Source organism: Schistocerca americana, chromosome 2 (genome assembly GCF_021461395.2).
Source record: "Schistocerca americana isolate TAMUIC-IGC-003095 chromosome 2, iqSchAmer2.1, whole genome shotgun sequence".
NCBI classification, from domain to species: Eukaryota; Metazoa; Arthropoda; class Insecta; order Orthoptera; family Acrididae; genus Schistocerca; species Schistocerca americana.
In genome coordinates, this window is record NC_060120.1 from 922,951,025 (window position 1) to 923,023,113 (window position 72,089).

Here is a 72,089-nt window from a genome sequence, read left to right on the forward strand (position 1 = left end):
GAGTGCTGCAAATGATTGAATGCGTCTCATTACCAAGATTGAAAGGCGAATTAGAACAGCTAGACGCTGTGGCCGAGCGGTTCTAGGCGCTTCAATCCGGAACCACGCGGCTGATACGGTCGCAGGTTCGAATCCTCCCTCGGGTATGGATGTGTGTGATGTCCTTAGGTTTGTTAGGTTTAAGCAGGTCTAAGTCTATGGGACTGATGACCTCAGATGTTAAGTCCCATAATGCTTAGAGCCATTTGAATTACAAGAGTCTATTTAATCAGAAAATGCAGTTGAGAATGGGCAATAGTTCAATTTTCACACTCTTTGCTGGTCACAGTTTTGTTATTGTAGTGAATAACATTAGTGCTGTGTTCGGCGAGTCGACTTCTGCAGATAACCTACTTGCTCATTGGTTACCCTCAGCTGGTTCAGAATTGAGTGGAACCATTATCATTTAACATCTGAATTGAATTATAAGGACAAAAAATAATTGAAGCCACACTTACATAGTAGCAAGACAATATTATTTTACTTGATTCTTGAGATAATACAATGACAGTGTGAACCATCCTACTCAGATGTGAGTAGTTAAAAGCACTCTCCAATCATTAATGTCTGATAGCTATGACGGTTTTAGAGATGGGAAGGATGTCCTTCCTTGATGCTGCTGTGGAAACGGCAGCCATCACTATCCACGACGCTAGCATCCGTCTGATCATCATTACCACAGATGATACGTCTTAAATACTCGTGTTTTGTACCGCTGCCTTGTGTTTGTTCCTCTCTCACGGGTGACTTTTCACCTTTTGACACAGACTGATTCTTCAACATTGTGTGTATTGTGTGTGTTTTAGACCGGGGACCTAGATACGACGGAAAGGTTTCGTCGCGCCCTAGCTCTCAGTGGTTTACAACCCCACAACAGGCCACAGCAGTCCACCCACCCCGCCGCCGCTCCACACCGAAGCCAGGGTTATTGTGCGATTCGGCCACAGTGGACACCCCCTTTCCCCCCCCCCCCCCCCCTCCAGAACGTCTCATACCATACAAGTGTAACCTCAAACATTTGCCTGGTAGAGTAATTATGGTATACGCGTACATGGAGACAGTGTTTGCGCATCAATCGCCGAAATAGTGTAGCTGAGGCGGACTAAGGGGAACCAGCCCGCATTCAGAGAGGCAGATGGAAAACCGCCTTAAAAACCATCTACAGGCTGGCCGATACGCCGGACCTAGACATAAATCCGCCGGGCGGATTCGTGCCGGGGTCCGGCACGCCTTCCTACTCGGAAAGCAGCGTGTCAGACCGCGCAGCTGGCCGGGTGGGCTACCTTCAGCATTAGGCCCACCAATTTGGCCCACAGAGAAGCATCCAGACCGGTCGCTTTTCCTTACACATCTTAATCATTTGTATGGCTCATGTTCTCACAAAAATTTGGTATATTACTACTTTATCTATTTTTGTTACGGTTTTATCTGTCTATATTCAACAACAGTTTAAATGTTCAAATAAATTCTGTTAATTGATGTAATGGAATATAAGTAACATTTTGAAAAAAATAATGTGATGTCATAGCAGGATTCTTACAATGTTTTCACTGCTATTTTCATAGGGAAAATGTTTCAAACAGTAACAGAGTTCTTAATACACTACTGGGGAAAAAATCGAAACACCAAAGAGTTGTGCGACGAAACGAAAGTTGATAGGCGTGTTTCTACATCTCAAAGATGACGTCTACTCAAATTTCGTGCCAGTCGCAGACAAATGGCACCACTACCACGACTCGAATCAGGTTTGCTTTAAATACACGCTGTAACTGTCGTAAGCATTAGTAACCTTTGAGATTGGACGTGGTGAGTTGAAGTTACTCAAGAATACCTTTAAGGAGACAAACACGCCTTTATTGCCACCTCACTGAATTTGAATAAGGTCGTGTAATAGTGCTAGGAGAAGTTGAATGTTGGCAGGAATGCAGCCACTGTATATGATTGCTGGCAGAGGTGGTCACGAGAATGTACAATCGAAAAAAGACCGGACTGCAGATGGCCACGTGGCACTACCGAAAGGGAAGGCCATCATGTTTGGCGCATAGTTTTGGCGCATCGTACTGCATCTGCACTAGGAATTTGAGGAGCAGTTGGAACCCCAGTGACACAACAAATTGTTACAAATCGGTTACTTAGATGTCAGCTCCGAGACAGACGCCCTGTAGCGTGCATTCTACTGACCCCACACCACCGTTGAGTTCAATGGGGTCAAGCGAGGGCTCATTAGAGGGCAAGGTGGTGGTCTGTTGTATTTTCTGATGAAAGCTTGGTCTGTCTCAGTGCCAGTAACGGCGATGGGTTTGCTAGAAAGAGGCAGAGTTAGAGCCTGTTAGCAACCTGTGTGCTACACATACTGGACGTACACCTGGAATTAGGGCTTGGGATTCGATTTCATAAGACAGCAGAAGCACTGACTGCAAAATTGTACGCCAGTCTGGTAACTGAACAGCATTCCATGTGGTATTTTCCAGCAGGATAACCCTAGCCCACATAACGCCGTTGTAACCAAACATACTCTACAGAGTATCGACATGTTGCCCTGGCCTGCTTGAGCATCAGATCTGTTTCCTGTCAAGCACATATGGGCCACCATCTGACAACAACTCCTGTGCCATCCAGAAACAGCGATAACTGTCCCTGTACTGACCGACCATGTTCAACAGGTATGAAACTCCATTTCACAAAGTGAAATCTGGTACCTGTACGACACAATCCATGCACTTTTGGATGCTTGCTTTCAATATTCTGGCGGTTACACATGTTATCAATGTACTGGCATTTCACGTTTACAATGGCTCATCTCACACTTACATCAACCTGTGATCCAGTTATGTTAATCGCTTAAATATGTTACCTAGACAAATGTTTTCCCGAAATTTCATTACTCTACATTAACTATTTTTTGGTTTTGCGATTTTCTTTACGTCACTGTACCATTCCTCAGTATTAGTTGCAGTAAATTTCCCACTACATTTATGATATCTGTCAAATGATACGAATTATAATATGATTTTTATGTTTGAGCTCTACATGTGTTTCATTGTGTCACAGATATGCTTTGCGTCGACTCTGAAGTAATAAAATAGGTCTTGAAACTCTGTTCTATACTTGCTTGCCGCAATCTATTGTCAGATTTTCAAAAGTTGTTCAAATGGTTCTGAGCACTATGGGACATAACTTCTGTGGTCATCAGTCCCCTAGCACTTAGAACTACTTCAACCTAACTAACCTAAGGACACCACACGCATCTATGCCCGACGCAGGATTCGAACCTGCGACCGTAGCGGTCGCACGGTTCCAGACTGTAGCGCCTAGAACCGTTTGGCCACTCCGGCCGGCTCAGATTTTCACATCAAAGATATTTTCAGATACAAATGCTGGTGCACTGCCACAGCTATATTTTTCATTGAAACTACTGCTGTTTAAACTACTCAGCTTTTATCCTCACTTTTATATCCTAAGAGGAGCTGGACAAGTCTGCGAAAAGATATGCACATAAGATAGACTGCAATGGCGGCAACCACAAGCATGAAGGCGACGACATCCAGCAGTAGTCGCTGCCACCAGTGCAGGTCGAGGGCGGCACTGCGCAAGTGCGGGGCCCCCTTGTGACGTATCACGTACTCCACCCACCACACGGCGAGCTCCAAAGAGTCAGCCTGGTGCTCACGGAATACAGACGACAAAGTTCTCATGCTGTCCCTGTACCTGAAAAAAGATACAGATCAGAAAATGATATTTCAGAATGAAGAATATGAGTATATTTGTCTCCTTCTGCAAATCTTTCATCTTGTTAAAATTCTACATCGATTTAGTAATTATAATTGAACGCTTAATCGAATATTCCTTCAAAAAGAAACAAATGTAGTCGTGATTGTCATTGTTTCAGCGCTATATTGAATTCAATCTGCACGCACTGAACTTATAACGATCTTCATTGCTTTATAAATTTCCTATGTGCCCTTTGTAGTAGTGCAAGGAATAATCGTAATACAAATCATAATGTTTATGATGTGTTCTCTGCTCAGGCTTACATTTTTGTTACAGAAATCAGCCTGACTTCATCTTTGGTCATGCTCTACTTATGAGAAAAATTTCAAGTTACCCAAGACATATTATTGACTTATTAAAGTTGAACAGTTCTAAGTGGTGACATTGTAATCACGTATTACTGGCTGTAACTTCTCGCCACATCTATCTCTCGTACCAAATATTAGGATTATTCACTTTGGGTATGGTACATGCGATGCATAAGGCTGCAACTCACGTTGATTGTGAGTTACGTTTGGTCTCTTTCGTCACTTGACAGAAGTGGTAGAGACTGGTGAAAGCATTGTACAAATTTTTCTATAGTGTCACCTCTAAAATTTTTGTTTGATCTTGCCCAGAAACTTAATCGTGTTTCACAGGAGAATGCACTACCACAGACAGCTCAACATGGATTGCAACAACGTGGTCAGTTAGAGTCCCTGCCTGTAAAACGTGTTGTTACAGTCTCAAGAAGGCATAGCTAAATGGCTACATACGTATACAAACAACGGAAATTCCTCTTTATTTCCAGATGGAGATGGATCGAGATGGAGAGGGTTTTAAGGGGGCACGGCGGCAAGGTCTTTAGTGCCCGCTCAGTGACAGATTGAGATGGGTGTCAAGAAAAGACTCAGAACAATAAGACAAAACAGAACGTAAGACACAGGAAACTAGCTTGGAAAAATATGTGCCTACCCACACCGAAGCGTGGGGCGAAGCATGCCGCCAGCAGTAAAACATGGACAACCCAGGAAGAAAGTGGTAGAGGGAGCTAAAACAATATAGCAGATGGTAGTGGCTGGCTGGTCGCAAGAAAAAGGGAGGAGCCAGTCACTTTGCAATACACTAAAACCTCCAACCTAAAAGTTTAGGCCAGAGAATAGACATATCACAAAACTTTAAAACCCTAGGCACACACGTCTCATCATTAGCTAAAACACAGGGCAGATCCCCATCAACTTGTGCTTCTGCCCTTGCATCACGGTATGAAATGCAGTCTATTAAAATGTGCCGGACAGAGATGTGCACACGACAAGCATCACAAATCGGGGGTCCTCCCGCCGTAGTAGAAAGCTATGCGTGAGAGGACAGTGCCCAATCCGAAGACACGTGAGGGTCACTTCTTCCTGCCTGAGCACCCGGCAGGAGGTACGCCACGGCCGAGTTGTTCACTTCACCAACCGCAGTTTATTGGCCGTCACCGCCAACCATTCTGCCTCCCACAACTCCATGCTCTTCTTGTGGAGTGCAGAAATGACCGAATGCAAGGGAATAAGACACTGGACAGAGTGTATGGGCCAGGAACAGTGTTAAATTGTCTGCAATACTGAATTCATGAGATTAACACTAATTTGCCATCATTTATGCCTGTATCTAGCAACAGTCTCATACTAAGGCTCGAAACTGGGTTCCATTTGGTGAAATAGTTCTATCAGTGTTGGTTGAGATTCTCAGAAGATGAAGCTTTGGGGCAGCGAGAGGAGTTTCGAAGAAACTTTACGTCAGAGAAGCTAAAATGAGCACATTTACATGGAGCATAATAAACACGTGTCTATGAATCCATACATAATTATGGCGTTTCGAACATGTAATACAGAATTACATAGAGTACCACATCCAGGCTCTTAACGACTACATGTTATGTACCTCCTCTGCCTTTTTTGGCCTTCAGTCGTCCACATTTTTCTTTTTTCCTTTTTTTGTGACTTTAATACTGATCTCTTATCTCTTCCCTGCCGACTCAATTCTTCAGATAAATCATCCCCCTCACAGATGTCTTCAATTTACTCTTTCCAACTATCCGCTTTCTTATGTTACTGCCATTTCTTCTAATTTCACGGAAGATTGTTTTGACTTATCTATATGCTGACTCAGTCCTTCCGGCAGTTGTATCTTTTTCGACGTCTTTACCTTTTTCTTGTAGCCATTTCGCCTTAACTTCCCTGCTGTTACTATTTATTTAATCCCTGAGTCACTTCTGTTTCTGTACTCCTTAATTTTCCTTCAGGTTGTGCCATTTTTCAACAAGACAAAAATCGTTGTGCCATTTTTCAACAAGACAATGCTCTTTCACACTTGGCACATTTCCTTATGAACTGCCTACGTGAAGTTGAGGTACTCCTGTGGCCAGCCAGATTCCCAAATCCCTACCCTATAGAACATGTGTGGGACCAGATCCATCCCACAGCCAATATTTAAGACATCAAGGGCGAATTATAACAGTTGTCGGTTTCCTCCCTCTATCTGATTATATATAGGGTGCCCCATTTATCTTGACCACCCTAAATAACAGGGGACATCAATCAGCATGATTGCCTTGGTTGTAGCTTCGTTTTTTTACAAGGATATGAGCAGCGGTATGACTTTTTTAAATGACAACTTAAATTTTTTTATTCGGTAATTCATTTCCTCTTCTAAAGACCGATTCAGAAATATATCACAGTGTACCATTCACTGAAACACAAAGTTATTAATTACGTAACACAACATTGGCTTTGAGCCTGGGATCACAAACTCGTCCACTTGCTGTAGTTGTCAGAAAACAAACGCAAACCAAGTATAAACATAGCACAAAATTGACTTCGACTCTCCTGTGCCATTGGCCATGAGCAGAACACTCAAAGGTGCTCAAAGTGGTGACCCTAGACACCGATACACTGGTGCATTCTTTGAGTGAAAGAATTATTTACTGCTTCCACTGTTGCCTGCTGAAGAGAATTATTAGCAAGCACGATATGTTCCTGCATGACCTCTGGAGTTTTTGGAATATCGCGATAGACAACGTCTTTAATCCATCCCCAAAGAAAAAGGTCCAGAGGATTTAAATCAGGAGACCTAGCAGGTCAAGTAACTGTCGCTCCTCGACCAATCCATGTGGCAGGATACCTTCGGTTCAGAATACGACGTGCACGCAAGGCATTATGTGCTGGACATGCATCGTGGTGATACCACATAAGCATTCTGGTTCTTAGCGACACTTTGTCCAGAAGAGGAGGAAAAATTCGTCTGAGGAAGTCGGAATAGGCTGTGCCGCTTAGACTACCATTGATGAAATAAGGGCCAATAATTGTAGTACCGAGCATCCCACACCAGACGTTAACTCTCCATAGACGCTGATGTTCCACCTGTCAAAGCCATCGTGGGTTGTCGCTGGACCAATAATGCATGTTCCTTGTATTTAGCTGTCCTTCCTTTGAGAAGGAACATTTATCGGTAAATAGAACACTGGAGAAGAAGTTAGAGTTGGCGAGGATTTCCTACTGTGACCACTGACAGAACTGTAGACGATTCAGGAAATCATTCCCATTCAGTTCTTGCTGTAGGTGTACGTAGTAAGGATGGAACCGGTGAGGCGTAAGAATACGACGTACACTGGTTTTAGAAATGCCAATCTCGTGTTCAAGCTGTCGTGTGCTCACATGTGGATTCATAGCAACGCCAGCTTCGTCTGTGCGAGTTTTACGACGATTGCGTTGTCGTAAGTTGAAACTTGTCGCTTCCTGAAGCGTCGCAACAAGACGAGAAAACATACGTCGGGAAGGTGGGTTCTTGTCCGGATATCGCTCTCCGTGCAGTTCCGCTGCCTGCGTAGTGTTTCGCCTACCTTCAACAACAACAATAAAGGAAACGCTATGTCGATGCAGTTTGTAGGAAGGACAGCCTTTAGTGGTTCAATGCTTCAAATGGCTCTGAGCACTATGGGACTCAACTGCTGTGGTTATCAGTCCCCTAGAACTTAGAACTAGTTAAACCTAACTAACCTAAGGACATCACAAACATCCATGCCCGAGGCAGGATTCGAACCGGCGACCGTAGCGGTCTTGCGGTTCCAGACTGTAGCGCCTTTAACCGCACGGCCACTTCGGCCGGCACAGCCTTTAGTGTATTCCTACTCAACACAATAGTATTTAAAAGGACTAACCTACTGTACTAAATGTACCCGTACATAAGAAGACAGTACTGCAATTACTGTTCTGTTAACTTACATTCCCCTAGATGAGTGGCATTTCTACGTTCTATTCGTTGGTGTACATTCTACTCACACAACTCTTCAACTGACGACTGTTGACGGAATGACGGGTGTGCATTCTACTTATGTTTACATTTGTCCTCTGTCAACGTCAGCACGTGGATGTGTTCCAATACTCCGAGTATACTAAGCGCTGGGAGCGTCAGCGTCAATGTTGTGTTATGTAATTAATAACTTTGTGTTTCAGTGAATGGCACACTGTGATATATTTTTGAATAGATCTTGAGGAGAGGAAATGAAGTACCGAATAAAAAATACGGGGTGCCATTTAAAAATATCATACCGCTATTCATATCTCCGTAAAAAAAAAAGAAAAAACCTATAACGAAGGCAATCATGCCGACTGATGTCCCCTTGACGGCTAAAGAACGTTTACTTGAAACATTTTGTAATTTGCATCTGGACAAACAGTTGTTTAGGGTGGTCTAGATAAATGGTACACCCTATGTATATAGAGTGGTTCATTGATCGTGACCGGGCCAAATATCTCACGAAATAAGCGTCAACCGAAAAACTACAAAGAACGAAACTTGTCTAGCTTGAAGGGGGAAACCAGATGGCGCTATGGTTGGCCCGCTGGAGGGAGCTGCCCTAGGTCAAACGGATATCAACTGCGTTTTTTTAAATAGGAATCCCCATTTTTATTACATATTCGTGCAGTACATAAAGGAATATGAATGTTTTAGTTGGCCAACTTTTATCGCTTTGTGATAGATGACGCTGTAATAGTCGCAACAATATGGTTCGCAATTTTAGACGAACAGTTGGCAACAGGTAGGTATTTTAAATTAAAATACAGAACGTAGGTACGTGTGAACATTTTATTTCAGTTGTTCCAATGTAATACACGTACCTATGTGAACTTATCACTTCTGAGAACGCATGCTGCTACAGCGTGATTACCTGTAAATACCACATTAATGCAGTAAATGCTTAAAATGATGTCCATCAACCTCAATGCATTTGGCAAAACGTTAACGACACTCCTCTCAACTGCGAGTAGTTCGCCTTCCATATTGCTCGCACATGCATTAACAATGCGCTGACGCATGTTGTCAGGCGTTGTGGGTGGATCACGATAGCAAATATCCTTCAACTTTCCCCACAGAAAGAAATCCAGGGACGTCAGAGCCGGTGAACGTGCGGGCCATGGTATGGTATGGTGCTTCGACGACCAATCCACCTGTCATGAAATATGCTATTCAATACCGCTTCATCCGCACGCGAGCTACGTACCGGACATCCATCTTGTTGGAAGTACATCGCCATTGTCATGCGGTGAAACATCTTGTAGTAACATCGGTAGAACATTACGTAGGAAATCAGCATACATTTCACCATTTAGATTGCCATCGATAAAATGGGGGCCAATTATCCTTCCTCCCATAATGCCGCACCATACATTAACCCGCCAAGGTCGCTGATGTTCCACTTGTCGCAGCCATCGTGAATTTTCGGTTGCCCAGTAGTGCATATTATGCCGGCTTACGTTACCGCTGTTGGTGATTGACGCTTCGTCAGTAAACAGAACGCGTGGAAAAAAATGTCATTGTCCCGTAATCTCTCTTGTGCCCAGTGCCAGAACAGCACACGACGTTCAAAGTCGTCGCCATGCAATTGCTTTTGCATAGAAATATGGTACGGGTGCAATCGATGTTGATGTAGCATTCTCAACACCGACATTTTTGAGATTCCCGATTCTCGCGCAATTTGTCTGCTACTGATGTACGGATTAACCGCGACAGCAACTAAAACACCTACTTGGGCATCATCATTTGTTGCAGGTCGTGGTTGACGTTTCATATATGGTTGAACACATCCTGTTTCCTTAAATAACGTAACTATCCGGAGAACGGTCCGGACGCTTAGATGATGTCGTCCAAGATACCGAGCAGCATATATAGCACACGCCCGCTGGGCATTTTGATCAAAATAGCCATACATCAACACGATATCGACCTTTTCCGCAATTGGTAAACGATCCATTTTAACACGGGGAATGTATCACGAAGAAAATACCGTACACGCTGACGGAATGTTACGTGATACCACGTGCTTATACGTTTGTGACTAATACAGCGCCATCTATCACAAAGCAAAAAAAGTGTTCCAACTAAAACATTCATATTTCTTTACTTACTACATGAATATGTAATAAAATATGGGGGCTCCTATTTAAAAAAACGCAGCTGATATCCGTTTGAACTATGGCAGCGCCATCTAGCGGACCAACCATAGCGCCGTCTGGTTTCCCCCTTCCAGCTAGACGATTTTCGTTCTTTATAGTTTTTTCGTTTGATGCTTATTTCGCGTGATATTTGGCCCGGTCACTATCAATGGACCACACTGTGTGTGTGTGTGTGTGTGTGTGTGTGTGTGTGTGTGGCATACGATAAGCAATGCAACACATTTTTTCTGACATTTATTCGAGGTTCCATTGCGCCACATTATACCCCACTCTTTTGTCTACAAAATCTTATTTTTTAACATAATCTCCTTTCAGTGCGACGGCCTTACGCCATCTTACTGCGAGGATCCGTAAGCCGGCGCGATACCACTCTACTGGCCGACGTCAGAGTCAACGTCTTGCTGCGTCAACAACCTCCCAATCATCCACGTACTGCCTCCCGTGGAATGTATCCTTCATTGGGTCAAACAGACGGAAGTCGGAAGGTGCAAGGTTCAGGCTTTAGGGTGGATGAGGAAAAACAGTTCAATGAAGATTTGTGAGCTCCTCTCTGGTGCACAGACTTGTGTGAGACCTTGCATTGTCATGGAGAAGTTAGTATGCATATGTGTGGTGACGAACGGACTGCATCAGTGACAACTATAATGACCCTCCTCCGAAGTACGTCCATGACTATTCCCGTGCCGACTGGAATGCTTACCGGGATACACTCTCCACCCGGGTCGAAGGCCACCACTTCACCTACCACCACCCTGACGATGTTACCCATGCCGCCTCCTTTCTCCAGCAGACCTTGTTTGAGGCCGTGGAGGCCCACGTCCCTACTGTCGCCATCCACCCCCACCGTCCTACCTTACCCCCACAGGCCGTCCTCCTCTTCTTCCGTGAATCCCGCCGTCTCTACCGTGCCTTCCTCCACACGCGTGACCCAGACACACTACGACGCCACCGGCAACTCCAGTGAAACATCCGAAACTTGCTCGCGGCCAAGAAACGCCGGGACTGGCGACAGACATGCACCCGTTTAAATGCTACCTTACCTATAAACTCGTCCAAGTACTGGTCAGCCTTCCTTCGCCTTACCGGAACTAAATCCTCCCCCTACTATCCTCTTCTCCATGATGATCATCACTTTCCTGACACCCTTCGTAAGGCCAATCACTTTGCCTCCTACCTTTCCGATGTCTTCTCCATCCCCAATGATCTCCAGTTCGATTACTCCCTCTTCCCGGATGTCCGCGATGGAACTGACACCGTTGTCCCTCCCCTCGCACCTGGTTTCCAGTACTTGGACAACAATGCACACATGGAACTCAATGCCCCTATCAGTACACAGGATCTCATTGCTACACTCTGCACGAAACGCAACACCGCTCCTGGTCACGATCGTGTCACCTACCGCGACCTTCGTGAAGCTCCTGACTCTTTCCTCTCCACCCTGGCCAGGCTCTACAATGTAGTCCTGTCCACCGCCTACAACCCCGAATGTGGAAAACCTCCCGTATCCTGATGTTCCTTAAACCCGGTAAACCTCCGTCTGCCATCTCCTCCTATCGTCCCATCAGCCTTACCTCAGTCTTCAGCAAGGTCCTGGAATCCATCCTCAACTGACGCATCCACCAGCATCTCCACCAGCACCGCCTCCTTCCCGTTACCCAGTGTGGCTTTCGACCATCCTGCTCTTCCGATGACCTTCTCCTCCACCTCACTCATCTCCTTTCCGAACAGCTAAACTCCCGTCGCTCTACAATCTTCCTCTCCCTGGACCTCGAACGTGCCTATGACTGTGTGTGGCATTCCGGTGTCCTCTTCAAGCTCCAAACCTTCGCCCTTCGCCCTTCCCATTAACTACGTCCGTCTGATTGGCTCCTTTCTCTCCCACCGTCCTTCCTACGTCACCATCCATAACACGGATTCCTACACCTTTTTTCCCTCTGCCAGTGTGCCCCAAGGCTACGTCCTCCCCCTTCTGTACCTTTTGTATACGGCGGACATGCCGCCGGCATCAACCCCCGTCCACCTTCTCCAGTTTGCCGATGATACCGCCTTCCTTGCCCTCGCCCCCACCCTGCAGCGTTCCCAACACCTTCTCCAATCCCATCTTGACCAGTTCACCGCTTGGTGCAACCAGCGGTTGCTCAAGGTCAATCCCTCCAAAACCCAGGCGATCATATTGTAGGCAAAACCAACCCTTCCTTTCTATCTCACCATCTATGGCCGTCCTATCGCCTTCACCCCCACCCTTAAGTACCTTGGCGTCAACCTCAGCCGTCGCCTCTCCTGGACCCCCCCATCTCCGGACAATCCAAGCCAAGGCACACTCCCGACTCAGTCTCCTCAAGCTCCTTTCCGGCCATACATGGGGCCTGGACCCCTCCACCATACTCCACACCTATAAATCCCTCATCCGTCCTATCCTCTGTTACGCCCATCCTGCCTGGATCTCCGCCCCCCCCCCCCTATCTTTTACCAATCCCTTCAGATCCTTGAACGCTATGCTCTCCACCTCACCTATCGCATCCGTCTCCCCTCCACCATGCGGATCCTGTACGACCTCATTCCGTTCCCCCACCTCCTTTTCCTTGAACAGATATGGATCCTCTACACCTCAGGAAAACTCGATCCTCCTCACCCACTTGTCTCCCCCATCCTCTCCCGCCGCCGCCCGTTGCCGCGCATGTATTCCTACATCCCACCCGGTCTCCATCTCTCCACCCTCCTTACCCTCTCCTAAGGTGGCTTCCGCCACCCCTCCTACCAACTTTGATCCTCCCTCCCTCTTCCTGTATTTGCTCCTTTGGGCACCCTCCTCCCTTCTCTCCCCCCTTCCCTCCCTCCCCTATTTCTCCCCAACTCTCCCCCAGGCTTCCTCTCCCCTGTCCCTCTACTCCTCCTCCCATCTCCTCAGCCATTGGCATCTTTGTTCTCCCCTCTCCCCCTCCCCCTCACCGTTCTTCCCCACTTGGCAGGTCCCAGGACTCGCACACGCTACACGGACATTCGCGCGCCGGAGATCATCACCATTAGTGTCTCGTGTGTGTCTTCATGTTTAGTGTTCAGTGTCCACCATCACACTCCATCATTCACCAGTGCCATCGACATCTTCAGTGTTTGTGCTTCATGTCAACTGTTTGTAGTGTGGCTTGTCATCGAGTGTGAACAGCTTCATGTTTTTTATGTTCATGTGTCTACTGTTTTTTCCCCACCATTTTGTTCCAACTCATGTGTCTTGTTTGTTTTATCATTGTACTATCTTTGGCTGAAGAGCGGCGTATTGTGCTGCTGCCAGCCTACCTTTATACGGGTATTAAAATCACAATAAAGAAAAAAAAAACTCATATGAGACGAGAATTTTCATTTCCGTTGTCGTGGTTATGCACAGTAAATTCTTTCATTTTTATTTGGCTTTTAGATTGAATCCAGAACGTAGATTTTGTGAAAGAGTTTACTTCCTGTGGCCAAGATATCCACTCACTCCATCAAAATTTGCGCCAGTACTTTAAGTTCGTATCCTTTCTCAATTAGCAAATAGTTGGACTTGAGGAAACTGTTATTTGAACTCTTTTCTTGATATACGAGGCTTTTCTTGATATACGAGCCTTGAATATTTTAATAAATCAAACGCAGAAATAATCATTAGAAAGTGATCTTTAATTTCCAATATTCACTTTTCCGCTTAATCACCAGCCAATCGAATACATTTCTGCCAACGATGAACAAGTTTTCGGAAGCCGTCACAGAAGAAGCTGACACTCTGTTTCCGCAACCCCAGTCTCACAGATCTCTCAACATCTTCATCAGAAGCATAATGATGTCCCCGCAGATCGTCTTTCATGGCAAATTTCAAGTCTGTGCGCTTTCATTTCAGGAGTCAGCATCCGGGGCACCCATTGTGCACAGATCTTCTGATAGCCAAGCAAAGCAGTAATGTGACCCACGCATTCTTATGAAATGGCAATTGTGCTTGCAGTTTCTCCCTGAGTGATACGATAATCATCATGACTCGTAAAGGAAGTGGCTGGTCTGCAGAGACAAGTCGAGGATACAGAATCAGTGTGTAGTGGGAATGTCCATATTACTGATAAGTCGCATATATGTACAGTATTTAATAATCACTTTCTGAATATAGCATGTGAACTACATAGAAACCTAGTCCCAAAAGGGAACCATATAGCGCTCGTAGAAAAAAGTGTTCCGAGACTGTTACCTGAAATGCTCCTCCATGATATTGACAAGAGGGAGATTTAGGTAATAATTAAATCACTAAAGACCAAGAACTCTCATGGATATGATGGGGAATCTAGCAGAATACTGAAGTATTGTTCTATATATGTTAGCCCAGTACTTAGCTATATCTGTGACTTTTCCTTTAGGAGTGGTTGGTTTCCTGACCAATTAAAGTACTTAGTAGTGAAGCCACTTCATGAAAAGGGAGACAGGGATAATGTTGACGATTATAGACCTATTTCTATGCCTTCGGTGTTTGCTAAAGTTATCGAGAAGGTTGTATATACAAGGTTACTGGAGCATTTAAATTCACATAATTTGCTGTCAAATGCACAGTTTGGTTTTAGAAATGGTTTAACAACTGGAAATGCTATATTCTCTTTTCTCTGTGAGGTTTTGGACGGATTAAATAAAAGGTTGCGAACGCTAGGTGTTATCTTTGATTTAACGAAGGCTTTTGGCTGTGTTGACCACAAAATATTACTGCAGAAGTTGGACCATTATGGAGTAAGGGGAGTAGCTTCCAATTGGTTCGCCTCATACTTTAAAAACAGAAAGCAGAAGGTAATTCTCCGCAATATTGAGAGTGGTAGTGATGTTCAATCCCAATGGGGCACTGTTAAGTGGGGTGTTCCCCAAGGGTCGGTGCTGGGGCCACTGCTATTTCTTATTTATTTAAATGATATGCCTTCTAGTATTACAGGTGATTCAAAAATATTTCTGTTTGCATCTTGGTAGTGAAGGATCTTGTGTGTAATATTGAAACAGTATCAAATAATGTAATTCATGAAATAAGTACGTGGCTTGAGGAAAATAATTTGATGCTAAATCACAGTAAGACTTAGTTTTTACAGTTTCTAACCCACAATTCAACAAGAACCAATATTTTGATCGGACAGAATGGGCAAATTATAAGCGAGACGGAACAGTTCAAGTTTTTAGGCGTTCGGATAGATAGTAAGCTGTTGTGGAATGCCCATGTTCAGGATCTTGTTCAGAAACTAAATGCTGCTTTATTTACCATTAGAACAGTATCTGAAATAAGTGACAGTTCAACACGAAAAGTAGTCTACTTCGCATATTTTCATACGCTTATGTCACATGGTATTATTTTGTGGGGTAATTCTTCTGATTCAAAAAGGGTATTTTTGGCTCAAAAACGGGCTGCTCGAGCTATGTGTGGTGTAAGTTCGAGAACCTCTTGTCGACCCCTATTCAATAGTCTAGGTATTCTGACACTGCCCTCCCAGTACATATTTTCTTTAATGTCGTTTGTTGTTAGCAATATTAGCTTATTCCCAAGAGTTAGCAGCTTTCACTCAGTTAATACTAGGCAGATATCAAATCTGCATGTGGAATGCACTTCCTCGACTCTTGTGCAGAAAGGAGTGCAGTATTCTGCTGCATCCATTTTCAATAAGCTACCACAAGAACTCCAAAATCTTAGCAGTAGCCTAAACACTTTTAAGTCTAAACTGAAGAGTTTCCTCATGGCTCACTCCTTCTATTCTGTCGAGGAGCTCCTGGAAGAGCTGAAAAATTAAGCAAATTCCAGTGTTACATTGTTGATTTTCTTTATTTAAACTTACGAATTGTCTCCTGAATATGTTACTTATATTTCATTTTATCTGTTTCTACTATCATGTTATAATTTCATGTATTGACTCGTTCCATGACCATGGAGAATTCTCCTTAATTTGGTCCCACGGAACAATAAATAAATAAATAAAAAATAAAATAAAATAAAAAATCTTTCAACATTTGCTTGTGAAACTCGGTGGTTGCTGTCACAGGACGTCCAACTCTTTGTTTGTCACGCAGGTCAGATACTCCCGCCTCAACAGCTTTAGTCTTACTCGCTCAACGGTGCCCAGTACCCACATAAGAGCCGGCCGGTGTAGCCGTGAGGTTCTTGGCACTTCAGTCTGGAACCACGTGACCGCTACGGTCGCAGGTTCGACTCCTGCCTCGGGCATGGATGTGTGTGATGTCTTTAGGTTAGTTACGTTTAAGTAGTTCTAAGTTCTAGGGGACTGATGACCACAGATGTTAAGTCCCATAGTGCTCAGAGCCATTTGAACCATTTGAACTGACATTGGTTGTATATTCTCGTGGCTGTTCCAGGATATCCAGGAGTTTATTGACGGGGCAGAGCACGGTCTGATATACATGAGCCTGGGTTCCAATGTCAGGAGCAGCGGTTTGCCGTGGCAGAAAGTCCAGGCCTTCCTGGACGCCTTTCGGGAACTCCCACAGCGCGTCCTCTGGAAGTGGGAGAACGAGACCCTACCCGGACAGCCACCAAACGTGATGGTCAGCAAGTGGTTGCCTCAGCAGGACATACTACGTGAGCTCCGATTTCGGCTCCTAACAACCGCTTATTTATTTATTTATTTATTTACACATCAATTTCCGTAAGACCAAATATAGGAGCAAATTTCCGAGGTCACAGAAGGTGTCAGTAAATTACAACGTAAAAGTAATAACAGATAAAAATAAATGTTTATGAACCCGAGAAAAGTCACTCCATAAGTGTAAGTAAACGCAATCAACAATACAACAAGAATCAGCTTAATTTTTCAAGGAAGTCCTCGACAGAATAAAGGAGTGACCCATCAGGAAACTCTTCAGTTTCGATTTGAAAGCGCGTGGATTACTGCTAAGATTTTTGAATTCGTGTGGTAGCTTATAGAAAAAGGACGCAGCAGTATACTGCACACCTTTTTGCACAAGTGTTAAGAAGTCCGATCCAAATGCAGGTCTGCTTTCTGTCGGATATTAACCGAGTGAAAGCTTCTTATTCTTGGGAATAAGCTAATATTGTTAATAAGAAATCACAGTAAGGAATACACATATTGAGAGGCCATTGTCCAAATACCCAGACTCATGAACAGGGGTGGACAAGAGGTTCGTGAACTCGCACCACTTATTGCCCGAACCGCCCGTTTCTGAACCAAAAATATCCTTTTAGAATAGGAAGAGTTACCCCAAAATACTGTATAATACCATTCGACATAAGCACATGAAAATAAGCAAAGTAGACTAATTTTCGTGTCGAACGATCACTCATTTCTGATACCGTTCGCAAAGTAAAAATGGCAGTATTAAGTTTTTGAACAAGATGCTGAACATGGGCTTTCCACGACAGCTTACTATCTATCTGAACACCTAGGAATTTGAACTGTTCAGATTCACTAATCATATCTCCATTCTGTGAAAAACTTCAGGTTTCGCTGAATTGTTTGTTAGAAACTGTAAAAACTGAGTCTTACTGTGATTTAGCGTTAGTTTATTTTTTACAAGCCATGAACTTAGGTAATGTAATGCACTATTTGAAACCGAGCCAATGTTGCACACAACATCCTTTACTACCAAACTAGTGTGGTCATCAAACAGAAATATTTTAGAGTTACTGTTAATACCAGAGGGCATATCATTTATATAAATAAGGAACAGGAGTGGCCCCAACACTGATCCCTGGGGCACTCCCACTTGACAGTACCCTACTCTGACCCCACATCACAGCGTTATCAACATTGTGAATAATGACCTTTTTCCGCCTGATGCTAAAGTAAGAGGTGAACCAATTGTGAGCTACTTCCCGTATTCCGTAATGGTCCAACTTCTGGAGCAGTATTTGGTGATCAACATAATCAAATGCCTTAGTTAAATCAAAAAATATGCCAAGCGTTCGGAACATATTGTTTAGCCCATCCAGTACCTCACGGAGAAAAGGGAATATAGCTTTTGGAGTTGTTAAACGACTTCTAAAGCCGAACTGTACATTTAATAGCAAATCATGTGATATGAAATGATCAATTATCCTTACACACACAGCCTCTTCAATAACTTTAGCAAACATTGATGGCATAGAAATAGGTCTAAAATTATCTACATTATCCTTTTTCCCATTTTTATGAAGCGTCTTTACTACTGAGTATTTTAATCGCTCAGGAAACTGACCATACCTATGGGAAAAATTACAAATATGCCTAAATACTGGGCTAACATGTACAGCACAGTACTTTAATATTCTGCTAGACACTCCATCATATCCATGAGAGTCCTTAGTCTTCAATGATTTAATTATTGACTCAATCTCCCTCTTGTCTGTATCACGGAGGAGTATTTCAGACATCCATTAGGAAAGGCATCTTCCAAGACAGTTATATGATTTCCTGTAGAAACCAAATTTTTATTTAATTCGCCAGCAATGCTAAGAAAATGATTGTTAAATACCGTACATATATCTCATTCTTCAGTAACATAAATATTTTTACTACGAACTGACTTTGTATCGTCGACCTTGTGCTGCTGTCCACACACTTCCTTCACAACTGACTGTATGGTTTTAATTTTATCCTGTGAATTAGCTATTCTATTTGCATAACACATACTCTTCGCCTTCCTAATAACATTTATCAGCATCTTTCAATACAGTTTGTAATGGGCTACTGTTGCTTGATTTTGACTACTTCTAACATTTTAGTAATTAATTTCCACTTTGTTCTAAAAGCTTGTATTTATCATCTATGTTATCTGTACTATAAATATCCTGCCACTCTTGTTCCTTGACAAGGTTTAAAAAACTCTCTATTGCTGTTGGATTAACGTTACTATATAGTTTGTAATTAAATATGGCATTGGTTTGAGTACAAAAGCCTTTTAATGTTAAAACTTGTGCATCATGGTCTGAAAGGCCATTCACGCTCTTACTAACAGATTGTTCATCTAGTAATGAAGAATGAATAAAACATTGTCTATGGCTGTGCTACTGTTCCCCTGCACCCTAGTTGGAAAAAAGATAGTCTGCATCAGTTCATATGAATTTAGGAGATGTACCAACATCCTTTTTCTTGCACCATCATGTACAAAATTAATATTGAAGTCACCAAATGTAACTAATTTGTGGTACTTCCTACAAATTGAATCAAGAACACTGTCTAGCTTGAGCAGAAATGCTCTGAAGTCGGAGTTAGGGGACCTATAAACAACAACAATTAGAAGTTTAATTTCACTAAATTCAACTGCCCCTGCACAACATTCAAATATCTGTTCAGTGCAGTGTCGTGATACATCTATGGACTCAAAGGGAATGTTGTTTTTTACGTACATAGCCACTCCCCCACCCAGCAAGATACTCCTTGATAAACAGCCAGCTAAGCTTTATCCTGGGTTGCTTACTAAATGAAACTTTCAAGTCTCAGATTAATTTAGCAGACCTCATGTTGACACATCAAGAGATTTGTTGCTGGTAGGTATTACACCGATGTGATAAGTCATGGGATTGCTATATGCCCATATGCATACGGCGGTATATCGCGTACACAAGGTATAAGAGGGCAGTGCATTGGCGGAGCTGTCATTTGCTCTCAGGCGGTTCATGTGAAAAGGATTCCGACGTTATTGTGGCCGCACCACAAGAGTCAACAGACCTGGAACGCGGAATGGTAGTTGGAACTAGACGTGTGGGACATTTCAGTCCCAGTGTACTGATAATACCAAATTTCAGGCATTACCTCTCAACACGGGCAAATCAGTGGCCGACGCCCTTCACTTAACGACCGACAGCAGCGGCATTTGCGTAGAGACAACAGACAAGTAACACTGCGTGAATTAACCGCAGAAACCGCTGTGGGACGTACGACGAACGTATTTGTTGGAACTGCGCGACGAAATTTTGCGGTAATGGACTATGGCAGCAGACAACCGATGGGAGTGCCTTTGCTAACAGGATGACATCGCCTGCAGCACCCCTCCAGGGCTCGTGATCAGGTCGGTTGGACGCTATACGATTGGAATACTTTGGCCTAGTGAGTCCCGATGTCAGCCGGTAAGAGTTGATAGTAGATGTCGAGTGCTGCGAAGACTCCACGAAGCCATTGACCCAAGTTTTCAACAGGGGGCACTGCGCAAGCTGGTGGTGGTTCCTTAATGGTGAGGGCTGTGATACATGTGACACACACTGTGTCCTCTGTCTAATTGAATCGATCATTGACTGGAAATGGTTATGTTCGGCTACTTGGAGACCATATGAAGCCATAGACATCATGTTTTCAAACAACGATGGAAATTTCATGGATGGCAATGTACCATGTCTCCAGGCCACAAATGTTTGCGATTGGTTTGAAGAACATTCTGGACAGTTCGTGGTTTCCCGACATGAATTCCATTGAACATTTGTGGGACGTAATCGGAAGGTCACAAAATGTGCACCGGCAACACTTTCGCAATTATGGACGGCTATGGTGGCAGCATGGCTCAATATTTCTGCAAAGTACTTCCAACGATTGTCACGTAGAGTTGCTGCACTACGCCGAGGAAAAGAAGGCCAAACACGATATTAAGACGTATCCCATGACTTTTGTCACCTCAGTGTCTTTAATGTCGTAATTTTCTGCAACTATGGCCCCATCACGTAACTGCGGTGTAAGCACTCAGTCGCGAATTATTAGTTGTGTAGACCCGAACAGCTGTTATCTGCATTTCTTTTGCACTCCACTTGGCAGTTCGATTGTGCTACATTTTCTGAAACCGATAAATTACTCTATTGGTATACATGGAAAGCGGAAGTTGATGTTGAACTTCCTTGAGAAGCGAACATGATTTCAATTTTGTTATATACTTTTGCGTGTGATCACAAATATGTATGAAAATTTAAATAATACTGTATACTATTCATATTTCTAATTATCTAGCTTTGATCTGTCACATCTATTTTCAATATATTTGTAGTACAATGTATTTTACAAAGAAAAGTAAACTTGAGACGTAACTACGCTCAAAATATCTATCCACCGGGTGTTCATGTTAAATTACACTGAAGCGCCAAAGAAACTCGTATAGGCATACGTGTTCAAATACAGAGATATGTAAACAGGCAGAAGACGGCGCCGCGGTCGACAACGGCTAAATAAGACAACACAGCAGTTGTTGGATCGGTTACTGCTGTTGCAATGGCACGTTATCAAGATTTAAATGAGTTTGAACGTGGTGTTATAGTCGGCGCACGAGCGGTGGTACACAGCATCTCCGATATAGCGATGAAGTGGAGATTTTCCTGTACGACCGTTTTACGAGTGTGCCATGAGTATCAGGAAGCCAGTAAAACATCAAATCTCCGACATCACTGGGCCGGAAAAAGATCTTGCAACAACGGGACCAACAACGACTGAAGAGAATCGTTCAACGTGACAGAAGTGCAACCCTTCCGAAACTACTGCAGATTTCAATGCTAGGCCGTCAATAAGTGCCAGCGTGCGAACCATTTAACGAAACATCATCGATATGGGCTTCCGGAGCCTAAGGTCCACTCGTGTTCTCTTGATGACTGCACGACACAAACCTTTACGCCTCGCCTGAGCCCGTCAACACAGACATTGGACTGTTGATGACTGGCAACATGTTGCCTTGTCGGACGAGTCTCGTTTCAAACTGATGCCTTGCAATGTGTTGTTTAGAAGAGATCTCCACCCCGTCGTGCTCTTACGAATTTATGGGCAGCCCTGCAGTATCCATGGCGACAGTTCCCTCCAGCACTACTTCAGATATTACTCGAGTCCATGCCAAGTAGTGTTGCGGCACTTCAGCATGCTCGCCTGGGCAGGTGTACCAGTTTCTTTGGCTCTTCAGTGTATTTAGCCTTATTGGTACAGTATTTAAATACCAGAAATCAAAGTAGCTTTTTAATACCAGTTGCAGATTTTACTGCAGTAAATAATGAGCAAGAAAGTAGATGGGACACCATATCGCCCTTATGCCCCAAACACATTGGTCTCATGACTACGCGAAATACCTGAATAAAACCCAGTCAGAGGGAAGAGATTAAAATTATTTGTCATTGTTAAGTATGAGAGCAAAGTTTGGGCAGATATAATCACTGAAGTCTGCTAAATTGAGGCAGATGAGAGTTGCATGGCAAGAAGTGATAGACTGTGAAAAAGGATCTTTTTGTGTGAATTTTAAAATTCTCTGTGTTACCGCTCGCTGCGGTAGATGGCGCAATCTGTCGTCTTCTATTAGAGAAAATTGTACAGGTGACGCGGTTCCACACACTGTCCAACTGGTGGCCGCTATCACCATTCTTCAGATTTTCTGGCAGGCATATTTCCACAGAGTCTTTAATACTGTAGTCGCAGAAAGATATTGTTGCGGTCAGAATCATAGGCCCATCACACTCCACTGAATGTCCGTGGACATACTGCTTTCGGCAATAGCGACTTGCTTAGTGGCAAAAGATGAGTGCAACGTCGACGTGCAGCGTTCTTTCACAGTCCGTGTGGTCTGTCCTACGTAAGCCATACTAAACTGACAAAGTATTTTGCAAAATTCCGGCCTTCCGCAGTAAGAAGTCGTCTTTCATCGATCCCAATAAGCCTTGAATCTTTCATGGTGGACGGAAAGTCACTTTCGCTTGAAATTTACGGAGGATTCTTGCTATTTTAAACGAAATGTTCCCCAACGAAAGGAAGGGAAGCTAAAGACTTTGTCGGCGAGTTCTCCTCTTTATCCACTCCCTGATTCTTTCTTTTAACTGACAGTACTCCGTTTATCTTCTAGGTGAAATATCCATTTTTTTCTGAACTTTGTCTTACGTAGGCGAGCTCTTTAGCCGAACTATTTAGATCTCAGACTGTGTAAGCTCTGAGTACGAGTTTTTCAAGCACGCTTATTGTTCGCGCTTGCAAATACAGATACGTATGAGTGGCTTTCCGATAAACTGAAAGCCCCAGAGTGCCGTCGTTCTGTCGTCTAACAAATAGTTCCATCTTCCTCCATTTCCATAGTTAGCCGAATGTTGTCATGAATGGAGGTGATGAAGAAACTCCACCAGTTTATCCTCTTCATGGGATCACACTATGAAAGTACTGTTCGTATTTCCTGCAAAATACAGTTGGGTTATGGGTAGCTAATTCAAGCTCTCTCCTCGAAATACTCTATAAAAGGGTTGGGCACCAGGGAAGACAGAGGCCTGTCCATGGTGACGCTGTTAATCTGTTCAAAATATTCTTCGTTGAACATAATACAGGTTGAAGATTGAGGATGCCGAAAGAAAGCGGTGGCGTCCACCTGAAACTTGTTCACAGTTAGTGACAAAAAATGAGCGAAGGAAACCTTTATAAAAGGTGGCACCACATCAAAGTTAGGCAAACGGACAGAACTGATTAGACGGGGAACACCCTCGTCTATTGATAAAATCAGCTGAGTTACGGGTGTGATGTGGTCATTTACCTACCAACGGTCTCAGGAAAGAAGTGAGATGTTGGGCTAAAACATATGTAGGCGCTCCAATGTTGCTCGCTATTGGATGTAATCGAACCCTTTCCTTACGAATTTTTGGAAATCCATACAGTCTTGCTGGTACGCAGTTATGTGGTCTTAACTTTTGATAATGTCCTGAGGTAAAGAGGAGGAATTCAGCAGTACAGAAGTTTTCCATTGCACCCGTTATGTAGAGTCGTGATCAATCCTCTTACAGCTAGAGTCGCTTACCAGGCCATGCGTTTTATCGTCACACACTATACAAGGTAACAAAACGGTTGCATTACCTTTGCCAGCGTTCAGTACCACTACATCACGTAGATTTCATAGTGCAGCCCTTTGTGCAGTGGTTAAGTTTCTACGTTGAGGAGTAGCTTTCAAAAGAGCATGGCATGATTTCCTTTTTGTTTCTTCTGCAGCATGCCATGCAATGCCTCGTGCAGCTTCTTCAACACGACTCACAAAACTAATTAAAGGCGGTGCTCTAGGTGAAGGTGCAAAATGGAATCCCTTGCTTAACAGAGTCAGCGTCGCATCGTCCAAATTTTTCTCCATGAAACTGACAACTAAACGCCGTGCAGTTATCTCTCGTGTTGACGACTGCTGTGGCAACAGATGTCCAAATTTCGACATCTGCTGAAAACTTAGATCCTTTTAACTCCGAAGCCACAGCATCAACCCAGTCCGGGGATACAGGGGAGAGATGCGTTCCAACATTTAGCTGTAACTGGTACAGTTCTTTTGAAATGGCATCTAGTCTTCGTATAGTACAGAAAATCCTGTCTTTGACAATAGCTTCACTAGCCTTCTCAGTAACTTTCCGTGCAGCGGCAGTCTCAATAAAATGCGATACTCTGGAAAATTTTGGTACTATACCATGGTCCCGACATCTCAGTGAAAGGGTTTAAGGAACTTAACAGTTTTCTGTTAGCACGTAGCTTCTCGGAACTTCGGACATGTGAGGAAATCTCGTCCCCGTAAGGATGCAAATATTGAAACTGTTTCCATGAATTGAAAGTTCAAAAAAAAATTTGGGCATACAGCCGACCGTCGTTAAATTTAACGCATGATATTTCGACTGAGCACCTCTACATTCAGGTGAGCCATCGAAGACTGACGAAGACTCGCTCCGTTCCGCCGTACATAGCGCGCAGCGAGTCTTCTGGGAGTGCATCAAAATTCAAGTTGTCAGACGGTCCATTCTTCTCGGTGGCGGCGCCTTCGCTGGTGGAACCGCGGGAATCAGCTGGCCTCCGTGTCACCGCTCGCCACGGCCGTTGGTGCTCTCTGTCGTCATATTTTCCTCTAGGCGTATTCTTTAGTAACGGAGTCCCAAAAAGACATTACTGTTGTCAGAATCATAGTTTGTCATACTCCACTGAATGTCCAATGGAAATAGCTGACTCGCTTTCTTGCTAAAGGTTAGTGCAAGTTGATGTTCAGTACAGTGTTCTTTCGCAGTGTTTGTGGTCTGTCCTACGTAAGCCATATCACACTGACAAGGTATCTTGTAAATGGTGATTAAAATTCTTCTGGGTATTATGCCGGGTCATTGCTAAAAACTAACAACAATAATAAACTAAAACCGACGTTTCGGTCGAATTGCAACGGCCTTCCTCAGGGCACGACTGGTTTTGCATGGGGGTAGGTGCTTCTATTTATTACAGACTATCGATGTCTAACGTCACTGCTGTAAGACTTTTCATTGGCCCTCTAATATGATAGGCTAGTCATGGCGTAATCCATGCAAGCAAAGAGGTTATTCGTGGATGTCCATGTCGTCAACGATTGGTAGCTGTCCGCCAATCAGCGTTCGGATTCTGGTCGCCGAGTTTTCCTCCTGGTGTTCCCGGAAGTGGACTGACAGTTGCTCTACAGCTGTTTGTGCAGATACGTCCGTGTGCCGTGTAGCTTCTGCCCCGCGACCGCTCGCGGCCCGTTGGGCTGGGATGGCCGGCAGCCAGGACGTCGGGAGTTTGCAGCCATCTTCTTTGTTGATGTTGTCAGGCTGCTTAATAATTTCGATCCTCCCCCGTATTTTGCGTTTTCGCATCCACGATTCTTTCGCCAGTACTCGGGCTTCCTGGAACCTGATAGTTTGTCCACAGCCACGGTGGTGTTCCGCTATCGCCGATTTATTATGTTGTTGTAATCGTACATAGAGTTCGTGTTCTGCTACTCGTAAGTTGACAGGTCTCCCTGTTTCTCCTATGTAGGTAGCTCCGCACTCATTGATTCTTGTTGGCTAGTCTCCTGAACTTCAGCCTACGCTTCATCATTATTAAATTCTGATCTCTATATTTACTCCTGAGCACGCCTTAAAATCCAGTATCTGATTTCAGAATCTCAGTTTGACCATGATGTAATCCAGCTTCAATCTCCGAGTGTTTTCCAACTATACTTCATCTTTTTTGTGGTTCTTGAACAGAGTATTCGGTATTACTAGCTGAAATTTATTGCATAACTCAGTTAGTCTTTCGCCTGTCTTATTTATAGTACCAAGCCCATATTCTTCAGTAACTACACTCCTGGAAATTGAAATAAGAACACCTTGAATTCATTGTCCCAGGAAGGGGAAACTTTATTGACACATTCCTGGGGTCAGATACATCACATGATCACACTGACAGAACCACAGGCACATAGACACAGGCAACAGAGCATGCACAATGTCGGCACTAGTACAGTGTATATCCACCTTTCGCAGCAATGCAGGCTGCTATTCTCCCATGGAGACGATCGTAGAGACGCTGGATGTAGTCCTGTGGAACGGCTTGCCATGCCATTTCCACCTGGAGCCTCGGTCGTATGCAGTCCTGATTGTGGCGCTCACCTGCACGGCGCCAAACACGCATACGACCATCATTGGCACCAAGGCAGAAGCCACTCTCATCGCTGAAGACGACACGTCTCCATTCGTCCCTCCATTCACGCCTGTCGTGACACCACTGGAGGCGGGCTGCACGATGTTGGGGCGTGAGCGGAAGACGGCCTAACGGTGTGCGGGACCGTAGCCCAGCTTCATGGAGACGGTTGCGAATGGTCCTCGCCGATACCCCAGGAGCAACAGTGTCCCTAATTTGCTGGGAAGTGGCGGTGCGGTCCCCTACGGCACTGCGTAGGATCCTACGGTCTTGGCGTGCATCCGTGCGTCGCTGCGGTCCGGTCCCAGGTCGACGGGCACGTGCACCTTCCGCCGACCACTGGGGACAACATCGATGTACTGTGGAGACCTCACGCCCCACGTGTTGAGCAATTCGGCGGTACGTCCACCCGGCCTCCCGCATGCCCACTATACGCCCTCGCTCAAAGTCCGTCAACTGCTCATACGGTTCACGTCCACGCTGTCGCGGCATGCTACCAGTGTTAAATACTGCGATGGAGCTCCGTATGCCACGGCAAACTGGCTGACACTGACGGCGGCGGTGCACAAATGCTGCCAACACCGCGGTTCCTGGTGTGTCCGCTGTGCCGTGCGTGTGATCATTGCTTGTACAGCCCTCTCGCAGTGTCCGGAGCAAGTATGGTGGGTCTGACACACCGGTGTCAATGTGTTCTTTTTTCCATTTCCAGGAGTGTATTTCTTCTTCTCCTTCCCCTACAACCCCATTTTAGTCCCCTATGAGTGATACACTTTCACCTCTCCTTACATAATGAACTACCAGTTCAATATCCTCATATACTCTCTTTTTTAACTCATCTTCTGTTTGTGACGTCGGTATATATACCTGAACCATTGTTGTTGGTTTGGTGCCGATTCTGACGAGTGCAATCCTATGACATGTAAAACTTTTTTTGTTTATTTATAGACACATATGATTGTTAAAAAACTAAAAACCCGCCTTGATTGCGAAAAAGGCACCTACTGTTGTTAACCCGGGATTCGGCGTAGATAACTACACCTTCTTCAGAACAACAATAAAACCCACAAGCGCCTAAGAAGAACTTTGTCAATGATTAACACTAGGTCCTTTTCTCGCAATCGAGGCGAGTTTTTAGTTTATTTAATATATTAACCAACGATTGCTGACGCGCTGCGATGTTGGAGGTTCTTACATATCATTGTGTCTATAAATATACAAAAAAAATTTACAAACGAATCAGAGACAAAATGTCGTTTTTTCCTCTGAACTGTCTCCAGTAACTCAATCTCTGCCCGATCTTCTTTTTCATAACAAATGCTGCTTCCGTTATACCATGTTTTGCTGCTATTTAATATTTCTCTATACTTGCCTGACCAGAAGCCCTTGATTCTCTCCACTTCGCTTTACTGAACCCCACCATATGTAGACTGAGCCTTAGCATTTCTCTTATAAGATTTTTTTAGTTTCACTACCTCATTCAAACTTCCGACATTTCATGCCCCAACTCGCAGGACGTTATCCTGTCGTTGGTTACTCAGTAATTTCCCTATGGTCACCTTCCCCTAGGCAGTCCACTTACGGAGATAATAGTAATAATAATGACGTGTAACGGGGGCCTCCCGTCGGGTAGACCGCTCGCCTGGTGCAAATCTTTCGATCTGACGCAATCTTTTTTTTTTTTTTTTTTTTCGGCCGAGACTCGAACTCGGGACCTTTGCCTTTCGCGGGCAAGTGCTGTACCAATTTTCTTTTTTTTTGGTGTGAGGGGTTTTTATTTATTTATTTATATGAAGGAAGGTAGGAGAAACAGAGACCTTTATTATTCAAAAAATAAACATAGTACGTACTGACACATGAGAACTGTCCTGGAAGGAACCTCGCTGCTGTCCTACCATGCAGCATGAAATAACAACAAAATCAAAGTGGGGCCACCTCCGGCACCCTAAAGAAAAGTATTTATGGATATTAAAACAAAATTTGAAGTAATTTCTTAGGTCGCATACGCGCATAGTGTTCTTAGTCGCTCACATTACTTGGTCGGTTTCACAACGAAAGCACCGCCGCTCATCTTTGCGCACCCGGCACACCCCAAGTATATGGCGGGTCCGCAAAAACCGTTACTAGGAAATTGGCATACCAATCCTTGTACTTCTGTAGCCGTAATAGTTTTGTGTGTCCATCTTACAAGTATTGCCAGTAATCCAGGACGATCAGTAAGTTCGTACGTGTGTCGCTATAGATGTAATGGACCGTCATACCTGTGATCCACGCCACTGCGTTCGTCTTATGGCGCGGAAATACGTTTCCTCTGGAAAACAGACTGCTGTATAGATAGTGCGCCGCATGAACGCTATTATCTTTCTTGCGAGAGTCCAGACAGCCAATACCTCCCCGCAGACCAGCCGATGGTCGTCCGTATCCAGCACGCCGCATTGCTGACACAAGGGCGAATCCGCCAAATGTATTGCGTACTTTTTATCATTTGTAGGGTGTTTGCGGTTGACGACAATGTACCGTGTTGATGTGACTGATGTAGGTAGGTGTGGGTGGTGGACCGTGCGCCACACCACGTGCCAATTAACAGCTGGATGTTTGCGTTCCACTCTATTCCGGGCGACCTGTCGAAGAAGCAGGTGGTACACGTCCTTCGATGTCGACTGTCGGGTCGTCGGTAACCAACGCCCCCCTCTCGCGCTGGGAGGGTAAGCGTGTTGTACTGTACCTTAAAGAGTTGTCCCAGGCACACATAGTACCCAAAAGCCGCCTGAATCCTCATAGCCATCGTGCGCGTCAAGGGGAGAAGGTGTGTCAGGTGACACATCATGAGCGCGAGATAATGGTTGACGAGTAACACTCGCTGCAGCATATCCATCGACCGTAGGGAGTGTAGTCGTACTGCCGTGCGGACTCTGAGTAACAGTCTTCGGTAGTTGTCCGCACTCGTTCTCGCTGTCTCTTCATGAAAGGTGATACCCAAACAGCGGAGGGTTTCCACCGCAGGTAAGGGTCCTTCCGCTCGTGGATCACGCCCTACATGCATGAATTGTGATTTTCGGTAGTTGACCACACTTCCAGCTGCCATCCCATACGTCTGTAGCCAATCCAGTGCTGTTTGAGTCTCCCTCTCATTCCTTACGAGGAACACAATATCATCCGCGTATGCTCTGCATTTGAATGATAAATGCCGTAGGGAGATCCCGGTAAGACGGCGGCGAAGTCCTGCGAGGCACGGTTCTAAGGCGATCGCATAAAGGAGGGTCGACGAGGGGCAACCCTGTTTCACTGATCTTAAGATCTTAAAATACTCAGTTCTCCCTCCGTTGACCACCATCGCTGATCTGGCGCCGTGCAACAGCCGCATCACAGCATTGGTCAATAATGGCGAGACACCCATCCTGTTCATCAACGCCGCGAGGTACACATGATCCACGCGATCAAAAGCATGATCGAAATCTACTGCAACCATCGCCCCCCGGAGGCGGCATGCAGCCGCGAGGGCGACGACGTCATGATAGTCTCCCAAGGCTGATATTACTGATGCCGCCAAGACAAGTCTGATCGGCATATATTCGATTCTCCAGCGACGTTTTGATACGACTTCCCAGGAGGCGCATGAAGATCTTGTAGTCACTATTAAGGAGGGTCAAGGGGCGATAATCACAAGGCCGTTTGCTTCGGTATCGGTATCATGAGCCCTTCCGTGAATTGAATGTGAACCGATACTTCTTGCCGCAGAAGCTCATTAAACATACATAGCCACATCGGTGTGATAATGGTCACAAAGGCACGGTAAAACTCCAACGGGAATCCGTCTGGACCTGGGGACTTGTTGCAAGCACCTCGTGTAATCGCTTCCTCCAGCTCTTCACACGTAATTTCAGATAACCCGTCCGCTTCCCCGTTCACACTCGTCGCGTCTGGGATCTCTTCCAGAACGTTCCCCAGCTCCCTCTGACCCTCCCCGTTGATCGCATAGAATCTGCTAAAATGATCCGTGAACGCCTGTGCTATGCCCCTTTGTGTTGTAAAACGACGACCATCGCCGAGATCGATCTCAGTATTAAATTCCTGCGTCTTCTTCGTCTTTCCTTTATCACATAATGCATCGAGGGAACGTCGTTGGGCAGGAAATCCTGCGACCTCGCGCGTATGATCGTACATGCCATCCTCAGCGTCGCAAGTTGTACCAGCTCCGCCTTAACTCGGTGGACGGCCGTCTGGCGTTCTGGTGTAGGTGGTTGAGCTAACAGTTCCCGGAGAGCCGTAAAGTAAAACTCAGTGGTCGTGCGCTGCCATTGAGAAACCTCCTTCCCGTAACCTATTAACGTCCTGCGTAAAGCCGGCTTCGCGCACTCGATCCACCACTGCAGGACAGAACCGAAAGAATTTCGTCGAGGAAGGCAGCCATGCCACGCGTCCTCCATCATGCGTCGACATTCTGCATCTCGCAGGTGGGAGACGTTCATCTTCCAATTACCCCTCCGTCTCCACACCTGCTGTCTATCAAGGTTAACCGTACAAATACATGTCTCGTGGTCTGCAAACGCTGTCGGCCATATTTCTGTGTCCACCGTCGACACTGCTGACGCCCTTGAAACGTTGATCCGGTCCAAACGGCCCGCGGAGTGGCTAGTAAAAAATGTATATCCTGATTGGTTGGGATACTTCAGGTCCCATGTATCGACTAATTCCATCCCGTTGACCAGCTCCCTAAGTTGTTGGCTAGTAGTATAGTTAGGTTGTTGGTCCTTTCTGTCGAGCACAACTTCGGCGAATTGCGCGTCGATGGGGATGAAATGATGATAATTAGGACAACACAACACCCAGTCCCTGAGCGGAGAAAATCTCCGACCCAGCCGGGAATCGAACCCGGGCCCTTAGGTTTGACAGTCTGTCGCGCTGACCACTCAGGTACCGGGGGCGGACACTTCCGGCCATCTGAATGGGGCATTAGTCAGGAATATTTTGCCCTCTTTGACGAGTCCATTTGCAGCTTGGGGGTGACTTCTTATGCCGGAAGTCATGAGCCGCCCTTGCCCGTGATTTTTGTTCATAACTGAAGCAGTGATGGGTTTCGAGACCGGTCCCCTCCACGTTTTAGATTAACAGACAGAGAAGCTACCCTCAGACTACAGGTGCAAACTCTTAGCTTAGTAACCTTAAAATGGGAAACTGTTGGTCTCCACGTGCCAGAAGTTCATGACGTCAATTGAGTGATCGACAAGATATGCACACCAGTAAGAGGGGGCGAACGAAACAATGCTAAGACAGTAATTTCAACCACCGAGCGAGGTGGCGCAGTGGTTAGCACATTGGACTCGCATTCGGGAGGACGACGGTTCAATCCCGCGTCGAGCCATCCTGATTTAAGTTTTCCGCGATTTCCCTACATCGCTCCAGGCAAATGCCGGGATGGTTCCTTTGAAAGGGCACTGCCGACTTCCATCCCGGACCTACCCTAATCCGATGAGACCGATGACCACGCAGTTTGGTCTCTTCCCCCCTCCCCCCCCCCCCCCCCCCTCAAACAACCACGCCGCAGTAACTCGACGAAACTCACACGGTTGCTAGGCAGCCAGATACATTCGAAAGAGACGACACGAGATGGTTTAGCCGGCCACGATGATGTGCATAGGCTTCTATAGTCTTCAACCACTGCCAGTAGCCAGCGTACGGATCGCTATGTTGTCCCATCAGACGTGCCCTTAAACATTTCCGCCAAAGCCACGCGTTACATTGACGCGATTAAGGCTGAATTTCTGCAATGAACTGAAGTCGCACTACTCGAATGGCGTCACCAACGTTGTAAGTGGATTCCTGTAATGTCACTAGCGTGGTTACATGGCACTAAATAAGTATTTTTTGCTCTCTATTATCTCTCCTTCTCCCACCCCCGATTAGCCTCATTTCGACTGCCACCTCGTGGCTGAATTTTGGAGCACCATCGTTGTGTTCTAGTTGTCGCGACAGTAATTTTGCTGTATATGAATGTCTTATTAAAAAAATACCTGAAAAGTGTTGTAACAGCTGAACAGTTTCTTTAAGTATATAAGGAAAGCCTTGTTTGTGGATTCACAATATTAATTAGTGCAATACCGGCAATATATTCAATTGTACACACATCAAAAAAGTTTTGCATCACCTTGGTTCCGAGTGTCCCGGAACCTGTACAGAAAATTGAAATAGAGATTAACATAAATATCATTTCCGCTCTTTTTATTGCTCATGAAAACCACACATTGCATGTTGTACCACCATACAGCGAGACCTTCAGAGGTGGTGGTCCAGATTTCTGTACACACTGGTACCTCTAATACCCAGTAGTACATCCTCTTGCATTGATGCATGGCTATATTCGACGTGGCATACTATCCACACGCTCATCATAGCACTGCTGGTCCAGATTGTCCCAATCCTCAACGCCGATTCAACGTAGATCCCTCAGAGTGGTTGGTGGGTCACGCCGTCCATATAACAACCCTTTTCAATCCATGCCACACATGTTCAGTAGGGTTCATGTCTGGAGAACATGCTGGTCACTCTAGTCGAGCGATGTCGTTATCCTGGACGAAGTCATTCACAAGATGTGCACGATGGGGGCGCGAATTTTCGTCCATGAAGAGAATGCCTAGCCAAAATGCTGCCGATGTGGTTGCACTGTCGGTCGGAGGGTGGCATTCACGTATCATATAGCCGTTACGGCGCCTTACATGATCACCAGAGGCGTACGTCGGCCCCACATAATGCCACCCCAAGACAGCAGGGAACCTGCACTTACTGCACTCGCTGGACAGTGTGTCTAAGGCGTTCACCCTGACTGGGTTGCCTCCAAACCCGTCTCCGATGATTGTCTGGTTGAAGGCATATGCGGCACTCATCGGTGAAGAGGAAATGATGCCAATCCTAAGCCGTTCATTCGGCATGTTGTTGGGGCCGTCAGTACCACGCTGCATAGTGTCGTGGTTGCAGAGATGGACCTCGCCATGGGCGTCGAGAGCATCATGCAGCCTACTGCGCATAGTTAGAGTCGTAACACGACGTCCTGTGGCTACATGAAAAGCATTATTCAACATGGTGGCGTTGCTGACAGGTTGCCTCCGAGCCATAATCCGTAGGTAGCGGACATCTACTGCAGTAGTAGCCCTTGGGCGCCTGAGTGAGGCATGTCACCGAACTTTCCTTTCTCTCTGTATCTCTCCATGTACGAACGACATCGCTTTGGTTCACACCGAGACGCCCGGACACTTCCCTTATTGAGAACCATTCCTGGCACAGAGTAGCAATGCGGACGCGATGGAACCGTGGTACTGACCATCTGAGAATGATTGAACTACAGACATCACTATCCGTATACCTCCTTCCTGGTGGAATGACTGGAACTGATTGGCTTTCAGACGCCCTCTGCCTAAGAGGCGCTACTCATGCATGGTTGTTTACATCTTTTGGTGGAATTAGTGACCTCTCTGAATAGTCAAAGGGACTGCATCTGTAATACAATATCCACAGTCAACGTCTATCTTCAGGGGTTCTGGGAACCAGGGTGATGCAAAACTTTGTTTGATGTTTGTAATATTAGCAACATAAGGACATAAATGCACTTAGACACCGGTACAATGAATCTGAGAAAGGAAGAAACATTGCATATGGGGACAGTATGATATCAGCGTTTCTGTAGTTTTTAGTAAACCAATTTTATTACCCAATTAGCAACAATACTACATTGTGTTTTAGTGCACAAAGCGTAACTCCAAAATTCTATAAAAAATAACATCAATATTTACAACACGTACTATGTCTCACACAAGTAACGGATGTGGGCGCCATGACCGAAAACATTATTTTTCAAATTAGTCTTCAGGATATAGTAAATAGCATTCAACAGATCAGGCAAGAATCCTGAAATTTTAGTTTTTAGAGTGTACACACATCAGAAAATTTTTTGCATCACCCCGGTTCCCAGAACTCTGGAAGATAGACGTTGATTGTGGATATTGTATCACAGACGCAGTTCCTTTGACTGTTGAGAAGTCACTAAACCCGCCCAAAGATGCATGAGCAGCACACATTAGACGGAGGGAGTCCGACAGCCGATCAGTTCCAGTCATTCTACCAGGAAGGAGGTACACGGCTCGAGATGGCTGTAGTTCAATCATGCCCAGACTGTCAATACCGGGGTCCGATCGCTTCCGCATTGTTATTTTGTGCCAGGAAGGGCTCTGGACGTGTCCAGGCACCTCGGAGTGAAAGGAAGTGATGTTTTTCGGACGTGGAGAAGATAGAGAGAGACAGGAACTGTCGATGACATGCCTAGCTCTGGCCACCAAAGTGCTACTACTGCAGTGGATGACCGCTACCTACGGATTATGGCTCGGAGGAATTATGACAGTAACGCCACCACTATGATGAATAATGCTTTCCGTGCAGCTATAGGACGTCGTGCTACGACTCAAACTGTGCGCTGCGCAGTAGGCTGCATGATGCGCAACTTTACTCCCGACGTCCATGGCGAGATCCATCTCTACAACCACGACACCATGCAGCGCGGTACTGATGGGCCCAACAACACGCCGAATGGACCGCTCAGGATTGGCATCACGTTCTCTTCACCGATGAGTGTCGCATTTGCTTTCAACCAGACAATCATCGGAGACGTGTTTGGAGGCAACCCGGTCAGGCTGAACGCCTTAGACACACTGTCCAGCGAGTCAGTAAGAGGAGGTTCCCTGTTGTTTTGGGGTGGTACTATGGGGGCCGACGTACGCCGCTGGTGACCATGGAAGGGGCCATAACGGCTGTACTATACGTGAATGCCATACTCCGACCGATAGTGCAACCACATCGGGAGCATTTTGGCGAGGCGTTCTCTTCATGGACGACAATTCGCACCCCCATCGTGCACATCTTGTGAATGACTTCGTCCAGGGTAACGACATCGCTCTGGTAGCGCTGCCAGCATGTTCTCCAGACATGAACCCTATCGAACATGCCTGGGATAGATTTAAAAGGACTGTTTATGGATGACGTGACCTACTAACCAGTCTGAGGGATCAACGCCAAATCGCCCTTGAGGAATCAGAACCAACAGTGAGTTGATGAACCTGTGGATTGTATGACGCGATGAATATAGGCATGCGTCAATGCAAGAGGACGTGCTACTGGGTATTAGAGGTACCGATGTGTACAGACCACCACCTCAGAAGGACTCCCTGTATGGTGGTGCAACATTCAATGGGTGGTTTTCATGATGTTTATGATAATCTCTATTCCAATTTTCTGTACAGGTTCCCGTACTCTCGGAAGCAGGTGATGCAAAACTTTTTTTTGATGTGGGTATTTTGTATACTGAAAAACTGACAGGTAATCAAATGGTTCAAATGGCTCTGAACACTATGGGACTTAACACCTATGGTCATCAGTCCCCTAGAACGTAGAACTACTTAAACCTAACTAACCTAAGGACAGCACACAACACCCAGTCATCACGAGGCAGAGAAAATCCCTGACCCCGGCGGGAATCGAACCCGAGAACCCGGGCGTGGGAAGCAAGAACGCTACCGCAAGACCACGAGCTGCGGACGACAGGTAGTCGCTGGTTGTCAAATATCGACGTATCACTTGCAGTTTTACTCGAGCCAGTTCTGTAGCTGTTCTACTCGAGACAGTTCTGCATGTCTGAATGTCGGGATTTATTATTATAGTTAGCTCAACAACTCAAAATTTAGTTTTGTTATTCGAAAATAGTTCACGAATGCATCTTCGCTTATCAGTGCTACTTCCTTTACGGGTTTGAGAACCCCTTGTTACTTCTACGCAAAATCCACTTCCGAATCCAACTCTTTTGATTCCTCTTCTTGTTATTGGATTCTTGTCTCAGTTCTTATGAATGAGGACAGCAGTTCCGGCGACAGCACTATAATTTTGACAGGAGCGTATGGAAACATCAGTACATGGCGGCTCAGCCGTCGTGCCATTTGCTGTGCGCCACTTTAGCTGCATGTGGAAACCCAGATTAAGGGTATTCGCTGCTCGCACGTCGCCAGTATGGCCCGGCGATAATTTAACAAGGCCACTGAGTCTTGTCGGCGCATTTAGACCGCAGTATCGCCGTCGCATTCGGAGATACCAAGCTGGTTTGTATTTTGAACGGAGGCCATCGCCGGCTGTATTGATACTGGACCTGTGACTGGCTACTTCAGTGTCACTCTAGCCACGCCGTTATTTAGAGAACTGCTCTTCAATTACACTGGTTCTCCGACTTAATACACCTACATCTACATACGAACTCTACAAAGCACTTTGAAGTGCATTTCCGTTGTACCAGATGTCACTGGACATTTTCCGATCCATTCTCATATGGTGTGCGGAAATAACTGCTTAAATGCCTCTGCAGGCGCTGTTATTATTCTAATCTTGTCTTCACGATACCTAGAGAAGTTGAAGAACGTTCCTAGATTCCTCGATGCTGGTTTGTTAGTAAGACTTTGTGGGGTAGTTGGCCTACGTCTTCAAGCTAATGTTTTTCTGAATTTCCGTGACCATTTGTGTTGCCTTTCTTTGTATTGTTTCAGTATCTCAGACAGTACTACTTTTTGTGGGTCCCACACACTTCACCAGGTTTCTAGGGTGGGTGACACGACAGTCCTTTGAGGAACTTCTTTCGCAGACTCACAGCATTCTTCCAGTACCTTACCAATACTTACCAGTATCTTGCACTATACTCAGACAGTTGTGTGACGTTCTTAAATTCGCACTTACTTCACCTGATATTTTGGGTTCAAACAAGACTGAAATAAATGCCCTCTCAATATCGTCAGTCACAGAGTCTCATTCTTGAAACAACGAGGAGCAATTCTCAATCCCAGCACACCGGGAATGACATTGAAGTCCAAGTTTCAGGGCGGCCGGTGATAGTCGTTGCTCGATATCCTCGTCTGGAGTGGATCGAAGCCAACAGCTGGGCGAGTGGCGATGCTGCAAAGTAAAAGCGTCGGTGACTACGTGGCCTGGTCTCCTCATCCCCCGATAATGACGTTGACGTGCGGACAGCGAGGCTGCAACATAAATGTGGTATTAGAGATGAAATAGCATTGAGCCAGCATTATCCGACATACCTCAGATCTGGCAGTTAGGCCGAAAGTGTGGTTCATTTTACAATCTCGAAGTCACCAGTCCAGAACAGCGTATGGAAACTGACATCGGCTGAGGAAATCTACGCATAAGCAAGTTATAAATTGCTTCTATGTTATACAGGTGATTTGCCTCCACTGCAGCTCATTCTACAGGTTTTGCACGATCTGCTAATCCATTAGCATTATCATGCAGTAGCGTGGAAGGAAGATGAGGGATGAGCAGTGTTGCAGTACACCTATATCTACATCTGAAATACCCATGCCGCAAGCTACCTTACAGTGTGTGGCTTGGGGCACTTCCGGTACAGTTCGTGAATAGTACGTGAACTGTATTCGTAAAGCATCCATACGAACTCGAATTTTGCGTGATGGTCACTTTTCGAGCAGCGCGCGGGAAATGAAGGCTCTTCAAACTTCAACAGTAAGCCTCTCCGTGGAACACAACGCCTCTCTTGCTAGGTCTGCTACTGGAGATCATTGAACATCATAGTTATGCTCTCCCTCTTTCAATACGTTTCCGTGACAAAATGCCCCCTCTTCGTTAGATTCTCTCTCTCACTCTCTCTCTACTCTCTATCTTCCCTCGCTCCCTCCCTCCCTCTCTCTCCTTCTCTCTCTTTCTCTCTCTCTCGCTCTCACTCCCTCTTCTATTAATCCTACCTGGACTACTACTGTCGTAAGTGAACTGAATTTCGTCAGAGTTTGTCAATGAATCTTTGCTACTTCTGCTTTACCTACAGTTAATTTTTTGTGGTAGTTTCATTTTACGTTGTTCCGGAAGTCTACTCCAACAAATTTTACATTTTGTGCTGTTACCTGTGTTTTCTCATCGATAATGTCCTCGAAAAAATATGAATCCTTCCACTATTTATAAGCAATAACTCACATTTTGTGGTGAGGATCAACTGTCAGTCCTTGCATCAAGCGTTGATTCATTCTGTCACAAAGCAGCAAAACATTGTGCATAACTAAAGTTTGAACAGACAAGAAACGTCGTTGATAAAACGCTATTAAACCCGACAGATTTTACATTAACCCTAGTAGTACCAATGCATTTTCCATAACGCGCATTACGACGTGGGGGGGGGGGAGGTGATTTATTTCTACCTTAAAAGATGTTAGTAAAAAATTCGTTAGCTGTTGTTGAATTACATCAACAGTCTACTTTGTAAAGAAGTACTGATATGTATGTTCGATCCAGAACCTGAAAGTATCTTTTCCATACTCTTAGTAACATAAATGCATTTTCAATTACGTATATTACCAAGGCGGGGTTATCTCATACCACCACAAAAAAAATTGAAAAAGGCAAATTTCTTTTGTTTTCGTTAACATTTACTCGCAACACACCAACACGCAGTTTTTAAAGATTTTGATACGTAAGTGAGATCGTGAACATGAAAATCTTGAAAAACATTCATTGCAGAAAGTGACATGTACTACTTAGACTTTTGGGTTCAGTTTAACTGAAAAATTTGAGACATTTATAGCATCTGGTAAAAGACATCGTTAAAAACATTAAAAATCTTTTTCAAAGTTTTAAAATATAAAGTGACTGACTGGATTACAATCTTCTCAGAAGTTGAGCATAAAGTAACCCCCCTGGTACTGCGAGGGTTAAATATGTGAAAAACCTGGTGCCTCTTGCTAGTGGAATAACGGAGCGTTCCAGGTTCACAGGACAAATGTGCAGACCACAGACCTATCTCAAAATGTTCAAATGTGTGTGAATTTCTAAGGTACCAAATTGCTGAGGTCATCGCTCCCTATACTTGCACACTATTTAAACTAACTTATACTAAGAACAACACACACACTCATGCTCGAGGGAGGACTCCAACCTCCGGCGGGAGGGGCCGCGCAGTCAGTGACATGGCGCATCTAACCGCGCGGCCACACCGCGTGGCACAGACCTATCTCATTGACGTCACACTGTTATGGAGTAATGAGACAAACTCTGTACTTGCTTAATTGCGATATTTTTGGAGACAGACCAAATGCTTTGTAATAACTAACATGGTTTCCGCAAACATCAATAGCGTAAAACTTACCCTACCCTGTTATTTCACGAGATGCAGAAGGCTTTAGAAAAAGCCCTGGCTGATGACGTACACGTTTGAGAGAAAACATTAGGATCAGCTGCTTCATAGTGTGCTGGTCTATCGTTGGAACGCAAGCAGTGATTGCACGTCGCTTGTATTCGGCAAGTTCTATATGGTACCAGAGTTCTACGCGCCGGTCACACAGCACCCAAAACATCGGGCTGTTGATTTGTGAGTGCGGAGCTGGCGGCGGACAGCGTCCCAGATGTGTTCCATCGGGTATACATTAGACTAATTTAGTGGCATCAACGCGAGTTCATTATCATTCTCCTGAAACCACTGTAGCACAGTTCTGTACTTGTGACGTGGACAGTTATCCCTCTGGAAGATAGCAACACGGTCAGGGAAAAATCAAGCATGAACGGATTCAGGTTATCATCAATAACTTTCAAATAGTCCGCAGCTGTCGTGGTGCCTTCGATTTCTACCACAGGATACTTGGAAGCCCCGGAGAATGTCCCCCCCCCCTCCCCCCTCCCTGCTTAACACTGCCCCAAGTGTTCTGAAGTTGTGGCGTGGTGCATGTTTGGAAGAGCCTTTGTCCTGTATGACGGCATATCCAGACATTTCTTTCGCCCTGGTCTAACGAGAAAATTGATTCATTCGACAAGGCGTCCATTAACGACCATCTCGTGCCCACTGCAATCGTAAGCGACGATGTCGTTGAGTTAGCATTGGAATGCGTAGTTTCATCTGCTGACGAGTTCAATATTCAGCAGTGTGCGCCGAACGGTATGCTCCGATCGACTGCAACATCGAGCTTTGCACTCTGTCTTCAAATCTGCCACAGGTCGCAGCCTCTTCTATTTCACAGAGGGAGCAAATCTCCGAAGTTCTACGATAAGGCGTGGACGTCCAACACTTCGTCGCCTTCTAGTTTCACAGTCGTTCATCCACTTTCCATACATTATTAAGACATCAGCGCACGAACTACTGATTCATAATTTTCAAAATGTTTATCCCGAAGCATTGCGCCATATTAATATGCCCTTTTGCAAAGGTACCTATGTAAGTGTATATCCATGTTTTCTACCCATTCGCCTCTGCTACACTTATGTAGGCGAATGTCGTGGGCGCATCACCATCAAGCGGCATTCAATCTCGTGGTGGGCAGTGGTCATAATGCTTTGGCTCATCGGTGCATTTCTTGGCTTCCTAAAAAGCATCTCATACACTTTCACATCGTCGCCTACTAAACACACTTTCGGAATATGAAATCAGGTACGTAACCGAAGCCTTGCTACCAAACAAGTCTCGTAAAGGGGTTGCACATGCAGAAACGAAAAAGCGTCCGCCGGTGCTCGAGGCAATGTGGTAGAACTGTTACTGTTCATGATAAAATATAGAAACAATCTGACGGGTAATTTTGTAACACAGAATGGAACAGCCCGTTGGTAATATGGGGTATCGTGCGTAAAGCCAGGTTTTCCTAGAAGCTGGAATTTTCCGCCGCATTTTATGTCATCCCCCGAGAGTAACAAATCACTGATACGTAATCAGGGCGCAATTCGTAGCGCGTCGGTGCTTTACGTAACAAGCTAACTGGTCTGGACGAGTTTAATGCGTTGTGCGCTTCAAAGTGAAGTAAGTGCTGAAAGTCACATAACGTTCGTGTGAAGAATATCTACAGAGTGTGCTAAAAAGATACAAGTGCGTTTGAGTGCCTGGGAAGATGAACTGTTAACTGACGCATTGTCTGTACCTATCTGTTCATCCGACATGATGAATCCTGACTTTAGAAATATAGTGAAGAAGTGATTGGGACAGAAACTGGTGAAGTTAAGACAAGTAAGAGAACTCAAATAAAACAACGTTAATGTAAAACACATTATCTGAACTCTCTTCCAAGACAGCACGTGTAGTGTGAATAGTTAATGCTCTTTCTGTTTCCTGCTTTCTGGGAAAACATAAATGAGCGACTTATGTAAGTTAAGCGTTCTTGTCAACGCAAAACGCCCTATGCCGTTAAAGTAGCGCAAAGGTCCTGCTCCTAGAAAAGCCCTGCTTCATTTGTTTTCGGCAGCAGCGCAAATGTTGCAACTGTGTCGTGCCAATCCAAATGATTTCTTTGCCCATATGCATTGAACCTCGATAATGTACTTAAACAGGGGAAAAGACCCGACATAGACTGACAATTCTATCGGCGACAGTCACAACTGTGAAAGATTGGAGAGTATATGCTCGGTGTGATTTAACAATGATGAAGCTAGTATAGACGATAAAGTGCGATTTCCAAGTAGAATCCGGAATTCACTCACCAGAAGGTCGCTCATGAAATCCCCATTAGAGCAATCCTTCTGTATTCTTCCTCTCCCAGACACATTTACCAAGTCTGATTTAAAGCTAAAAGACGGAGATTACTTAAAACAGAGGTGCAAGATTTGTCACAGATTTGTTTCGTGCATCCGAGATCAACCAATTCCCACAGATACATAGATCCTAGTCATCTGTTGTGAGCAAAAGACGAGTGCCAACTAATTCCTTGCACTGCGTGTGGTCTTCAATGAAGTCGGCTACTTTTCCCATGTTCCATTCCCTTCCCTCCCCCCGCCCTTCTCTATTCTCATTTTAGCTGTAATAATTTTAAGACTGTAATAACAGATTTATACACTCCTGGAAATGGAAAAAAGAACACATTGAAACTGGTGTGTCAGACCACCATACTTGCTCCGGTCACTGCGAGAGGGCTGTACAAGCAATGATCACACACACGGCACAACGGACACACCAGGAACCGCGCTGTTGGCCGTCGAATGGCGCTAGCTGCGCAGCATTTGTGCACCGCCGCCGTCAGTGTAAGCCAGTTTGCCATGGCATACGGAGCTCCATCGCAGTCTTTAACACTGGTAGCATGCCGCGACAGCGTGGACGTGAACCGTATGTGCAGTTGACGGACTTTGAGCGAGGGTGTATAGTGGGCATGCGGGAGGCCGGGTGGACGTACCGCCGAATTGCTCAACACGTGGGGCGTGAGGTCTCCACAGTACATCGATGTTGTCGCCAGTGGTCGGCGGAAGGTGCACGTGCCCGTCGACCTGGGACCGGACCGCAGCGACCCACGGATGCACGCCAAGACCGTAGGATCCTACGCAGTGCCGTAGGGGACCGCACCGCCACTTTCCAGCAAATTAGGGACACTGTTGCTCCTGGGGCATTGGCGAGGACCATTCGCAACCGTCTCCATGAAGCTGGGCTACGGTCCCGCACACCGTTAGGCCGTCTTCCGCTCACGCCCCAACATCGTGCAGCCCGCCTCCAGTGGTGTCGCGACAGGCGTGAATGGAGGGACGAATGGAGACGTGTCGTCTTCAGCGATGAGAGCCGCTTCTGCCTTGGTGCCAATGATGGTCGTATGCGTGTTTGGCGCCGTGCAGGTGAGCGCCACAATCAGGACTGCATACGACCGAGGCACACAGGGCCAACACCCGGCATCATGGTGTGGGGAGCGATCTCCTACACTGGCCGTACACCACTGGTGATCGTCGAGGGGACACTGAATAGTGCACGGTACATCCAAACCGTCATCGAACCCATCGTTCTACCATTCCTAGACCGGCAAGGGAACTTGCTGTTCCAACAGGACAATGCACGTCCGCATGTATCCCGTGCCACCCAACGTGCTCTAGAAGGTGTAAGTCAACTACCCTGGCCAGCAAGATCTCCGGATCTGTCCCCCATTGAGCATGTTTGGGGCTGGATGAAGCGTCGTCTCACGCGGTCTGCACGTCCAGCACGAACGCTGGTCCAACTGAGGCGCCAGGTGGAAATGGCATGGCAAGCCGTTCCACAGGACTACATCCAGCATCTCTACGATCGTCTCCATGGGAGAATAGCAGCCTGCATTGCTGCGAAAGGTGGATATACACTGTACTAGTGCCGACATTGTGCATGCTCTGTTGCCTGTGTCTATGTGCCTGTGGGTCTGTCAGTGTGATCATGTGATGTATCTGACCCCAGGAATGTGTCAATAAAGTTTCCCCTTCCTGGGACAATGAATTCACGGTGTTCTTATTTCAATTTCCAGGAGTGTACACTGAATGTTCCGGTTAAGTGTCCCTTTTTAAGTGATTGTAAACAAAAATGTTTTTTCATACCAGAAATGATCTTGACTCAGTAGTTAATGTCTCCCTTATCCTTCTTATCTAACACTATCCAACATCAGCAAACAGAAATATTTTAGAACTTCCTGTATTACTAGAGAGCATATAACTTATAGAAGTAAGGAACAGGAGTGGCCCCAACACTGATCCCTGGGGCACCACCATTTGACCACACCCCACTCAGACCCCATATCATAGCCATTCTCAACACTGTGAATAATGACCTTTTGCTGTCTGTTGTTAAAGTAAGACGTGAGCTACTCCCCGTAATCCATAATGCTCCAGTTTCTGGAGCAGTATTTTGTGATCAATGCAATCAAATGCCTCAGTTAAATAAAAAAATATGCCTAGCGTTCGAAACCTTTTGTTTAATCCATCCAGTACCTCACAGATAGCGGAGAAAGCATTTTCAGTTGTTAAACCACTTCTAAAACCGAACTGTACGTTTGATAGCAAATTATGTGAAATAAAATGATCAATTAGCCTTTCATACACACCCTTTTCAATAACCTTAGCAAACACTGATGGCATAGAAATAGGTCTAAAATTGCCTACATTATCCCTTTCTACCTTTTTATAAAGCTGCTTTACCACCGAGTACTTTAATCGTTCAGGAACCTGACCATTTCTACTGGAAAAATTATAAATATCGCTAAATATAGGGGTTATATGTACTTTAATATTCTGCTAGGCACTCCATAATATCCATGAGAGTCGTTAGTCTTCAGTGTTTTAATTACTGACTCAGTCTCCCCCTTGACAGTATCACAAAGGGGTATTTCAGACATCAATCTCGGAAAGGCATTTTCCAAGAGCGTTATGTGATTCCCTGTAGAAACTAAGTTTTTAATTCACCAGCAATGCTCAGAAAATCGTTGTTAAATACTTTACATTTAACTGACTTATCAGTAACAGAAATATTTTTACTACATACTGACTTTATATCGTAGACATCGCGCTGCTGGCCAGACAGTTCCTTCGCAACTGACCATATGGTTTCAGTTTTATCCTGTGAAGTAGCTATTCTATTCGCGTATGTAATACTTTTCTGGTTTATCGTCAGAGTTTGTAAATATGTTTTAATTTAAAGCAAATGGAGGATATATTCATGAAATACAGTAAATTTTAATCGTAAGTATGCTGAAATTGTTTTTCATAAGCAACCACACGTATGTTGCTATAAAGTATGGGTCGTATGCGTTTAACGGTGCAGTTAGTTGTCTGAATATGACAATTTACTAGTTTCATTTCATTTTTAATCTTTGTCTAATATATTATGAAAAAAATGGAAATGAAGTCCCATGCTTCTTTACAGAGCTTAGGGGAACGATGCGGTAGACCCGCACCACCTTACTAGGCAAGGTCCTAATGGAGGTGGTTTGCCGTTGCCTTCCTCCGACCGTAGTGGGGATAAATGATGATGGTGATATACACGTCTATAAAATTATTATTTGTAAAAATACGAATTGTTACCCTAGGGCCCTCTTGTAGCCTACTTCACTTAAGACTGCAGGTAGTAGCAGGAAGTAGTTTGCGCTCGTCCGTTGTTCATAATGGATAACTAGGTACTATGTATCCATACGTCAAATCCATGCAGCTTTTATCGAGTTTCGGTTAAGCTTTGCCCATATATCCTCTATATCCATCGTGCTGGAACTAAATGAAGTCAGTTCGTTGTCTAAGTGGAATGCTATCAACTGTCTATCTGCTCTTTCTAGCGGAAATACCCTCCTAGACTTCTTGATTGGTTTATTAACTTCAGTAACCAAAGCCGGTATGAAGACATGGTGGTAACTAATCATTGTCTCTAAACTGACGCTACCGATTAGGTCAAGACTGTTTACAGCTACTAGGTCTAAAATATTTCCATTGTGTGTGGGCTATCGAACTAGCTGCTCAAGATAGTTTTCGGAAAGCGTATTCAAAAGGACTTCAAAAGAATGTATTTCTGCAATGAATCCGTACACGGCCCAGTCTCCAATCGCTAGTTTAAAGTCGCCTCCAACTAAAATTGCGTGATCTAGGTATTTCCGCGCTACTGAAATCAGATTTTCTTTCACTGGCTTTAAAACCGTCACAGCGGAATCTGACGGCCGGTAAAACCATCCAACAATTAACTTTATTTTACCAAGACCTGTTGTACGCGACCAGATAACTTTAATGCAGCACTCAAATTCTACCTCAGTAGACATAATGTTCTGATCGGCTGTAATGGACATACCTCTTCCTATGGCCTCTAATCTGTCTTTTCGATATGTGTTCCATGAATCGCCGAATACCTCAGAGCTTTCCTAGTTTCAGGCAGCTCTCGGTCCCGGTAATGATTTGACCGCTAGAAGTTTCCTGGAGGGGAGTAAATTCGCTAACTTTGTTACGAATACTTCGGCGAATGACAGCTAAAATTTTGTCATTGGAAGTGTCATTACTCTGAACGCGGACAGATTTCTCTGTCTGCGAGAAGTCTGGCGATTGTTCATCAGAGAACCTCAACCTATGACCTAGCCTAAAACAAGACCCATGTGCACTCCAGAAGTACACTTCTACCTGAGTAGCAGCTTCCTTTGCACAGTGCACCCCCGCCTATCAAGGGGAGTCCTTCAGTTCCCCAGCCGATAACAAAGCTCCAGAAATCTCTAGCCAATAACGTCTTAGACTCGACGAAACCTTTAAGTGAGACCCTCCACTTGGCTCCAAACCGAAGGACCCCGATCGACTCAGGGAAAAATGTTGCATATTGCGTGCTCTGATTGTTGTCGAACATAGAAGAGTAGGCAGATCTCAAAAGATGGGTCACCCCATGTGCAGTCTCCTGCAAAAAGATCGTAGTTGCCACCATGCTGCCTGGATGACGTGACTTCTTCTGTCAACAACTCACCGAAAAGTGCGTCTCTTCATCACACAGGGAGGCCTCCAGAGCATGAACGAAGCGATGTATCACGTAGTTCCCTTTCTTGCCATTCCGTTCTTTGCTGACCAACCGTACAATGTGGCAAAGATTGTGCAAGCTGAACTTGGAGTCTCTCTGCAATTCAACGATCTCACAAAGGACTCCATACTTCAACATTCGCGAGCTGTTCTAGAGAATCAAAGGTACGTCTACCCTAAATAATAACAATTGTTTGGAAATTATGTACTGTTGCTGAACGTATAAGAATAGATGATCTCAAAACTTACGACAGATCACCGCGGGATGTATATTCAACCACACGTAAAGTTTAAGTCACTGCACAGAAACACTGCACAGTATTATATAAGATATTTAATATTCAATTACCAAAAGAATGCGGACATAATTTTCTGTTTACAGTAAATCAGCTACTAGAGATATCGTGTATGTTCTGTCATCGTATCCCATAAACTCTCAGAAACTCGTTGTATTCAGATCCATGTTATACAGGACACATTCATTACCACTAAAAGAACCTTAGCTGTGGCAGGAGATAGACACCATCAAAATAATAAAGAGATACAACAGCTACTCTTAAAATCTGCTTGACATGCTATCCATCAAGATCAATGAGACCATTAAAAATAAAATCCATGCTGAAAATGTATTACAATGTTGCCAGGGTACTCAAATCAATAAATAAAATAAATACAACAAACACATAAATAGGAAGCATACCGTATTTATTAGAGTTTTATCGAGGCCAGAATAGAATCAGATAATGGTAGAGTTTAAGCATAAGATTAATTTGAAAAACTGATGATATTCCAGACTAACTGTCAGAGTTTTTCTAGATTTTCTTTAAGCACATTTTGCCTTGCCTTTTGCAGTGTTATTGTTATTACTAAGATTCTTATTACTGTCGGATTTACCAGAAATAGGACATAGAGTTCTCAATGTACCGCTGCTACCATGCTGTCATGATTGCCCGGAAAAATATATCGAAGACACGGCACAAGTTTAAATCAGTCATTTTAATGCAGCTGTTTAGATGAATCTTAAGCTATATAGTGTGCCAAGAATTATACTTGGCAAGAAGTACACTGTAGTTACTACACTATTGTATAAAATATTAATAGCTGTCCACGTAATATATATTTTAAGGGTACTCGGAACATCCTATACCTCCAATGTTAAATGTAAGGAACATTTCCTTATTAACTATTAACACCAGAATGATGAAACTTTTACAGTATAATATGGATTTTAATTTATTGGTGTTTTTCGGAAGATATTAATTATTTTCTTACTGAAAATAATTGACACATTTTTGGCATAGTATTTTTGAAATAAAATCTATTATCAATTATGTATCACAAAAATGCTATGATACAAGGTGTATATTGGCACTGTTTACATTCCTTGAAAATTTTAAGTCTTTATCTCTAATAGTTTAGCAGAAAATGCTCCTTATATGGCGAAAAAGTGAACTTGTGGAAAACTAGTTTCAAAGTTTCACTAAAATTTTAGTGGAGTCCAGCACCATAAGAGGAGTTTTCACTGTCACTAGACATCTCCCCATCTAGCCTTCTTTTCACACCTTTCATTCTTTGTCTGGCTTGCCTCTCACACTCCTTTTCTATCCTTTCAGCATCCCGTTTCCTCTCATTGTCTATAGACATCATTGCACTCACCATGTACTTTCCGGGCATCACATCCAACTTCGGAAGCACATTGCACTTTATAATGTTACCTTTGTTGTACGTAGCAATGGCATCATATACTCCAAAATGAAGAGTATGAATTTCAACAAACACGTTTTCTGGGATTCTGGTCCAAATTACATTATTCACACTCTCATTTTGATTTTGTGTACGTCCATGGAGACATTTCTTAAAAAGTTCAGTTGCAGAAAGATCTCTGAAAATTGGTTTTATAGCCTTCATGACAGTTTCTGGTAGACTGTGATGATGCTTGTATACACGTTCAGATCCCTGATATTTGTTGTACTTGCACCAGGAATTGGGTCCCTGTGGGCATAGTTCATGTAGTGGTTCCTCGTCAGTCGATAAGGTGTGGTAGTAAAGTCCCATTACAGCCTTTTCCATTGCATCAACACTGTGAGTATTTTGTCTTATTTCCAGTCCATAGTCTCTCTGCAATCTGTTGATTACCTCGTCTGTCAATCTTCTAGCTCCACCCAAAGGTTTTCCATCACTGAGTACCTGGCCTTTCATTGTGGTCTTCAGTCGACGCAGCCTTGTTCCCACACGTTTCTGAACGTGACCTACGCACTCCTGTTTAGTAATGGTAACATCATTTCCATAAGGTTTCAGCTCAGATACAGCAGCAAAAGACTTCGAATCACCATCACCCAGAAACTGTAGGTATCTGACCTTGTACCACAGAAGAGAGCGACTGAAAATGTCTTTCACACCGGAAACTTCCATGGCCCCACTAGACCCACTGTAATTCCTTCGACAGTTTTCTACATGCTCATCCTTCACTCTTTTAGGACACCTACAGTGCTTGGATTTAATTACAACATCTATAACTTTTGTAGTATCAGCACTTGTTGCCGTTATTACCCCATTATGTGAAGTGTGCCCACGCTTCTGCCACGTACCATCTAGTGTGACAGTCAGGTCCCTAGGATTCTGAACGTCTGGAATTTCTTCATTCACCGCCACAGATTCCTCCACTGCTTCTTTCATGGATTCTTGGGCAATATCTTCAACACAGGATCCAACAACCGAGTTATATTTTGAGAATTTCGTTGGTGGTGATGGTAGATTCATTACACCACAAAACATTTGGCCAGCAGAGTATCCCTTACTGATTGACCTTAGAGCATAAACACATCTAATATTTACACCATAGTACTTGCTTTTCTCACTATCAGTTTCACCTTCGCCTATTTCGACATATTCTGAGTTCCAAAATGAAACACTGTAATGACAACAAGTACAGTGAAGATAGATTTCTGCTGCAAGTCCTATGTGTCGCTTAACATTTACTGACATACTCAATTTGCAACATTCCTTACACAGTACTGAACTCTCAATCACCTTTGAGGGCAATGAAATGTTAATTATTTCGTTCACATTATCCTCACTACACTTCTCCAATAAACTGCAGTATTTTTCAGTTGATCCATGCAACTTCTTGCTTCTGCTAGAGACAGGAGTAGATTTCACTTCATGAATAACCTCACTATTTTCAGAATCATTTCCCAAGGTCGGAGAAATAGTCACAGTTCCACTAGTGTACCTCGGAGGAGGCTTCTTCCTCTTGTGAACTCTGTCACTAAATCGAGGCATTATGATAAGTTCCATTTACGCAATAGAAATACAACACAAATCGTGCAATAATCACCAAATGCTCAATGTAAACAACAGTATCCAAAGACTACAATACGCAGACAAAAGAATTGCCTATCAAATCGTGTTGCCAACATAATATAAAGTCTTTGGAAAGACCGGAAGTTTTGAAAAACGATGTTTTCAATGAACATGTATCCATGGAAATTCAATGTCGCGACATGCGCTCTACAGCACATTATTGAAAATAATATTTTCAGTACTTGGAGTTGAGCTACAGGTAAGATTAATATGTCATTTTAAAGAGGAAGATCTGTAGTATTTTATTTCACAATAAACTGAAAACCCATAATTTCATCATTTTTAGGTTCCGGGCTCCCTTAAGGTAACTTACATTAACACCTAAGAAGTGAGGGCATTTCGTTAGTATATGCTGTGCACATTTTGTAAATTACTAACATGATTACGGCTGCCGTCCTTTAAGAGCTAATAATTTAAAATTATATTTCTATATGATTAAATCGAACGTCCACTTCCAGTTAACAAGTAAATTTAGAAAATATTCACAATAAATGATATTATTTTTTTCCATATTTTTGTGGTAAGTTCCTATGGGACCAAACTGCTGAGGTCATCGGTCCCTAGACTTACACGCAACATAATCAAACCAATTCACGCTAAGGACAACACACACACCCATGCCCGAGGATGACTTGAACCTCCGACTGGGGTAGCTGCGCGAACCGTACCAAGACGCCTGAAACCGCGCGGCTAACCCGCGTGGCTAATGATTTTATTCACATACCAATAATAATGGCTTGACATTCGAAAAAGTCAGAATGACTGGAGAAACTTTTGCTGTACAGCCACAAAAATAATAGAAAATCAAGAAATAAAGTTTTAAAAATAATTATGGTACAACTTTCGTAGAATCACTAGTATTTTGTTTGCTTTCGAAACTTTACATCACCTATGTTAATGGATTCATTGAATTAATTTCGTTACAAAGTGAATCGAGGGCCAGCATTCCACTAGATGAATATGCGATCGTTCACAAAACCATAGTTAAATTGACCCTAGACTTAACCAAGACTATGGTGACCACAGTGAGTCCAAGCAAACAAATAATTGTTCTCAGATATTACAACAACGAACACTTTATTTCTAACACAGGAAATGAGAGTAAGTAACAAGTAGGTGAGACTGGGGCACATTGGCCGTAGAGGCACGAAGAGCAGTTGATATTATTTCGTGAAACTCCCGTCAGAACACGCAACCGACCAAGGGGGGTTGGTAGCAACAGTACCGTCGTTTTCCCACAAACACGTCGATACAGTTAAATTGTCGAGTGAGGGTATGCACGCATTTCGTGCTTTCTTGTTCGTGAAAGTAAATTTTGCTTACTCAAGCTATTTTGTTGTGTGCTCGAATACAATACTCTTTCTAAACAAATAAGTAGAGCGATCGAAGTCTATAGCTTAAGAATTATTTTAACAGTGTTTACAGAGGTAAAGTTCTAAACGTTTTCATAAAAGAACTAAAATAATTCCAATATGGTAATGGAGCACAGTGGCCCACTTAAGTATGGGCACGTCTGTTCATATGGTCAGCCTGCCCCACTCTCTTTATGAAAGTAAGTACTCTTATCTAATAAGTATATTCGTAATCAAAGTCTACATCACATAGGATGCAATTTTTACGTAAGAAAATTGTGTCTTGCATCGATTTTTAGCCGGTGGCATGTATGTGATTTTCATTTTTATTTCTATTTAATTTTTTGTCACCGATTCCCTCTTAGATAACAGATAGACGTGATCCCGATACTGTTGGCTGTGTTTTCATTGTTTAAGTTGTCCCTTCAATTATTCAAGAACTCAGTGGTAGGCTTATGCTGTCGAAACAATGGCTATTAATTTGAAAGTCGCGCTACCCAATGCCTGAAAAACGTAACCATTTGAGAAATGGCAACCAAGGAAAACGATAGAAAACTGACGATAAGGAACTTCAGCAATACTGACCGACCCTCCAGTGAAATACGCGTTACAATAAAAACGACAAGCCTCCACAGACAGAAAAGAAAACACTATAAAGGGAAAGATGGGTGTTCTGCGTAATAATAAGCTATACTCTAAAGAAGTTCCCCTGATCATGCAAAATCACACGATAAAACTCAGTAAGCCAGTATATATTCCTAAGATGGTTCTTTAAGACGAAGAAGATGAGGATGCCCTGTCTCGTAGTTGTCTTAAACCTTTTCCTCACCGCTATCTAGGGGGTGAAACGATTCAATGGACAAAATGTAAGCGTTAGTCACAACTGTCATGTGTTAAAAATGACACAAAAGGACTGTTTTTAAATAATGAACTATGAAGATGCTGTTGGACACTCAAACGAAGATTTATAAAATTTCTGGACATACTTTTCCGTCAAACTATTTGACAACGTGACTCGACAAGTTCCTCGTCTCAAAGCCACGTTATTTCCACATTTGCGGAACCGAAAAGTTACGCCAACGTTAGCAGACTATCCTAAATAGTGAAGGAAAACACATTATTGACGACTATAAAGTGTTATGTTTAGCTGGCCGGTGTGGGCGAACGGTTCTAGGCGCTTCAGTCTGGGACCGCGCGACCGCTACTGTCGCAGGTTCGAATCCTGCCTCGGGCATGGATGTGTGTGATGTCCTTAGTTAGGTTTAAGTAGTTCTATGTTCTAGGGGACTGATGACCTCAGATGTTAAGTCCCGTAGTGCTCAGAGCCATTTGAACCATGTTGTTACGTTTATCTGTTTTGTTTATTTAGCTCACGGAAAAACTCTACGAACTTTCTGCTCGAATCTCTTCCTACTCATACCTTTCGTCTTCCTGTGCAGGTACAAAGAGAACATGAACAGGCTATCAGAGATATTCCGCGAGCACCAGGCGGACTCTTTGGAGCGCGCCGTGTGGTGGGTGGAGTACGTGATACGTCATAAGGGGGCCCCGCACATGCGCAGTGCTGCCCTCGACCTGCACTGGTGGCAGCTGCTGCTACTCGACGTCATCGCCTTCATCTTGCTGTCAACGTGCGCCGTTATGTACGCCGCCTTCTACTTCATACGGCAGATCACTGCTGCGATGAAGGATACTAAGAGAAAAGATAAGAAACAGTTGTGATGTACGACGCCTCTATTTAGCTGTTTAATCACGTTTCTCATACTGAACTGCCTCAAATGTTGAAGAGTGTACTCTTCTTTCTAAGCATGAGTCATGTTATAAACATTATGATGTGAATGCACAACACCAGATTGATCCTGTTATACTGGACTGTATTGGTTGTAAAGAGGAAACAAGTAATCGATTTCCTTCTCAGTGTTTTTTTTTTCGTTCTTAAAATAATAATATGTGTCTAGGGTATTGATAAATCGCTTCAGCTGTGTTTAGTCCTTTATTTTTAGACCGCTATCGGTTTCATGGCATTAACAGGCACATCTGAGGGTGAACATTTAAGTAAAACATTACAGCTAAAAGGCTTGACAATTTGTAGCCAATATTCGTTGCCTGTCACAATAAAACGCCTCTAAACGCCGGTGCGCGATTGAATAAAACAGCCTGATGGATGGACTGACTTCAGTCTCATATGGTAGATGGGGCCGCTTCTATAGACAATTGCAAATGTGGGACACGGCCATGTGATGTGCTTCTGTTAGACACAGCACGTGCCCATCTCCCCTATTCATGATTGTCTATAGACTGGAGAAATGGCACCACCCACCAGATTAAATTGGAAGCAATACATTCATCTGGCTCTTTTATTAATTGACATACAGCCTTTTAGTAGTGTGACGGACAACGATTTTTGGGCACAAAGGTCCGAGCACTTTATGTATAATGTTTTAGTTATATGATCACCTGAGGATGTGGTTTTTAATGCCACAAAACCGGTGGTGATATGAAAATAAAGGACTGAATACAATGAAGCGGTTTCTTATTACCCAAGATAATTGCTCATAGCTCTGGTTGCCCTACCTGCATGATTGGCTGCAATAACATTTGTTGTCACCACACTTAGCAAGTAGGTTGGGTTATGGTAATGGGATTCTAATTTTCTTTAGGATTCAGACAAGCTACTCACCAAGCCATTGTGACTACATTAATTTTTAATTCATACTCGAATATTGACTACTGCTCTCAGAGAAGAAGAAGTACTGCAACTGTGTGTGTGTGTGTGTGTGTGTGTGTGTGTGTGTGTGTGTGTATGAGTTGGCCATTATGAAGGTATACACATGTGGGTGGCTTATCGAATTTCCAGCTCTCGAGCCACTGGATATCAATGCAGGTGTAGCTGCACCTCTACAGTCGTCAGATAATTTGGGTGGCTTATTGGAATGGCGGATCTAGAGCCAGCAGCTGTCGACTTAGCCATGGCTGTATTTGTGTGGTTGTCCGACAATGTGGGCGCCTTATGGAATTAGCTGCTCTCAAGCCAGCGGTTCTTGACCTAGAGTCGGCTATACGAGTATCTCTATGTTCGTTGGACACTGTCTCCCACTGCTGCTACTGCATAAAGGGAGCATTTGATGTGGCGCGTGGCAGGACAGAGGGTGACGGCGGCAGCAGTGACGAGGGCAGTGGGACACTAGCACCCATTCATGGCAAGTAACAGTACTTTCTGTGATTCTCACTCTTTCAACAATATGGGTAGCTTTCTTCGATAAGGCAGGGCAAGAACAAGAACAATTTGTAGGAAACATTTTGTTTTTATTTCCATACGTACAGTTTACTTCCATTGTATTGTGCGATATTTTACAAACAATTGTCTTCCATAAGCCTTAAATTTAGCCTGTATTACATTCAGTCCAGTAGGCATGACAATGTACGTAGCAATACTGTCTGAGAATTGTGCTTCTATGGACTTTATAAGGTCAACACTTGTATTCTTAAAACACTTGTGTACTTTGGCACTGGCTGCATATATGCATTCATACACTGTTATAATTGATTCACATTATTTAGATATTTATAAATTCATATTATGTATTTATGTTTTTGTGCAAATAGTTCACAAAGTCGTGGTACACGCCTCTAACATACGGACACCAGTGATTCAGTCTGTCTATGGGAATTCTCAAAGCACAGCATATTAAGAATACTAATTCGTTTTACGTAGATTCCTGTGCCAACGTAATCAGTTCAAGCACAGCTTTCTCATGTATATTAACTATTGGAACATTCCTCCTAAACATATGAACGTCGATTCGGGTATGTGATGGATCAAACTCGGTGTTCATCTTCTTCTCAACGTGCTTCACTGCTATCTGGCTGCACAGAGAGTCCCATTCGTAATAAGAATACAGCACTCTAGCACCAACACACTGAAAGTTTTCGAAAATTTTGTACATGGCTGCACGTTCAGAGACCGTGAATAGTTACAATTAAAAGGAAACAGCCCTCGGTCACTATTAACCGGGTTTCAACACTACTAGGAGTGTCTTCCTCAGAATGTAAATCAAAGAATGGTCTATAACATGGTCACAGAATTATGACTAAAGACGTATGATAGAGTATAAGTACGCAATTATCGTGAAAGACTGGCAGTACTTATGTCATTTATAAAATAATAAATATGCCAAAAGGACATTAGTCACAAAGATATTCAAGATAAAGAAAACTGTGATGGCGAGTCACTAAGGGCTGCTCGTTACTTGCGTGGTGCAGGTTGAAAAACGGACCGAGGTGCCCTCGTTAACAAATGCGGCCAGGTGAACATGGCACTGCGACGAGCGCGCCATCTAGTAGCCGTAGATACAATTAGGCTACTTCATATTGAAATATAGGCAGAAATGATGATAAATAAACAGTATTTGATACATAATGGAAAGCATTGTTAGTTTGATAGTTAGCATACAACATTACATTTTGTAACAGATAAAACATGAAAACATCATTATGAAAATGTAGATAGAACTGAATGACAAATTGTAGAAAGCAATTTTACGTGAAATGGAGCCAAGAAACATTTGATAATTGAAAAACGTAGGACTACCTTAGAAGGAAAAGAACATATTGGCAACCTGCACAAGGAGATCCGAAGTCAGATATCGAGTAACGGCTTTATACCGTTGAAAAAATTTTTGTTACGTAGCTGTAGCTGTTCGTTAAGGATGAGGCTATCCTTTCGAGCAAAATGCTTGAAAATCTCTAATTCTTCTAGAATATCTAGTCTACGCCCTTTCTTTTCGGTGTGCAAAATGTTGCTATCGCAGATGGCTTTAGGTGAATGACCTGTAATTAGAAGATGGTCGGCAAAAGACTAATTTTGGGGGCTAGTGCCATTTTTTCTTAGCAAGTGTTCTTTATATCTGGTAGCGAAGGCACGTCCAGTTTGTCCTATATAGTAAGAGGAGCAAGTATCGTAGACAATTTTGTAGACACCAGAATTTTCTAAAGGGGAATGCATAGGATGTAAATTATGAATGAAGCTCTTTTTTTCAAATTGTTATTAGTAGAAAAAGCAACGTTGCAATCGTATTTCTTTCGAAGAATGCGTTGGATCTGATAAGAGATAGGCCCCACGAAAAGAATAGAGAATTTTTTTTTTTCGTTAGATTCGATAACAGAAGTGCCTAGCGTAGTAATTCTTTTAGCAGTTTCCTTTTTAAGGACGTCATCTACTATGTTAGGTTTATACTCGTCGTTAACTGCTATTGTTTTAAGTAAATTGATTTCGTCGTTGAAGTTTTCTTTAGAAAGTGGGACGGAAATGGCTCGGTGAACAGCAGAATGAAAGAAGGCTTTTTTATGCGATTGTGGATGAGTAGTAGATGCAGGAACGATCTGGTCGGTATAGGTTACTTTACGAAAAATATTGAAAGAAATTTTATTTGTTTCTATAGTAAGCGTCAAGTCAAGGAAGTTTAATTGACAGGCCTAATTTTCAAATGCGATAGTGAAAGAAATTTTCTCATGAAGATCACTGAATAGGTTAAAGATACGACCAACACCGTCAACGGGTCCTTTTTAGATTATTAGAATATGATCAACGTATCTGGGATAAGAAAGAGTGCCTAGTGACGCAGCTGGAAAACAATTAAAAAATTTTCTTCTATGGAGTTGATGAAAATATCGGCAAGGATACCATCTAACAGATTTCCCATAGCGAAACCGTCGGATTGCTGGTACAAATGTCCATTAAATTCTAAATAGTTGTACTTGACTACGACTGAGATGAGATTCATGAAGTCTGTGATTTGTTCAATTGAAATATCTTTTTTGAACCGACGTATTTTTTTTTTTCTACAGTTGTAAGCGTTTCCTGTACAAGGACGTTAGTATAAAGATTTTTAATATCGAAAGAAGCTAACTTGGTGTCTGAACTGCATTCTAAATCTTTTATTTTTTGGACTAAGGTGTGACTGTTTGGGAAGGAAAAATTGTTCACAAAAACAAAGGATTTCCTAAGAGCTTCATGCAGAAATTTGGCCAGATCATGGTATGCACTATTCATACTATTAGATATCGGGCGTATCTGCTGATTAGGTTATTGGATTTTAAACTGAGACCGACGTTTTGGGGGCTGAGGGTACATGTTAATGAGCATTTTCTTCTGAAACGGTTTGAGTAGGAAATTTGCGCTGTTGATGGCTGTCCTGACCTCGTTTTGTAAAACTGGAGAGACCAACTTTAAGATCTACAAGTTGGTCTCGATAGTAAAAAAAATAGATAATGCTTGTCAAACTCATATTGCTATGACTACATTTACACATTTAGACCCACTGGCAGTCAAATTATGTGTGTTGGCGAATAGAAGTATTCTGCTAGAACTTAACCAACGATGGGCGATGTGAGGATGTTCGAGTCGTCGCTGCTGTAGCGGTTGTGGAGGTACAGGATAGGAAGACTGTGCCTGCTGCTGCAGCTGCGGTGGCACACCTTCTGCAAGTACTGGACAGGAGCACACAGAGCTGCTGGTAAATAACAATGTGAATATATGAATGAATATATTAATAAATGATTATAACAGTAAAAATATTAATAATAATGGATGGATAAATGCTTACTTTCATATGAAAGTCTTATTGTTCTTATTTTGCCTAGGAGCGCTGCTTAGTCCCTGACAATGGTGCTCTTTTCACCACAGAACTCGAATTAGGAGGCTCAGGCAACAGGATTTTTATAAAATAAAGTAGGGAAGGTGAAGAGAGAACTCGATTCCTATTGGTCCAAGGATTTCACGCCTTCTTTTAAGACGGAAAGGAGACGAGGGAGAGATGTGACCTGGAATGTAACACTACCAGTGCATGGGCTGGTCTCGGGGGGGGGGGGGGGGGGGAGGGGGGGGAGAAGTATGTGCGTTGTACTGGTGTTCCTCTGGGTGGCAATGAATACATGTTACTCAACTGTCCCAGGTGTAGCCTGTCACTAGAAGTGACCTTAAGATTGTTATCTCAGCTCATATGACCACTTGATAACTCATGGACTCAAGTTTGCAATAAGGAAGCTCAAAAAGTCCCTGTAACTTTCCTCGTATCCTCTTTTTCCAGGAGCTCTAGTTAAAGAAGTCAAGCGTGTCTAGAGTGATTTCAGGTGGTAGACTCGAGCACTTGTGTCTGATGTGCATGGTGACAGCACTGACCAGCCGGCCAGTGTGACCGAGCGGTTCTTGGCGCTTCATTCTGGAACTGCGCGACCGCTACGGTCGCAGGTTCGAATCCTGCTTCGGGCATGTATGTGTGTGATGTCCTTAGGTTAGTTAGGTTTAAGTAGTTCTAAGTTCTAGGGGACTAATGACCTCAGATGTTGAGTCCCATAGTGCTCAGAGCCATTTTGAACACTGTCCATGAAATACAGGAGTCCTCGTTTGAGTCCCAGTACACAAAATAAGAAAAAAAATTGGTTTCATTAAATTTAAATCAAAACAAGAAATAATGCAGCAAGTAACTAAAGCAATAAATCTATGATATAAATGCACTTGTATGCCATAAAATATGATTACTTCATGTTTAGTAGCCTTAAGGGGATCGCCCTCTCTGAACGCTTGAAAAATAAGTTACAATCATGATTTTTTTTCAACTAAAATATTTAATGCTGTATCAGATGAGACAGTTTCTCTTCTAACACTTTTGTCCTTAAGAAATTATTTTTGTGTTCACTTCAGACGCTACCTGTAACCGCAGCACCAGGTGGACAGACTCATGGCCCCCTGAACGTTGGTCGTCGGTAGAAATTCCGGACACCCTTCTATTGGACTTATGACAACATAACTTTCCATAAGCAGTTTTCAATATATTGAGTTCCAGCAAAATGGTGACACTTTGAAACGATTGTCATGTTCTTTGCCCACAAAATCGAGACGAAACCGTACACAGAAAATAAATTTTTGAAAATATCAGCTACATACGCTGGTAGAAAATTTAATTTAGAATTACAGCATCAAATTTCGATCTCGTTCGTATGTACCGTTCGCACGTTATATTTCCCACCGATCTGAAAAATAGAGTTTGGAGAGAATGGCGTTTAGAGTTTTAGCTTCCATTTCTCTAGTTAAGTTAAACATGCCCGTAATCAGCGATTTATGGAGCATACAGCAATTCTTCCAGATCTAAAGATCCATTTTTCCGAGGCCATGGTGGTCGTTCGGGCCTCTTTGGCAGCTTCTGTCATCGGCTGCGCTGTTCGCCCAATACGCTTTCAGTCCGCTTGTCAGCAGAAGTTGTAACAGGCTGGTCCGATCTCAAGTTCGAGCATGTTCATAATTTCGATAATACCTGTCACCCCGTCGTTGAAATTACATGCTGCCACACTGGCCGCGATGTCGACTATTTTCCCCCTTTGCTTGAATGGTTTTCGGAAATGTTTTTTCCCAAATCGCCTTGTAACTCGATAACGGAGTTTCTGCGGACTTGAGATGAAAACAATATTTTAAGCATAAAGAATAAAAAAGAATGGAAAGAGAGAAATTCTTTGAAACTTTCAAAGAGGATAACCCCCCTTTAAGACGGCCCAACAGCGTTGACGTTACAAGTAGGCAGTCGTGACTCATATAATTAGATACTTACCTACAGGAGAGCAGTCAAACTAATCTTTTGGATCCTCCGAGTCGTCAGGCACATTTTCTCTGGTCGTCCAGAAGGCACTTGCAATTTCCTTTTTGTGTTGTGTGGCTGGAGTCAGTCGAAACAAATACTGCTCATCATCACGACTCACATATGACTCTGTGTCGATGAAAGGCGTCGGTTCGTTTCCCCTTGCAAACAAAATTATTTTTATAGCGGAATTTTACGTGTCCTTTCGACAGAGCAGTTCCAGGTAAGTCTCGTCCGACACCCGTTTTGTAGTATGTATTAACAGGGGCAGTAAAACACGTAGCGTAACGAGTACCCCAGCAACGACACCACTGAGCTGGCAAGCGCTATCTGCTACTGCCAAGCATACAGTGATAGAAAGTCGCTGCTGTTTATTCTTCGTGTCTTACGGTCCCTGTTAATACATGTCTACACACATCAAAAAAAGTTCCGGAACCTGTACAGAAAACTGGAATAGAGATGAACATAAACATCACATTTGTCCTTTTTATTGTTCATGAAAACCACACATTACATGTTCCCCCAAACAGCGAGACCCTCAGAGGTGGTGGTCCAGATTGTTGTACACACCGATATCTCTAATACCCAGTAGCACGACCTTTCGCATTGATGCATGCCTGTATTCGTCGTGGCATACTATCCACAAGTTCATCAAGGCACTGTTGGTCCAGATTGTCCCACTCCTCGACGGCGATTCAACGTAGATTCTTCAGAGTGGTTGGTGGGTCACGTCGCCCATTAACAGCTCTTTTCAATCTATGCCACACATGTTCAGTAGGGTTTATGTCTGGAGAACGTGCTAGCCACTCTAGTCGAGCGATGTCGTTGTCCTGAGGTAAGTTAAAATGGTTCAAATGGCTCTGAGCACTATGGGACTTCTGAGGTCATCAGTCCCCTAGAACCTAGAACCACTTAAACCTAACTAACATAAGGACATCACACACATCCATGACCGAGGCAGGATTCGAACCTGCGACCGTAGCGGTCGCACGGTTCCAGACTGTAGCGCCTAGAACCACTCGGCCACCCTGGCCGGCTGAGGCAAGTCATTCACAAGATGTGCACGATGGGGTCGCGAATTGTCATCCCTGAAGACGAATACCTCGCCAGTACGCTGCCGATATGGTTACACTATCGGTCGGAGGATTGCATTCACGTCTCTTACAGCCGTTACGGCGCCTTCCACGACCACCAGCGGCGTTCGTCGGCCCCACATAATGCCAGCCCAAAACAGCAGGGAACCTCCACCTTGCTGCACTGGCTGGATAGTGTGTCTAAGGCGTTCAGCCTGACTGAGTTGTCTCCAAACACGTCTCCGACGATTATCTGTTTGAAGGCATATGCGGCACTCATCGATGAAGAGAACGTGATGCCAATCCTGAGCGATCCATTCGGCATGTTGTCGGGCCGATCCGTACCGCGCTGCATGGTGTCGTGGTTGCAAAGGTGGACCTCGCCATGGACGTCAGGAGTGAAGTTGTACATCATGCAGCCTATTGCGCACAGTTTGAGTCGTAACGCGACGTCCTGTAGCTGCACGATAAGAATTATTCAACATGGCGGTGTTGCTGTCAGGGTTCCTCCGAGTCATAATCCGTAGGTAGCGGTCATCCACTGTAGTAGTAGCCCTTGGGCGGCCTGAGCGAGGCATGTCATCGACAGGCCCTGTTCCTCTGTACCTCCTCCATGTCCGAACAACGTCGCTTTGGTTCACTCCGAGACGCCTGGACACTTCCCTTGTTGGGAGCCCTTCCTGGCACAAAGTAACAATGCGGACGCGACCGAACCGCGGTACTGACCGACTAGGCTTGGTTGAACTACAGACAACACGAGCCGTGTACCTCCTTCCTGGTGGAATGACTGGAACTGATCGGCTGTCGTACCCCCTCCGTAAAATTGGCGCTCCTCGTGCATGGTTGTTTACATCTTTGGGCGGCTTTAGTGATACAATATCCACAGTCAACGTCTATCTTCAGGAATTCTGGGAACCGGCATGATGCAAAACTTTCTTTGATGTGTGTGTAAAACGAATATCGGAATAGATTAATTTGTGAGCTCTCTGTCGAATGGGGAAGTAAAATTCCGATTTAAAATCAATTTTGATTGTAATGGGATCAAACCGACACTTCTCTTGTTACTGAGTGTCGCATGAAAGACGTGGACAGTAATTGTTTCGGATGACTCCAGCTACACAGCGCAAAAAAGAAATTGCAAATACCTGCCAAAACACAAGAAAAAATGCGCCTGAAGGCTCTTAGACATTCGGTTCTGTGGAGTCTCGTTTATGTATACCTCATTCAGCCAGTATTGAATGGAATGCCGGCCCGAGTGGCCGAGCAGTTCTAGGCGCTACAGTCTGGGACCGCGCGACCGCTAAGGCCGCAGGTTCGAATCCTGCCTCGGGCATGGATGTGTGTGATGTCCTTAGGTTAGTTATGTTTAATAGTTCTAAGTTGTAGGGGACTGATGACCTCAGAAGTTAAGTCCCATAGTGCTCAGAGCCATTTGAACCATTTTCTTGACTGGAATGTCTATTGACTCACTGCAGGGGGTACAGACAGGCAATCGTGGGAAGTACTTTTGAACACTTTTTCTGAAAACTGCCTTCAGCATCTACCTCGGCAGCTCACACGCAGTGGAAATATTTTTGCCCTGTAGCTACAAATAGGCCGGATCTTACGGACAATGTGGGTATAGAAACGGGGATTAGTAATCACGATGTCATTGTAGCAATTGTGGTTACGAAAGGTAATAAATCTCTAGAAAGCTAGGAGGATAGAGCAGATAAGTTGTTGTTAGCATCTCACTTACACAGTGAACTGACATCACCTAGGTCCAATAAGATGGGGACGTAGAGGAATTGTGGACAAAATTTGAGGTGGCTGTAAAACGTGGTCTGGAGAGTTGCGTGCCTCATAAGAGGATAAAGGTGTAAAAAACACCATTCCTTGATACAGAAATTCGGAATATGCTAGGGCAGCAGAAGTTGTCGCGTTCTCGGTTGAAAACAGAACGCACAAATGACGACAAGCAAAGATTAGTAGAGAGTCGTACATCTGTGGTAAGACATGGGCGAAGCATATAACAACTACCACCGTCATACCTTAGTCTTTATGTTGGCGGGTTCAGCGTGAGAAGGAGAAGGTAATAAGCAACGTAGTGCAGGGATGACGACTGTGATAAACTTCGAGTCTACGTGTCCTGTATAGCTATCATTAAATCGAAGCCGGCCCGCAGCGAACTTCTATTTGTCGTCCAAAAATAATAAATCTCATTTCTGCTTCTTAAGAGTGCCTTGTCTAAATAGTTCAACAACCCATGAAACGTATTCGCAATTGTGAAACGGAGAACTATCAGCTGTAAAGTGGTATGACGACAATGAAGTTTTGTGCCGCTTTACGCGAGCGGTCGTTTTAATCGCTTTCGCTATCCAAGGACGACTCACGGCCAGACCCAAACTTCCGTATGTTCATGCGTCACAACCTTTACTTGTACACGTTATGTAATTCTCGTACAAGAGGAGGACATCTCTACTGAAAGTAACTGCCTGGTATCGGCTGATAAGTACGATACTGCAATGTCTCTGTTGCCTGACGGGAATTACATACTGAGTACAAGTGCGGGTTGTGACGCATGAACGACAACACGTGGAAGTATGGGTGTGGCCATGAGTCATACACGGGCGAGCACCAGATGAGATACTTGCTTTTAGATCTCATGGGTGATATAATCCATACGATGATCCGTACTTAAAGACGGCTCCTGCACCAAATTACAGCAGGGATAGCATCTCACCGCCTGCGGTGAACGTCCTCCAAACGACACGGTATGTTAATTTCTACCTAGCGTCACGCATCTCGCACCTTGCACGGTCTCTTCCTATTACGAACCCAATGGCCTGAAGCTTTATGGTGATCCTTGGTAACTTCGTTAGCACAGTAATGTTGCTCATATGAATCCCTCACCCTCCGATAGGTCGGGGGAGGATTAGGGATAGTAAACGTCTACGATAGAGACGTGGCCCGATTTTAGTTCAGCTTTACGGTTATTGTTATGAAATAGTTGCCCCACTTCCCCACACCCCGCAGCCAAACGAGCTTGCTGCTGGAAACACAAGTGCAGGTCTCTCTCGAGTCCCCGGTGTCGTTGCAAACCATCCCGGCACTGTTCTTCTATCTTGGGCATTTCTACTTGAAACTGAGTTACACACGCTGACGCTTTCCTGCCTCCAACCTTGGCGACGGTGAAGGAGATCTACTGCACCCTCCATCAGAAATGAAATGAAATGCGCTTATGGCATCGTTGGTCGGGAGGCCCCATCCTGGGAAGTTGGGCTGCCAAGTGCAAGTCTTATTTCGGTCGACCCCACATTGGGTGACTTGCGCGCCAGTGATGAGAATGAAATGATGATGAGGACAACACAACACCCAGTCCCCGAGCGGAGATAACCTCCAACTCAGCCGGGAATCGAACCCGGGCCAGCTTGCATGGGAGGCGAGCACGTTACCACCCAGCTAAGCAGGTCCTGCATCGGAGACGGAAACGAAATACCCCAGCACGCGATAGTGATGTGGCGGACAGTCCACGCAGTCATGCTCGGCTCAGACGTCCAGTCCACGTGGCATGCGACCGTCACCAGTTGCCACAAGAATGTCTACAAAAAAAGGTATGGCGCTGGCAGAGTCCGACAATTCCATGTTACGTTATTGACTCGGACGAATATCTCCTGAGCCGCGGAGAGGACGCGGCAGTTTGGTACTTCGCCAATCAAATGTTGCCTTGTCTACTGTGGATAACACCGACGCACATCACCACCCAAATTCTTCTTCTTTCAATACTGTCCGTGGACGAAAACCAACGCCATCACGTGATCCGGGACCATGCTGTCCATTACTTATTAAATGACGCTCCAAAGGTTCTCGATTTTTGGAACTACATTCAAGAATGACATTGCGCGATAGTTAGGAATCCAAGTATAGACGATATTTTTCGAACTACCTGTGGAGTGTACTATACAACCCGCCACACAGTTGGATCATCCATGACGAGAGGCGATAGACATGAAGTAACGCAGATGACTTTAGAACAAACAATGGTGAACCAACAAAAGATACGAGAAGACACGCTAAAATGATCTTGCGACGTGAGAATCCCTTGTTGCAACTACTAGTATTCTGAATGTTTACTTTTTTTCAGTGGTAGGGTGACTCTCTCTCTTCATGGCAAGACGTGACTCGTATATATCGACTCAAAAATAAAGTAAAATAAATAAATAATTTTAAGGAATTCCTGCTTGTGGATAGCGTTTATTCCCTTGAGTGCTAGGTGGACACCGTGGTCAAGCCTCGAGAGATGACTCCTGTCCACTTTGCCTCCCCCGCCCCCCGCCCCCCCCCCCCCCCCCCCCCGCGCCCCCTCCCCACCCAGGTGTTTAAGGGAACCGTTCGCGTCAAGCGGGAAATCGGGGTTCGAATCCCGTTCCGACCGGCACAAATTTTCACTGTTGTCATTCCATTGTACAGCTGACGGTTGTCCGTATTCGCAACCGCAATATCGTTTCGTAGTTCAACAACCTCTTGTTGCCCGTCCCATAAACTCCTCTTCCACTTCCAGCCTATAATAAAATTTATAATAGATTTTTTGGTAAAATTGATTTGCATCCGGGTGCAAATTTAGCATTAACCTGCTAGGTTCAAAAACATTTATTTATTGTCGTAAGCTTTCTTCATCTGAATGAACAGACCAATCTGATAATAACTGCTGTCACCTCAAAAACATTTCCATTTAACTTCCCGGTAGAATAATTACTGTGAAAGTCTCACGGAAAAGAAAAAATTACATGGAGAATATGTGATCGTTGCTCTTAGGAAAGATAGTCATCGGAGGGTTACGGTATGTGACCGGATTTAGACAGCGCGACCAGTGTTTAAAAGCATCACACATTCTCCCCGTGATCTGTCGCTACATGGAGAGAGAAAACTATAATTTCCATAGTCACATAACAGACACATATTTCAACATATAATACAACTTATAAAACGGCTTGTACAGTTTGGGACCAAAAAAGTGACCAAGAGACTAGGTCCACAAGGAGCATTCGCCGGCATGATCGAAGTGGTATGCCTGTCTCTTGCATCATGCGTTGCGTTGATTTGATAAGACCCTGAAGCATTTTCTGGTGTACTTCAGACAGAATTTCTGATGTGCTGGCACTTTTCAGAATCTTTTTTTGACTTGTTCAAAACACACCTTGTCTGACACCATATTCTGACTAAGCGTTTCATGGCACTCTGCTGGCACTTTGACACCATTAAACTTCTCAGCAAACAACTGACGACACCTTATCCATGACTCTGTTGTCACGTAACTTCCCACGCATCGTCCCCTTTGCAGTGCTCCACTCACACTGACACAGCCCGCACTATTCTCTGAACTGGCGTGGATTACGCGGCGGGCATACATATCGTTTAGGCGTCTCGGGGTATGGATATATGCACACATTCGCGTCCAGTCGTATCCACTCGTCTGAGCCACTTTTATTTGCTCCACCCTGTACGTACATTGGCTTGGTCTAGGGCGTCTTGTCACGGTCCGCGCGACTCCCTCCTCCCCTTCCCCGCGCTATCCCGTCGGAGGTTCGAGTCCTCCCTCAGGCATGGGTGTGTGTGTGTGTGTGTGTGTGTGTGTGTGTGTGTGTGTGTGTGTGTGTGTATGTATGTGTGTGTGTGTGTCGTCCTTAGTGTAAGTTAATTTAAGTTAGATTAAATAGTGTGTAAGCTAAGGGACCGGTGACCTCAGCAGTTTGCTCCCATAAGTCCTTAACACAAATTTCCATTTTTCGTACATTGGCTCGGCTATTACAGATAGCGAGTGTAAGCGACAATTTCGTGACTTTTCAGAAGCTGGTGCTCAATATGAATACATTATGGCACACACGAAAGGAACAATGAAGGTGGACAAAATGACGGTTTGTTTGGAAAGCCAGGCAGAAAGAACATCCGCCGAGCTGCTGCTTGTGAAGCGCCTGCGTCATCATGTTGAGCTAAAAAGAAACCTATTCATCAGTTCAGTCCTTTAAAACGTTCTGTATGTTTTTTCAGTATCTGATTAAAATTTACGTGAAATTATGAATAAATTGTGCGTTCAGGTGAAAATAAATACAATGTGGTGGTTTATAGCATTTAAGCAACGTCATTATAATTTTTTTCGTAATTTCCAGATTCTCCATACCATACTTGATACAAGTAATGGAACCATCTAGGGAAGGACAGACAAATATCAATGCCGCCATCAACGGAGTGAGTCTTCAAGCAGTTAAGACCTTTCCTCACCTCGACAGCACCCTCTCAAGATATGGAAGTGTAGATTCAGACAGAATTAACTGTTTACAAGCATCCTTTGCCAGACTATGATCTTGAGTATTTGACAATCATGATGTCATTGTTGGAGCAAATATCCTTGTCTACAATTCATTGTACTTCCTGCTGTGTCGAGGTCTTAGGCCTACTCAGCCAGCAGCCAACAACAGACAGGTTATGCAGGCAAAGACCTCGCGGAGGACAGCTCTTCACACGACAGACAAGGGATGCCTGCACTCCACGTGGCTACCAGGCGTCAACCAAACACCGCTAAATATCACTGGCAGGCCACAAGACCAGTATCCTGGTCCCCAGGCAGTATTTAGGCCAACGCGCACGCTACACTTTAGGAGTTCACTCTGAGTGAATATCCTAGCCCAGGCTCCGATTACGAAAGCACTCCCACAATTAGGATCTTCCGTCCGTGGTCGACCTTCGCCTTCAGGAGCTGGCAGCTGAGGACCTGTTCCCTTTGGAACAAGTGGATGTTATCTCTGTCACCATGAACAGCAACTGACTTGGTAGCATTTGTGTTCATTTTTCATTGCCAATACACTAAACTTTTGTGCATTGTTTCATGATTTTAACTCCTGCTCTTCTTCCCAGGACTTTAACTTTTACACATTCCTTACGATCTTTGTTTGCGGCGCACTTAGTGTATGGGCATCAGATTTTGCAATTTTAAATTTATGGTGACATTTACAGGCCTTCAGATATTATTGTTACTCTTTCAGTATTCAGGAAGTGACTTGTTTTCACTAATTGTATTCCAGACTAACTCCCATCAGAGATAATTTTATATGTGTGTTACAATAAAATTCACATTCATTTTGTAGCTAGGTATATTTCTTGCATCACCTTCGGTCTATGTACCATTTAGTGACAAGGTATTTTCTTTTAGAGTCAGTGACTCAAGTATGTTCTCCGACCCAGGTAGGCAGTGCTATGGTATCTGTTCTTCAACAATCAGAAACACCTACTCTTACGTTACTTCCTCCATGAAGGAACCCGTGGTTACCTCTGCTCAAGTGTTGTCTTTGCTCCAGCAGATCTAGTGCAACCACAGACTCCTAATCAAGTGGCTGGCAGCCATCTCCAAATCGACTCTAGATCTCTCCAACGCGTCTCTTGAATCGACTCCATGTTCGAGGGCTTCTGGACACACTGTCCCCCCCTCCCCACTTTGAAGCCCATGGATAGCAGATGATACCGAGCAACACACCTTATTTCTGGCTTATTTGGGTCCAGACATTTACCACCTTCTGCAACAACTTAACCTGTTAATGGAACCCCAAGCTCTGCCCTATGGCAGATTGACATCCAGTTTGACACAAGTTTTTCAGTTGCCATAAACTTAATGGACAATCTTACTGCGAATTGATCGCCTGCCTCCAGGTCACTGGCCATGCAGAACCCGCAATTGCCATTTCCAGTGTAACAATCCTCAGAGTAAGCAATTATATGCTGATTCCTGGGTCTGGGATATAATTTCCGTGCACACCCCCAATGAACGACTAGACATAGATATCCTTAAACTGTAGGACTCTCTCTTAAAAACACGTCTGTCCATTGTCAGAGCTTTTGAATAATCTCTCAGATAGTCAACCACCCTGCAGGACCAATCACATGTGTTTGTCACATCACCAACCTTCAGCCTCCGTCACACCTCCCACCCAGGTCGGATTCTCCCATTGCAGACAAAGACTCAGCGGCCAGGCGCCTCCCTCAACAGCTAGATTCCTGAAGCCAGTGTTTCTTTAGTCACTGGATACGACAATGCAGCTACTGGAGTGCTAAGCGCACCTCTTGTGGGAAATACACAAACAGCTCTGAAGTATGCCAAGCAGCACTCAAAATGAATGTCGACTGTGCATGCATGGACACCTCATGCACAGGGGTGGACGACCGAGCAGACCTGTACCCAGATGTGTCCTATATCCAATACGGGATTCTCCACTCAGAGGAGTCTCTACCGCTCATGGTAGCCATCAACAATGTATCCATCGAGCTAGAGATAGACACAGGATAGTCTGCAACCTTGATAGGGTCCTCTCCCCTTCAACATTTTGACACTCTGCTGCATAGTTACACCAATGACAACAGTTAAGTCAACAGCCATTTGGCTATCCATGTTTAATACCATTTGACCACCCTCACTGACAGGATGTCAGCTGTCGATGGTCCTGAAGTCATCAGTTTCTTGGACCTGGATGTGTTCAATGACCCTGCATGATTCTGCCTCCACCATCAATTTGCTGGGTGACAACCCTATCTGAAGGATTTCCTTCCCAAGCTTAGCTCATTGTTCACACAACCATCCTTGGGTGTCAAAGACTTCAAGACACATGTAGCTCTCGTTCAATCAGCGGCACCAAAGTCCATCTAAGTCAGAAATGTTCCCTTCGCACTCTGGGGCAAACATCGGCTGGAACTACCAGCTGAGGATAATCGTATTCTCTCTCCCCTTCCCCTTCCCCTTTCTAACAGCCAATGTGTCGTCCCTAATGTCACTGTAAAAAAAAGGCATTTGGATTGGATTAGTATAATAGACATCCATTTGGCACTGCCAGTGCTCCAGTCATTCCTCAGCACTACCTCAAGCACTCCACCAACAGTGAGCCAGGCACAGCAAATTGTTTGGATGACATTTACATCGCAGGCGACTTGTCTAACAAGCTGCACAGTCTGTTCATGGTCCTCCAACAGGCCAAACTAAAACGTAATAATGACAAGTGCTGTTTTCTTTTTGTTTTTTTTTTACCATATGTAATACTTGCATCATAGTTTTAGTGTGTCATTCTTCTTCTGTACCCACAGTAAATTGAGGTGGTACAAAATTTCTAGGCCCTACCAACTCCAGCCAGACGAAATCAGTGCTGTGGCAAATCAGTTATTAAAGTAAATTTATTCTGCATGCAACCGCCATTGCAGAACCTCTCACACAAGAACATTTACTGGCAATGGACTCTGGCAATGGACTCTGGCAATGGACTCTGGCAATGGTCTCTGGCAATGGACTCTGGCATGTGATAAGGACTTCCAAGACTTGCACCAAGCCTTTGCCTGTCCTTCAAGACATATGATCCCACCAAGCCCCTAATCTTGGCAGTTGATGCATTGGATTATGGTTTGGGGTGGAACTTTCACATGTGACTGACACGGTGAAGTGACCAATTGCATATTTGTGTAAGACGTCCTCCACTGCACAGTGTGGCTACAATCGAATAGAAAAACAATCTCTACCAATCTTATTTGGCCTAAAAAATTTTCATGACTAAGTCTATGGCTACCAGTTTAGGCCATTCATGAGTCACAAGCCCTTATTCCCTCTTTTCAAAGTGTCAGCATATATTCTGACCAAAACACCCCACTACCCTTAAAGGAATGCTCTGTACCTTTCAAGTTATAATTATCACATTCAGTACTGTTATATAATACTTAATTCCTCCCATATGTGTCCCCTGGGCCAGAATCCAGCCTTCAACATGGATCCCGAGGTTCTTTTCCACCTGGATGCCGTCGAAGAGGTAGCTGCATAATGCAACACAGCTGGCCATGAGACTGCAGGCAGCTGCAACGCTCAGAGGTCCAGGCATACTGGTATTGCCAGAACGAGCTTTCTACCTTCAACAATGTGCTCCTGCTCCATAAGTATAACAGTCTCACCAAGTTGTAATCCTGACAGTCCTGCAGTAGCGCATCTTGTCTCTCTTGCATGTCAGGCACTCACCAGCACTTGGCCTGCTTGGTGGTGCATGGACATAGTGATCTCACACTTGGTTACCTCCCCCACTGCCAGAACAAGCGCACCGCCCCTCCATATCAGTTATTTCCTTAGTCAGACACTTCTTGCCCCTGGTCCTGGCTTTATCTGGATTTTGCAGGTCCCTTCCTGGGGTACTATTGGTTAATCTCCATAGATGCTGGCAAACTTTCCCTGTGTCACATGCATCCACATGATAGACCTTTCAAACCTGGTCCCACATTTTCTTTTTCTGTCGTGGGTAATGGCCATTAATTTGCTTCTATGGAATTTTCCATTTTCTGTGAAGCAAATGGCACATAGCTGTAACATACTACACCCTGCAACCCAGGTTGTAATGGTGTAGCCATACCCTTCGACCATACCTTTAAATCACAGCTGTCCACGCCCTTTAGATGAGGCTCATATGCTCTTTCTGGCTTCTTGTCGTTCCACTCCTCAGTATCTGTCAATCCCAGCAGTAAAGTCCATGGTCAACCACAATGGTTGGAAGTATTTGTCATCCATTCCACTAGCCACCACTACCCTCTCAGTGATCCATCCATCACTGTTGCTGTTTACAAGATTCCATGTGGGCCTGGGTCTTCAGCAAAGGCCGCTAAAACTGGTTTCCTGTGGTCGTTTTTTATCTTCTGTGACAAGGTGATGCTTCAAGACAACACAGTGTGCAACAAACACAAAAGACATTTGTGGCATCACCATGGTCCTCGCAGGGTACAGTATTATCCG

The 72,089-nt window shown here is 44.3% G+C and overlaps 1 protein-coding gene across 1 annotated transcript; it reads left to right on the top strand.

The window, feature by feature from the left end:
• The first annotated feature begins 46,843 nt into the window (after positions 1-46,843).
• Positions 46,844-53,331, top strand: LOC124594553 (UDP-glucosyltransferase 2-like). Its single transcript, XM_047132924.1, has 2 exons — positions 46,844-47,059; positions 53,049-53,331. The coding sequence occupies exons 1-2, from the start codon at positions 46,887-46,889 to the stop codon at positions 53,329-53,331; spliced, it is 456 nt and encodes a 151-aa protein (XP_046988880.1). The 5' UTR covers positions 46,844-46,886.
• The last annotated feature ends 18,758 nt before the right edge of the window (positions 53,332-72,089 follow it).

Bases quoted from the DNA above. Each gene is read 5' to 3' on its own strand.
- LOC124594553 (XM_047132924.1), top strand. From the start codon at position 46,887: ATGAACGAAGCGATGTATCACGTAGTTCCCTTTCTTGCCATTCCGTTC. The intron at 47,060-53,048 runs GTACGTCTACCC...CTTCCTGTGCAG, and splicing joins GCTGTTCTAGAGAATCAAAG to GTACAAAGAGAACATGAACA.